The 72,089-nt window shown below is 35.8% G+C and overlaps 3 protein-coding genes and 1 non-coding gene across 4 annotated transcripts; 2 read left to right on the top strand and 2 right to left on the bottom strand.

Annotated features, from left to right (window-relative positions):
- Positions 1-5,011: 5,011 nt before the first annotated feature.
- On the bottom strand, positions 5,012-5,092 carry TRNAS-UGA (transfer RNA serine (anticodon UGA)). Its single transcript has one exon. It is a non-coding gene; the product is annotated as a tRNA-Ser (tRNA).
- Positions 5,093-58,416: 53,324 nt separating this feature from the next.
- Positions 58,417-59,409, bottom strand: LOC127087975 (uncharacterized). Its single transcript, XM_051028891.1, has 2 exons — positions 59,367-59,409; positions 58,417-58,838 (listed from the first exon to the last, which is right to left on the bottom strand). The coding sequence occupies exons 1-2, from the start codon at positions 59,407-59,409 to the stop codon at positions 58,417-58,419; spliced, it is 465 nt and encodes a 154-aa protein (XP_050884848.1).
- Positions 59,410-59,817: 408 nt separating this feature from the next.
- LOC127079839 (5'-methylthioadenosine nucleosidase) lies at positions 59,818-65,167 on the top strand. The gene is made up of 8 exons (XM_051020207.1): positions 59,818-60,053; positions 60,187-60,250; positions 60,917-61,008; positions 61,213-61,319; positions 61,921-61,995; positions 62,849-62,923; positions 64,506-64,598; positions 64,707-65,167. The coding sequence occupies exons 1-8, from the start codon at positions 60,002-60,004 to the stop codon at positions 64,902-64,904; spliced, it is 756 nt and encodes a 251-aa protein (XP_050876164.1). The 5' UTR covers positions 59,818-60,001; the 3' UTR covers positions 64,905-65,167.
- A 2,126-nt stretch (positions 65,168-67,293) lies between these two features.
- On the top strand, positions 67,294-68,154 carry LOC127087970 (uncharacterized). The gene is made up of 3 exons (XM_051028887.1): positions 67,294-67,473; positions 67,571-67,688; positions 67,793-68,154. The coding sequence occupies exons 1-3, from the start codon at positions 67,294-67,296 to the stop codon at positions 68,152-68,154; spliced, it is 660 nt and encodes a 219-aa protein (XP_050884844.1).
- Positions 68,155-72,089: the final 3,935 nt, after the last annotated feature.

The raw sequence follows: 72,089 nt of genomic DNA, 5'->3' as shown, positions 1-72,089 counted from the left end.
TCTTCATCACTTCAGCATTTACAACACTATATATAGTTTTAGCTTTTAGGTTTTAAAGGGATCCAAGTTTTATTTTAAAGTTAAGTAGGCAGAAAAATTCAGTTTGTAAAGTGCTAAAATGTTTACCTCGGATAGTTAGTACACCATAGTTTTCAGAGTTTTGAGCTTTTACTTGGATCAATTACTATTTAAGCACTTTCGTCAATTCAATTCCAGTAGATTTTTATTCAAGTTTTTCTGCTTTAATTTCCCGCTCTGTATTTATTTTTCGTAAGTATTTTCTTCTTAAACTTCGTGAATTTATTTACTTCAAGTTTTAATATTTTTTTTATTTTTTTATTTTTTATTACTTAATCCTTTCCAATTCTTACTGTTTTTGTTCCTAAGTTCCACTTATCATCATCACTTGTTAGTATCACTTATATATATATATATTCATGCATAATATCTAGTAATACCTTGAATAAACATCAATTTGTCTTGCTCATGTTTCTATTCATGCATAATAATAATAATAATAATAATAATAATAATAATAATAATAATAATAATAATAATAATAATAATAGTAATATGAATTTTGTTTCAATTATGTCCGGTTAAAATTCCTAGAGTTCGGATGTGAGGACCGTCGTTTCGACAGAACTTAGTAAATCAAATTGGCATATAATTTCAATATTAATTTATTTTTCTGGTTTTGATTTTTAGTTTTAAACAAAAACATTTTGTGCGAAAGCGAAAACACTCAGATATTGGTCAACAACGCGACAATGTGAGACCCGTCACTCGATCGTAAAAATTGGATTTAATTTCTAAAAACAGCGACAACGCTTTAGTCATTAATTATGATTTATTATTTTTCAAAAATTGTTTCTTAAATTGTAATCTGTGGAGCGACAACATGACTTTTACGGTTTCAAAACATAACACGGGCTACGTGAAAGTGAGCAGTATTTTTTAAGTTAATGATTTTTTCCAAAATATATTTTAGAAAACCAAAAATAAACGCCAAAGGTTTATCGAGTCCTAGAAGAGTGATTAGAAATTACATTTCGGTCTCGCTTTTAATTGTTTTCAGAAACAAACTTTAATTTTATTCCCCTTCTCAAACAAAAGTTTTGATCAGCCTTAAATTTACATAGCAACATTAGATAGCGGTTAAGTTGACTGAAAGTCTCCGTAGGTTCAATATATTTTGTATTACTTTGATAAAGTCCGTACACTTGCGAACAAACTACCACACGAGTCAGCACATCAAGTACCAATGAATTTAAAGATATGATGTGAGCTTGCTAAAATGTTGTACATGGTCACGAGAATGAAATTGAGTTTAATTGAATTTGTAATTTTTTGAGGAAGATTATTTTATTATCTAAACTTTAGAGTTGAGTATTTCTAATATTTTAAATAGCTTAATTTAATAATTTTTATTAAATTATAATTTATAAAATTTACTATGAATGATTATTTTATTTAACTACACACAAAAAAGATCGCATATTATTAAGGTCATAATTTTAAATAGCATCTTAATAAAAAATTAGGATGTTATAATATGCTATATAAAGGGTGATGACCAATTAAAGCTTCCATTATTCCGAAATAGGTCATCCTGACATTCACTCATATTTGAACACATATTCAACTTATTAATTAATTAATTACAAAATAAAAAATTAATTAATCTTTTTAACTTTACTTGACCACTTAATCAATTAAACTCTTAATTGATTATATATATATTATATATATATATTATATATATATATATATATATATATATTATATATATATATATATATATATATATATATCTATATATTATATATATATATATATATAATATAATATCTATATTATATTATATAGGAATAATATAAATAATATTTAAATAAAAAATATTCAAAAAGAATTAACTTAAAAATTAATAAAATTTAAAATAAAGTAATGTGGTATAAAATGATTGAGTATTGAATATTATAATTAAATAATAAGATGGAAAAGTTCACACAATATTATTTTTATATAGTGATCATGAAGAATCATGATAAATAAAAGCGAACGTACATAACTGAATTTCATTAAAAAGTAAATCATCCACGTCATTAAAAGAAGTAGCTTGAAAAATAAATTATCGACAATAGAGTTTGAACCTATGCGGGCGAAGACTAAGTATGTTTGGATGAGATAATTGAGAATTTTTAAGAAATTCAAAATTCTAAACAATTTAAATGATTCAATTGAAATCCATTCATTTTAAAATTCTTTTGTTTGGATGGAGTATTAAAATGATTCATTGTTAAATTTTTTAAGGTTATTTTCATAAGTTTTAAAACTTTTGAGCCAAAATTAAAATATGAAAAATAGGGATCAATTTACAATTTTTGAAAATTTGAAAATTATTAGGGACTTATTTATAATTTTTTGAATATTTAAGGGATAAATTTGAAATTTTCATAAAATATGAGGACCATCTTGCAAATTTTGAAAAATTAATAATAAACAATTTAACTTTAACATTATATAGAGTGAAAGAGTAATTTCAAATTCTTTACTTTTTGGTGTCATTTGAAATTCCTTAAATTTAACTTGAAAAAAAATACTTCATAAATTTACATTATTTTAACAATTCTCTATATTTTTTATCCAAACAATAAATTTTGATCAAATCATTTTAAAATTCCTAAAAAAAATACTTTCCCTCATTAAAATGCTTCATCCAAACACACTCTAATAGATTTCAAGTCAGTTTCTTTAACCACGCAGACATATCAACACTGATGCTTAGAAATTCGAGGATTACTGAAATGGTGAAAATCAATGTCCATAAATGGGAAAGCCACCAGAATTAGAATTGAAACAACTACATTCACACTTTCAATATGCCTACTTGGAGGTAGGATATAAGTTATCAATGATCATTACAACTTAATTATCTGAAGGGAAGAGGTGTCAACTTTAGGCGCTTTTGAAAAGACATAAGAAAACAATAGTTTGGAAATTTCTGATATCAAAGGGATTAGTCCTACTGTGTGTATGCATAGAATACTATTGGAAGAGAATGCAAAGAATAATATGGAAAGATATAGAATACTGGACCCTATCATGAAAGAGGTGGTAAAGAAATAAATCATCAAATGGTTTGATGATGCATATCTTATTATCTAGGACCATTAAAAGAACCGACCATTCCAAAGGATTGCCGACCATGACACCTGCAACCTCGACCGTTGTCCAATACTCAGAACATATGGAATACCCATTACTTATGCATCCACCCAAACGAGCTTTGTTGCGTTTGGCCGAATTCAAAGATCCAAATGGGCATTCACCTCATTGTCACTAGATTCACAATTATTGGTATTCAAGAAAAGTTGGATAAATCTTTTAGCGCATTATCTCCTTTGTTGGATGACTTGTATTTCCTTCTTGGTTAAGATGGGACGGAGCATCAAAACCTTGACATTATTTATCTCTCTGCCGACATTTGATAAAACAACTTGTAATGAGTCGGATGAAGAAGTTCTTTCCTCCAAGGAATCCCTAGATACCATTTATGAGTCTGAATCGTGAGATAAAGATACGGCATCTGGATCCAGAAGATTATGATCAATTGGGGGGAGGTGAGAATCATGGGATGTCGTCATTCTCGAGGTAGATCAAGTTTCGCCCTTAAAACTGCTCACTAGGTTAATTGTATTATCATTCATCCTGACCAACAAGCAGAAATATTGCAGATAGAGGCTTGATTTTAGGATGGTACCTGGTTATATGAGGTTGATGAAGTAGAAGAAATGAAGAAAACTATACAACAACAATCGTCCTAGTTAACGCTCTCAATTTTTTTTGCAAAAAGTTCATGTTTTGTTCTAAGAACCATAAATGTATGCATTTGGATAACAAAGTGGCTTGAACATAGGTGTTGATCTCCTTTACGGAGGCGAATGGTGGACCCACGTGGTTAACAATCCAATGCCCAAGTTAATTCAAGATCTAAAATGAGTATAGTCAAAAGTGGAGATCAGCTAAATAAATGAGTTATGAAATCAACGAATAGATTCCTCCGGGGAATACAAGCAAACTCGAGTACACTCAAGTGCACTATAAATTGCTTCACGCCCTAGCTTGCTGCATCATCACACGTGTAAAAAAAGGAGATAAAACATCCCAATGATGAAAATGCATTTAATGTGCATGTTCTCCACTACTTTTTCAACTGACTCCAAACGTTTTAGGTCTAGCTCGCATCAGACAATGTTTTGAAAGCCGATCAAAATTGCTAAAGGCTTCCCTGCCTCACTCAGTGCCCGACAAAACCTTAAGGACAACTGTTCTGGACTGACCAAAGGCCCAAATGACTAATGTCTAATTCATCTCAAATTCACTTCACTCAGCCCAAGGTATAAAGTCAGTATTCACAAGAAACAATGTACATTTTCTAATCCCCATTTTTCCCATACTCATCTTGAACATTGAATTGACTTGGATGTTGGAGAGTTAACCAGGAAGATCCACCATGTGGCCATCACGGAGATCAACACCTTGGTTCAAGACATTCAATTCATCAACTTCATCCATTTCTGATTGATGAACGAAACAATATGATTTATAACTTTCGAGTTTAAACATGATTTTCACACTAAAATTTATTGTTCAATTCATATTTGTATAAATCTATCCAAATATAAATCACTTTCACATTCAATTTACTTTTGTCATATTCAATTCACTCCAAATTAATTTTCATTTGTTTGAAGAATTGTTGAATTTGTCAAATGAAAAGGTTGAGTACTAATATGAATAAGACAAACTTAACAAAACAAATTAAATTGAATTAAAAAATTTAATTAAAGCAATGTTCCAAAATAATTAAATATTAAATAATAAGATGGAGAAGTTGTCACAACATAGTAATAATGAGAAATAATTAATTAAAGCAATGAGAAATAAAAGCTTCACGTAGGTAAAGAGTAAATACATTCTAAATCCTCCACTCATTGAGAAAAGAAATCGTCGACAGCAGGGTTCGAACCTGCGCGGGCGAAGCCCAATAGATTTCAAGTCTATCTCCTTACCACTCGGACATATCGACGTTGATGCTTAATTATTTAGAATCACCTTTATATTCATTACTCTTTAATTTATTATGACTAGATTTTGAACATCATAGAGTGAATCAAAGTTGGGATTCTTTGTTTATCTGCCGTATATACTAAAACAAATACCTGCACCTAAATTAATTGCATTTCATTTTAACATTAATTAATCACTAATACTTTATCATGCTACATTTATGAATAGTAAAATGAATTTTACATTATTTAAATTATATACAATATTCGCTAAAAAAAGAATATGTTCTATTGTAAAATATTTTTACTTTATCAACTAACAAATCACATTTTTATTTTTAAAATATTGATATGATGTAGTTGAATGTTAAAATTGTATTGGATGATACAGTAAGACTATTTTACATCGATAATATACTATCTTTAATCTCAAAAAAGTATATATAATATCAAATTAATAAAATACATGATATTAAATAAAATGATTTTGGAATAAAAGAATTTTCAAGAAAGATGAGAGAAGAAGAAAAGAGAAAAAAGGGAATTAAGAGAAAATTGTATGAAAAACTGTAGCTTTTTTTTCTTAAACTATTCAAGTCATGCCTATTTATAGGCGATAAATACCCTGATCCAAAATTTATAACTTAAACCCAAAACATATAAGTCATATTTTGGCTTAGACATAATAGTTAAATGTTGTATTCGATTCTGTCGAATATAGCTGACTCTTACTACTTCGAATGACTACTTCGACACAGTTGAATACTAGTTTTTCACAAAACATTGAATTACAACTTCTAACACACCACCCAATTCATGTTTTTGAGATTTCTCATCTCAATGATTTTCTTCAACAAGTCGAACCTGACTTTCTTTAGGGGTTTGGTGAGTATATTAGCTAGTTGTCATTCTGTCTTGCAATGCTCAAGTTCAAGTTTTCCGTTGTTAACTTGATCCTAAAGATGAAACGGCAGTGCCTCAAACATTTTCACCAAAGATGAAGGATCTAGGGAAGTTCACAATCGCCTGTACCATTGGTGGAGTAAAGATCCACACACTTTATGTGATTTAGGGTCTAGTATCAATGTCATGCCACTGAATAAGTTTAAAGAATTGAAATTGGGAGAGAGCATACCGAGTAATATGACTCTCACTTTAGCTGACTCACCTGTTACTCATCCACTTGGTATCATACAAGAAGTGTTAGTACATGTCGATGGTTTAGTTTTTCTTGAATATTTTGTGGTGATTAATATGAAAGGTGATTCAGGAGGGTCAGTTATTCTCAGATGCCCATTCTTGGCAACCGAAAAGGCTTTGATAGATGTGGAAACCAGTGAACTTGTCTTGAAGTTCAACAAGGAAAGTGTGGTGTTTAAGGTGTATGAATGGCCACCTTATGTGGATTACCTAGAGACATGATACCAATTGGAAAAAAAATCCAACAAGGATGACAAAGGGAAGAAGGAAAGTGAAGTGTCTGGTGTGATAGTATCCCTTGTGCCTGACATGCCTTAGGCATGGGCGTCAAGCTAATGACGAAAAAAAAGCGTTGGATGGGAGGCAACCCATCAGTTATAACCAGTTTTTATTTTTGCAGAATTTACATTATGTTATTCGTGAAATTCAATAAAGAGAATTAACCACTCGAGCATGCATTTCCATTATAATCTATGTTGTCTTTAATGAACAAGTTTGTAGTTGTTATTTCTTTCACATTTATAACTTTGCAACTTTAGTCGGGGACAAATGAACCAAGAGGAAACTTGATCATTAGGAAAGCAACTTACAACTTGAAGGCAAAGGATGTAAAAGGAATCAAGGTAATTGTACTCAACCTTTAGATACCTCAACTGTGATATATTGGATCGAACTCTAGATATGGTCAAAGGGTATCTTCTTGGTTCTGAAATCCAACAGGATCATTAGCATGTCGTTGAAGTCTATTCACATGTTATGGTAGAAGTATGCTAGGATTTTTAGCATGTCGAATTTGGCCTATTTGTTATGTCCAATTATTTAAGTTAGCTTGTTCTCTAAGTTAGCTTGTGTAATGGGCTTGTGTGTAAAATCCCATTAGTTTAGTGTGTTAGTTTTCTTATAAATAACATACTAGTCTCTCATCATTAAATAACGCAAATCCTAATTATAGTGAGGGAGATTATTTGCTACTCTGTAACACTTGTAATCTTGTTCACAATAGAAATTAAAGAATAACATTTTATAACCAATTTCATTGTGTTTTTCTTACTTCCCTCTTTTCTACTATTGTTGGTTTCTTGCCGATCAAGGAAATGATTATATTTTGTTATTCCGACATCGTTTTTCATAACAAATTATTACGGTGAGCGTGGAAAATATGTCGTCAACAAAATATGCGATTGAAAAGTTCACCAGTGAAAGATTTCGGTCTGTGGCGCTTGAAGATGAAAGCCTTACTGGCTTAGCAGGGTTGTTTAGAAGCATTGAAGGTAGCCGAAGCCATGGACGTTACGTTAATGGAAAAAGAAAAAAACGACTATGGTAGAAAAAACCCACAACCCCATATTATTGAGCCTTGATGATAAGGTTCTTCGAAAGGTTTCGAAGGAGACGACGGCGTCGAGGTTATGGGTGAAACTCGAAAGTTCGTACATGACCAAATCGTTGGTGAATCACCTCTACCTAAAGAAAGCTCTGTATTCTTTCAAGATGAGTGAAGACAAAGTTCTAGATGAGCAGTTGGATATGTTCAACTAGTTGATTCTTGATCTTGAAAATATCAATGTCAAGATCGAGGATGAAGATCGTTGTTGTTGTATGCTTTACCCATATCACATGCTCACTTTAAAGAAACTATCTTGTATGGAAGAGAGTCTTTGACCTTTGAAGAAGTTCAATCAAAATTGTATTCTAAGGATTTTAATGAACAAAATAAGCACAAGCCATCTTTGACTGGTGAAGCTCTGTCGGTTAAGGCAAAATTCACAAAGAGAGATGGCAAGTTTGACAAGAAGAAGGGTAAAAGTCAGCAGAAGTCTTATAGTTGTGATGCACTCGGTATTTGATGTTATCACTGTAAGAAGAAGGGTCATACAATAAAAGTTTGCCCTGAACGCCTGAAAGATCATGGAGGTAGGAATAATGGAAATGGATCAATTGTTCAAGATGATTTCGACTCGTCTAATGTTCTTATGGTTTCAAGCGACGACTCAAGTAAAAAGTGGATTATGGATTCAGGTTTCACTTGGCACATGACTCCAAACAAAGACTTGCTCGAGGAACTATGTGATCAAGATATGGATCTGTATTGATTGGAAGCAATAAAGCTTGCAAGATTGCAGGTGTTGGATCTGTGAGAATTATCATACCCCAAAATTCTCCCTACCCTTCACATCGATCATATAGGTCATTAACCCCAACCATTTGCATATGATCCTCATCCATTCATTTCATTGAATAAGCATGGTTCAATCTGATTTACAAGTTGTGTCGGTTGAATTCATCAATCCATTGCATGTTGTCATTACAGTCATCATTTCATCATCGTGTCAATAATTGTCCCAATTAATTCTAACTTCATGATGATTTCAACTTCAAATTAATTTTTGAAGTTTGGATTGATTTTCGAGGTTAGATTTGATTTGTGGAATTTTGAGGGATCTTTGAGTTTTTGATTAGTTTTAGAAGTCATGGCATCATTTTAAGATTAAGTTTTCAATCCCGATTTAATTTTAGCATTGCAATCAATTCTTATTTTTAGAAATCTTCTTTCTTTTGTGGGCCATTTTTTTGGATTTAGAATTAATCCCATTAATCCATATTTCATTTTAATCCAATTTCAAAAACCAAATCCATATTTCATTTTTATCAAATTTCAAAAACCAAATCCATATTTCATCACATATCCATTTTTTAAATCCAATATCCATATTTCAAATCCAAGTTTTTTTCATTTTTCACCCATACCCATTTTTTAAATCCAATTTCAAAAACAAAATTACAATTCATCCCATATCCATTTTTAAAATCCAATTATCCATTTTTCATTAAACCATAATTCATTATCCCAAAAAATTTCCATTTTAAGTTTAATTAGTAATATCAATAATATTTTATATATTCTAATAAGTTGCAGGTTGTAGGAGAAAAATGGAAATGTAAGCTAGCTACAAAGGCTACCACAATAGGCCAAAACATGGAAGTACAAAAGTGCATTAAACGAGCCATAAGCTTCAAACAGTGAAACAAACGCCACTAGCTGCAATAATTGAGAACGTGAGCAAAACTCCACACCAGGAAATTATACCAGCTGCTACGAAAGCTACTAACACGTGAGTGTAAGACCCCAATTTTGACCCTAAGATCCCTCATGCAATCTCATCATATGCATTAGCATTGGGATCATACCTTGGCATTCTCCTTACCCCTCTTTCATTGGGTTTGTTTTGGGAGAGATCACCAAGCACTATGTGATTGTATCATACTTGTATATTATCATTTTACTAACCAAAATACCAAAAATATGTCTTTGCATTTGCCTAACTCTTTTGTAGGTAATGCATGATCACCATTGATCTATCAAGTTCACATATAGGGTTTAAGACCCTCATTGCTAAGAGAATAACCAAGGAATGATCCACAATGGCTCTAAGCATCATATATGAGTCCTAATAATCTCTACATGTTATTTTGGTCAAGCATTCTTCAAGAGTTTAAAGTTGGTTTGCCTTGGAAACCCTAGTTCATCTAGGTATCCTGAGTAACTTCTTCAACAAGTTTCTTCACCAATTGATCAATTTTTTCAAGGGGAACTTCAAATTTCATCATCCTATGCATATATGATCTACCATGAGCCTAAAAAGGCAAGAGAATTGCAAGTTAGCAAGTTGGTTGATGGTGGTTGGCCAGATGGATTCATCTGATCAAAACTGGGTCTCCCTAGACCCTATCTCCTACAATTTTCATCATATGAAAATGATTACAAGATAAAAGTCACTCTAAATGACATTCCAAACAACTTTAATGTTGAGGTCTAGAGCTAATGTTTCTTGTAAATTCATTTTCTAGGTTGAAACATTATAGGTCATTTTGTCTAAACCCTAATTTGAAAGTCAAACTCCCAAGGCCATAACTTGCTCAATTTGTATGAGATGAAATATTTCCAAGTTTCATAATCAAATTCAAGATGTCTACTTCAACTTTCATGTTTGGAGTGAGAGCTAAATCAACTTTTATGAGCATGTGATATGAGGATACATTATAGGTCATTTTGGACCAATGCCATTGAACAAGTGATTTTCCTCAACTTCAAAAATGCATAACTCACTCATCCTAAATCTAAATGATGTCAAATTAGTGACCATTTTGAAGGTTTATGAAAGAGATAAAACTTTTATGAAGACATTTTTCTCATTTAGAGCTCACATAAAAAGTTAGGCAAGGTGGAATAATTGAACATGTGACTTGACACTTAGAAAATATTTTGACATGTTGAAATTTCCAAACTTACACCTCAAAATTCACCATGATACAAGTTCCAAATATAAAAGTGTTCAATATAAGAGTTGTTCCTCTTGATCTAAGCTTTCCAAAGAGTCCTAATTCACTCATTTTGGACAAAGTTTGATGGGTCTGCGCATGACTTAAACATGCCTGTAACAGTTGGCAAGATTCATGCTTCAAATGTTCAAATAACTTTGCCTTGCCATCCAAACTTCATGCAGACCTCATTTCAGTTGATTGTGGACCTAATCGAATTGCTTCATAGGCCTGCACACGCCCATGCAAGCATGTGCATTGCATTGCCAATTTTGAAGAATTTTTCAAGTGTGTAAATAACACTTCTCATTGCTATAAATAGAGGTCCTATGCCTCAGTTCAAAGGACCTTGCGCGCCAGCTTTGCCCCCAACCATTCAAACCCTCTCAATTCAAAGGAAAACCTGAGAAATTTCAATTGAAATTTGAGTTTGAATCTCACTGTTTGGAGATTCAAAAACTCCAGGGTCCAAAGCTTTGCATTACTCTTAACTTACTTCCACAAGCTTCATAAGCAAGATCAAGCACGAATTGAAGCAAGAGAGGTCCATTTCTGCACAACATTGAAGGTATTTTTCCAGATTTTTCTTCTCTTCGATTCTCTCTCAATTCTCATCAATTCTCTTGGATCCTTAGTTGTCTGAAGTCCTACCAATGTAGACAAGAAGATTGAGTTGCTTTGAGGTCAAATCGAAGCAACTTAGTTGACACACCTCAAAATTCAACTCCACGTATCTCTCTATATATTTGGAGTTAGTTAAAATTGAGGTGATATTCGTGATCTACACCATTTCTTCTTTAAGATCGTGTCCTCTTTTTTCATTTATGATGTGGTGATGATTAAACTAGTTCGGCCAGGGTCATCGGAGAAGATGACCGGCCTTTGGCTCTGGCGATGCGCTGGAAGTGTTCAGAGCCATTAGATGAGTTCAAAATGTTTTAATCAGGAGCATACATTGTGATTACCCAGCGTGTGATCAGTTGACTCAAGCGCATCATAGAACGCGCACTCTCCATCACTTGATCTGCCATCTCAATTAATGAGGGAGATCAAGTGGTCCACGTTTTTTTGGTTATCTGATTTTTATTTTTATTCCTTTGATTTTCATTAATTCATATTAATTTTAATATTGATCCAAAAAATATGAGAGGTTCACCAAAAAAATTTAAATAAAATCCTCTTTCATTTTCTGAATTAAAATTATTTTTTGGATCATTATTAATATTTTTCATGATTTAATTGATTTTGTGATTATTTTTAATTGTTTAAAAATACTTTTAAGTTTCCAAAAATTCTGAAATTTTTCCTCCAAGGTCCTTTGACCTTGTTTGACCAATGATAAATCTCATGGCTATTTTTTTGGTGTTTTGATGAGGTTTTAGGAAATTGACCAATCATATTTAATTTAATGCATTATTTTTAATATTTTTAATTGTTTAAATGTCAAATTAATTGTGTTGAGCCATTTTAATTGCCTTTGTGAGTTTGACTTGTGTTGTTGGGCCTTGGTCAAGGTTGATTTGATTTTGCTAGGTTAAGATCATTGGATTTAGGGAATTGATGGAATGTACATTCCATCTCCCAAAATGAATGAATGATCTTGACTTGGTAAAAGTCCTCCTTTGTCCAATTTGAGTTTGATCCATTTCCCCTCCTAAAATGTACATTCCATCTCCCAAAATGAATTTATTCTCACTTTTGAGATACTAAAGTGTGAGTTTCATTATCCTTATTAAAGGTGTAAATCCAAGAACATGTTAATGTTCTCATTTTAATCCTAAAATTTATAAATTTTAAGAGACAAAAATAATAATCAAATTTAATACATAAGTTAGATTTAGCTTAAAAGACGATAATAAAATGAGCAAAATTTACTCCAAAATATTGAATGCACTAATGATATCAAATCTTTAGACAACAACACCAGTTGCTAGTAATATTTATTTTCAATGGTCAAATACTAACAATTAATATTTATAAATAATAAATTGGTATCATGGTCACATGTTTACCTTATATGTGTAAGTGTGTTCAAATAAACATTTGAAAGATTTATACTTATACAATATCATTACTTATATGTCAATAAATTATATATATTAGACATGCATCTTTACTTGTAAATTAAAATACTCAAACAAGATATCAAACACCCCATTAGTTTTCAATCTTTGATTGCAAAAATTAATGATAAACAGTACTCTCACTCAATGATCAAACATTAGTAATAAGTCTGATCAAATAATAAACACCTTTGACATCAATCATTACCCACATGGATAAACTTAACAATTACTACATATTTATCATCACAAATATGCAATTGTTCGACCAAATTGTGTATTCCTTTTGGTCGATCATAACAATTCGCATGAATAATTATACACTACATTTTTTGTAATTCCGATTGAATCAAATTTACACAATAAATGTTAATTTTGCAACTTGTTGTATCAACCAACTCAACCAAAATTATTAGATATTTTAATAAATTAAATGGGGATAGTCTTAAAAATTTACAAGATACTATCCATAAATGCATGTTGTATTCATTTAGGATGTTGTTTTCTAATAATAAGATTTATTGAGAGTCGTTAGTGTGAGAACAAACTCACACTAAAACACCAATTTTACTGTATAAAACTTAATAACAATAAACTCAAATAACATAGTCATACTAAATATTTAATTTTAAATTAGATGAATATAAAATATTCACATATACACCAAATAAAAAATTTAAATATCCATAAAATGTCACAACAGATTCACATATACCAAATGATTCCTTAAATAAATAGCAAATCAGGTGGGCGGGGATTTTTAATGTGAAAAGAAAATAAAGTTGTTTGACAATAAGAAGAAAACGGTTGTGTATAGAATCTCCATTTATTTATTGTTGAGGTTCGATGCATTACCTGAACGATATTGGCAATATAATGCCACAACGAACTAACAAAAGTGTTATATCCAATCCCTTGCGGTATAGTTCACTAATCAATACTCGAAGTTTTCTATCCATAGTCCACCAACGTAAGCGAAGATTAGACAATGCAATAGAGTGTTAATTCCTAAGTCATTATTCGGGGTCTCCTATCCCTATTCAACCAGCGTAAGCACAACAATTTCCCTATGTCCAACACATAGACTAATGGTCAGTATTCCCTATACTCCCAAAGTCAGATCAAAAGAGTATCTCACATTAAAAGGATTAAGAACAATTTGCAATTGAATATAATTATAGATTAAATTACTCATGCAATATCAAATCAAACATATGTCCCAACAATATCAAAATAGATTCATCGCACACAACCTAACCTAGAGAGAATTTGCTACTGATGAACCAAATTACAATACCAAAATAAGAATAAGAGGTTTGAATAAGAATTCCCTTGAAGAATTGACATTCAATGGCTCAAATGCTCTCCAAAAATGCCTTATAGTGTTGTAAATCGTCACTCTTGATGTAGAAATTCATAACTCTTTAAAAAGTACAAAAAATCCTCTTAAAAAGCCTTCATAATGGATCAGAACACGTTAGAAAGCCCATAAAAAGGGGTCATCGTGCGTGTGATTACCTGCATTGCACGCGTGATGTAGCTCTTACTTCCCTATCACGCACGCAGTGCCGCATGTGATTATTCTAGTAGTTGCACGTGTTTGCTCCCTTTTCACCTAGTTTTTACTAAGTCCCTATTTCTCCACACTTATCTATTTTTTCCTATTTCTTTGGCCTTTATTCTTCATTTTTGCTCCTCTTTAACTTGTTTTGATCCTTTTATTTGATTGAAATCATGCAATGACAGAGTGTCATCGCACATCCTACTTGACTCGAATCACAAACTTTTTCACTTTTTCTTATTTGGTTTTGACTAATTTGATTTGAATCAAGCTTTATACATTAATCAAATCATGAGCCTTCACGACTCGAATCACATATACAACATAACTCGAATCATAAAGAAATGAATCACTCTTCTTTATGTTGATCTTCTTCCACTCTACATGCTCATTTGACTCAAATCAACAAATGATACTGACTCGAATCTAAACAACCATTTTCACCTAATTTTATGCAGAATCTCCATTACATATAAATTCTTTTTGTCACCTCATTCTTAATGAGTAAATAAGTAATCTCATAACTAAAAAGTGGGATTTTGTGAAATCAACAACCTCCAAAATTTGAAAACTCAAAATCTCTTACAAACAGATTTATTTTTTTAACCTCTAGTTTTGATTCAGGTCTTGATTATGGATATTTTTGTAATTATTTTGGGAGATGTGTCTTGAAACTAACATTTCTTGAAATTTTGGTAAATATTTTCAAGAAGCTTGCAAGGTCGTGGTTGTTGTGATGGTTGTGACAAATTCCAGTGAAAAGAAGGAGGTTCTTCTCTCTAGGTTGGCATGGGTAGTGTTGTCTAGAAGCTTACAGATAGAGTAGGAGTTTTTATCAATCTTCGTACATTTCATCACTCAAGAAATTGGTTGAATCAAGGGTGATTTCAACACACGAAAACTTGGAGAAGATCGATGAAGTTAGAAGATTCAAGAAGTGAGATTCGAGTAAAGATATATATATATATATATATATATATATATATATATATATATATATATATATATATATATATATACCTCTCATTTTAATTTTTGGAGGTTATTATATGTTTAAGTAATCGTTTCTTAGTGTAGTTTATCGTTAATTATCATTGGTAGTGATTTATTACATAAGTTTAGATTTTGTTAGAATTTGAACCTATTTGAATTTTAGTGCTGATTAAAATCTGAGGACTAGTGGTTTTAGAATCCTGTAGCAATTATTGAATCTTTTCCAGACTGTTTTCTATAATATAACATTGCCTCAACAATTCAACATAGGTTGTGAAATCCCTCTAAGATACACCATCGTCTATCTTCCCCTTAACCTAAATAGCAATTGGTCAATTTTCCACCTCTTGTCTGGTTCATACATCGCTTTCCTAGAGTGGGCAGCCATGTCCTCGAACTTCTCGATATATTTTTCTACTGACATGCTTCCTTGTATGAGTTGTTTGAACTCAAATTCCTTTTGTGATCTAAGACTAGTAAGAAAATACTTGTCCAAGAATACTTCCTTGAAACGATCCCACAATTTTGGAATATTCTGAGTGGTCATTTGAACTGATGCACTTACCCACCATATTATTATAGAACCCCGCAACATCTGTGTCACTAACATCACCTTATCCTCCTTACTACAATGTACCGCTCATAATACTCTCTCAAAACTGGTTAGCCAGTCATGTGCTAAGAAAGGATTTAGACTGCATGCACCTTTGAAAAGTTGAGGGAGTGTTGCATAGTCCAAATGGAATCATGTGATAAGAGAACACTCCAAAAGGGCATATAAAAATGGTCTTCTCTTGATTCGCGGAATCTATAACAATTTGATTGCATCTCGAATAACCATCTAAGAAATAATAAGAAGCTTGACCCGATATCCTTTCTAACATTTGATCCATAAAAGGTCATGGAATATGATCTTTTCAATTAGCTTGGTTTAACCTCTAATAATCAATACACATACACCATATGGTAATTACTTGATTTAGAATCAACTTGTTCTTTTCATTTCGAACGACAAGCATACCTCCCTTCTTTGGGACTACATGAATCGAAATTACCTCAAGAACTATCAGAAATAGGATAGATCATACTTGCTTCAAGTAGCTTCATTACTTCTTTTATCACCACTTCTTTCATGGTGGCGTAAGACCCTAATTTTGACCCTAACATCCCTCATGGCATCATATCATTGCTCATTGCATTGCCTCAAGGATCATAGCATGTGTGGCTCCTTACCCTAGGGTTGGGAGTTGTGTGAGTTGGTTTGAGACCACCAAGCATGCTTAAATTGTATATTATTACTTTTCTTATTTTGTTTACTAACCAAAAGCACAAAAATATGTCACTAACTTGTTTTGTTTTGAAGCTCAAGCAATCATGTGCCCTTGCTCCTAGGAAGCTCCTATGCTCAAAGAAATGGCCAGTTGAAGATGAAATCAAGCATGACAATGGTTCCCAAAGCTCTAAATCATCATATATGTTTCCCAAGTATCTCAATTTTCCAATTTGATCAAGATAAACCAAAGGGTTTGAGGCTTGTTTCCCAAGGAAACCCTAATTCAATTGTGCATCAACTGTGCCTTGCTCATGAAGCAACCTCAACCCATGATCAAATTAAATCAAGGGAAGTTCTTTAATTCATTATTTTATGCATATATGAGCCCATGTGAGTGTCCTCAATCATTCATTCATTAATATTTTAAGTTTGGCTTTGAGAAGTTGACTAGTCAAGTCATCTGACTAATCTGAAATCCATTGAGACCTAACTTTTTATGTGTTATCAAATGAAGATGACCCCAAGATTAAAAATATTCTTGAGAACTATATTAACAAATTTAATGTTCATCAAAAGTTCATTTGAAACTTGGAAGGTCATCATTCAATTCAAAACATTATAGGTCATTTTGACTGAAACCCTAATTTTGAGTCAACTTCCCAAGGACCTAACTTCTTTATTTTTCATGATTTTGAGGTGAGACCAATTGCATTGGAAATATTAAGATTTCTAATTCAAATGTTATGTTGGACAAAATTTCATAATCCTAAAATAAACACATGTGATAATACAAAACATTATAGGTCACTTTGGACCAAAGCCATTGAATGTTGAAAAAGTCCAATTTCAAGTGCCCATAACTTTCACATGAAAAATCCAAATGATGTAAAATTTAATTCCAAAATGATCATCTTGAAAATATATACAACTTTTGTGTTAGAGATGTTTCCATTTGAGGCTTTCATCATTGAAATAGAAGGGCTTGAAGTTGGCTACTTTTGGAAAAAAATTCAAAGGCATGTTTTGTACCTCAAACTTCATGACTAGTTTTCATAATTTTCCAAACTCCAAATGGATTTTTCCCCAACATAACTCCTGTTCCTTATGTCAAGACCTTTCCAACCATTACTCACATGCCTATGTTTGGATTTTTTATGTGGGACTTTCGAAGAGGGGAACATTTATGATCAATTATGTATTTCACATTGAATTTCCATGCACAAGCCATTGCATTTCAAATTGCACGTCCAATTCAACTTGGAATGAGCTCAGCATTCATTTCCAATCAAGTTTGGGCCTCACATGCACCTGTACAGGCCAATGCATGGAGGATCCAAAGCTTCATGCACACGGATTCTACACTTGCTTGCTTGCAGTTCAGCTATAAATACACTGCCATGCCTCATTCAAATGCAACCTTAGGGCTACCTGAAACTCTACACAAGTGAAAACCCAACCATTACTAGAGGAATTCTGATTTTTCTTTTCTCATTTGAAGCTTGAATTTCAACAAAATCAGTTGATCTTCAAGACTTATTCCTTAACCTTGCGCTCATATCACATCTTAAGATCAATTTGGAAGCAAGAGATTGAGTGGATCGTGCTGCATAAAGCTGCTCTTCAAAGGTAGATACTCAAACTGTTTTGATCTAAATCTCCTCATATCATGTGAATTGCTTGTGTTCAAATGGTTTTCTGAAGTCCTCGTGTGAGAGGCAAGCCAATGGTGGCTTTGATTTTGTGAATTGAAGCATTTCAGTTTCCACACTTGGATTTTCAAGCTCAGATTTCTCATTCCATAGAGATCTTGAGAGAAAACCAAGGTTACAGAGGTGATGTACATCACCCTAGCTTAATTTTGGTATAAGGCTCGTGCGTTTTGGTTGAGGTTTGAAAACCTGCAACTGGTGGCCGGAATCAGTTAGTCCATCGGAGAAGACGGTGGTTTCCACCATCGTCCCCACGTGGATGCGCCTGGGCCATTGGATGGTGATTAAATGATCTAATCCTGGCCTTTGTTTATACTGACTTACTTTAATTCGTTTTACTTCACGCTTGACTCATGTCCATGGTACGCGCGCGCTTCTGGACCATTAGATGTGTCCACGTCAATTAATGAGTTCCATCCAACGCTTCCTGATTTTTCTCCTTTTTCTAATTTTTGTTTTATTTCCTTTTATTCCATTTTATTTCAAAAATTCATAACTATTTTATTTGGAATCACAAAAATATGAGACCAACACTAAAATTTTTCTTGAAAAATCTAGTTTCATAATCTGATTTTTAATTATTTTTGTGATTCCATTTAATATTTTTTGTGAATTATTTTGTTTTTAATAGTTTTTAATTCATATTAATTACTTTCTGATATCCAAAAATTCCAAAAATATTTTCTTAACACATATGGATGATGATAAATCTATGAAAAATATTCTCATCAATTTCTTAATTGATTTGAGATTTATTTGAGATTTTAATTCATTTGTGTTATTTTTCTTGATTTTTAATTGTTTAAAAATCGTTTCTGTTTTCAAAAATTATTGAGAAAATTTGTCAAACTTTGTTTGACCTAGTTAGACTTATGATGATTCAATTGGACTTATCCAAGTTGATTTGAATTGAATTTGAAGTTTGACCTTATTTTGTTCATTTTATTTTATGCATTTATTTTAATTTCAAAAATACCAAAAAATATGTTTGACCTTTATTGACTTCTAATCTTCATTTCACTTCTGTTTACCATTGATTGATGTTGATTTCATTCATATTTGATCATTGTGTTTTAATTATGTCATTTGAATTCTTCTTTATCCATTTCATTTCATTTTCATCTTCTTCTTCTTTTTGTTTGGCCAATGAGTTAATTATTTGTGGTTATCCTTGACATATGAGAGACTTAACCTTCTTTGATCCAAATCAAATTCAACTTGATCAAATATCAAGTGAATTGCTTTGTGCCCAAGATAGGTTGCTTCTTGGTCAAGCAAAAAACCTAAAATCCATACAAGGCTTTCCTTCTTTTATTTTGGCATGGTAAGTTGTAGGAGCTTGGCTTACTAGTCATGATCTCTAACTTGTGTTTATTTGCCTATAGTTTTATTGATCGGCCTCAGATAGGTGTGAATACTACATTAGTCCACTTACGATTGCTTAACATAGCGCTAAATTGTCTTATGACACACTAACATTAACTACTAACTACTAACTACTAACTTTAATTCAAGCATATAATTCTTGCAATTTACTTTAATGCAATTTAATTTCTTGCTCATTTATTCATATTGTCTTTTCCTTTTGCTCACTTGAGCCCATATTTTATGTTTATGCCATTTTCCTTTTGCTCACTTGAGCTCATTATTGTGAATAAATGTATTGTTGCTTTGTGATTGTTTTGTCTTTGTTTGTGTAAACCCAATGCAAAAAGGATAAAGGACTTAGAATTAGGACTTTACCTATGCTTAAAGGAGTTCAAGAGCAACTAGGCCTCATGCCTTTAGAATTCTAAACTTGTTGAAGAGCAACTAGGCCTCATGCCTTTAGAATGCTAAATCTTAAAAGTTGACTCCAATGGACCCCTAATCTAAACTCATTCTTTGTCCATTTCTCTTATTTGTGTTGTGAACCTTTTGATTGTTTGTTCTTGTGTGATAGGGATTCCAAACTTGAGATAGTAAGAAGGACCATTGTCATGAATAGCCAAGTTAAGAGAGACAAGCCAAATGGAGATCCTAGGAGTTTGAATGAATATTTGTTTGATTGCTTGAGTTAATTGTTAAGTCCAAAGGAAAAGAGCATCTTGAATCATCTTTATGATCTCAAGAAAGGAACTCCGAGGGTTTTATCTCTTATCTCATCTTTGCATGTTTAGGATTAGCCATTCTCTTCTTCTCTCCACTCTAACCCAAGCCAAACTCATTTTGTGCAAACACTGACATTGTTTTCAAATTAGAAACCTAGGCCTTATGACTTTGATTTTTCAAACTCTTTTCACTAATACTCATTGTAAATGAACCTTAATTCATACTTTGACCTCATTTTGTGAATACTTCTAATTTGTAAATCCAACTCACTTCAAGTGATTTTTGTGGTTCCAATGGCCACCTTTGTTAAACTTTTTTTCATAAATATTAGCCATAGGTTTGAGTTATCATAGTGGTTGATGTAAACCTCACCTTATCCTTAGTGATTGGACTATAAGTCTTCCATACTTATTATAGGGTGGATTCCTCACTAGTATGTTGAAGCTCTCCTCACATGGTGGATTGTTGGTTTAGGTTGAGTTTTCTCCCTTTGATAACAAAAGACCTTAAGGCTTTTGATAAAATCAATTCACCCATATTTTGAGATTTTTACCCCGAACTATGAGGTTTTGATCCTACCTTTGTGATGGTAAGTAGGCAATGTGTTCATCCATTCAAACAACGAAATTGTAAATAATATGTATATTCTCTTCCCATCTCCCCAATCATGTTTTGTACAAAATATTTTCACAAATACCAACCTACAATACATCTTTGCAAAAAGGGCTCCCTTAGAGTACTAAGGATGTTTTGGGTGCTTGAAACCTTCCCATCTCATAACCAACCCCCTTACCTAGATCTCTGACATTTTTATTAGTTTTTGATTTGATAAAACTTCTTACTTGGTTTTTGTTCGCTTTCTAACCTTTCCTTTGGATAAATAGAAGTGCGGTGGCGACTCGAATTGTATGCTTACTTTTGATTTAGTCAATAAATCTAAAGGTAACGAATACCCCGCTACAGAAAAGTGGCGACTCTGTTGGGGAGTTGAGTACAACATCTTCCTAGTGGGTTCAGCCTACTTTTTGTCTTTGTTGTATTGTGTGTTTATATTTATTTGTGACATATTTTTGTGCAAATTTGGGATGACTGTATTGTTTGTAATGAATGATTTGCTTGATATATCAATTGCTTGTGTGCTTGATGGTCTCTTGTGAGATGAGTTCTATACCCGAACTCGAGTGCACTTATGATAGGAGAATTGCATAGTCTTGTTGACTTGTGTGGAGTTATTCCTTAGCAAGTTGACTTGCAAGCCCATTAACTTGGTGGAGGTCTTGTTGGGATCAATAATATCACACGAGTAGTCGTGGTTAGGCATTACTTTTTCCAATATATACCTTAGAAGCCAAGGACCTTAGATTACCTAGCCCATCTTGGCCTATTTTAGGACGTAGTGCGAAGGTCGTTCAAGTGTAATATTTGATACGATTGTTACGCGATACTACACTCATAAGAGTCTCTCTTGAGAATATTTTTGGAATACGAATAGTCGTTTATCCGATAATATCCGAAAGATGAGATTATGACTATGGGAACCTTTTTAGAACATGATTGTCAGGTTTAACCACAGTACACTCCCTTTGGGTGGTTCTTAACTGAGACTCCATGCTCGTGACTTACAACAAACCCTTGATTCGCGGTTGATTCGTTCTTGTATATCCTCAATATCAATGGAACTTGGGTGTCGGTAAGGTGTAAACCATAACCCACCAAAATGGATGATTGATATTGAGGATGACTTGATCCATCCCGTGACCTTTGTGTGGCGTGACTTGCTTGATCCTTGAGTGTGATTGTTGCATCCATGAATTCATGCATTCATTTGCATCCATATCATCAACAATGAGAAAATTTTTAAGGAACTTAAGAGGTCTATTTGCAAATTTTCAGACATGGATAAGCAAAGAAGGAATACGAAGAAGTACAGTTTCAGACAACCCGACTTGAAAGAGTTAAGGAGTTTGGCATCCTATGTATTAGATCCCTTGGAGTTCAAAGCTCGTCATGGGAAGCTTCTGTCTATTCTTTCTACTCAGGTGGATGAAGGTCTGATGAGTGTGTTGGTGCAGTTTTATGATCCCTTGTACGTTGCTTCACTTTTCCGGATTTCCAGCTTTTGCCTACGCTTGAGGAGTATGCCTATCTTATGGGTATACCTATCTTGGATCAGTTGCCATTCAGTGGCTTGGAGAGAGTTCCTTCTTCCCAAGAGATTGCTGATCTGCTTCACATAGATGTATCTGATATTGGTGCTCATATGACTACCAAAGGTGGAATTCAAGGTCTCCCATCTGATTTTCTCATCGCCCAAGCTACCTTGTTTAGTAAGGCCATGAGTGAGGACGCCTTTGAAGCCATATTTGTACTTCTCATCTATGGGCTAGTGTTATTCCCCAACATCGACAATTTTGTGGATGTGAATGCTATTAGGATTTTCTCTACTCTTAATCTCGTTCCTACTCTGTTGGGTGACACTTATTTCTCTTTGCATATGAGGAATGCAAAGGGTGGTGGTGTAGCGGTGTATTCGTCACTTTATGATTTATTGATTAAATCAAAAGCAAAGCATACAAAGATAGAGTCGCCACCACACTTTTATTTATCCAAAGGAATGGCTAAAAAGCGAACAAAAGCCTAAGAAGTTTTACGCATAGAAAACTAATAAAAAAGGTACAGAGATCTGGGTAAGGGAGTAATTATGCAAAGGGAAGGTGTTAGGCACCCAAAGCATCCTAGGTACTCCTAGGGAACCCTTTTCACAAATTATTGCAAAAGATATTGTTCATGAAAATATTTATTGTGCAAACATTGATTGGAAGGATGAGAAAAGAATATACAATTTTTATTATTTTTGTGTTTGAACGGATGAACCCGTTGCCTACGTACCTTTCCATGGAAGGTAAGGATCAAAACGCCGTAGTTCGGCTAAAAGATTTTCAAAACATGGGTGGATTCATTTTAAAAACAAAAAGCCCTAAGGTCTTTCATTATCCACGGGAGAAAACTCAACCTATACAACCACAAGTCCACCATGTGAGAAAAGCTTCAACTTGCTAGTGAGGGACCATGCCCTATAATAAGCAAGGAAGTCTTACAATTCAATCACTAAGGACAAAAGGTGAGATTCACATCAACCACTAAGATAATTGAGATATATGGCTAATGTATGAGAACTTATCAAGAATGGACAAAGCCACAAAACAATTGAATGAGTGAAATTAATCAATTAGAATTTATTCACAAAAAGATGGTCAAAGTATGATTAGAATTCAATTCAAAATAAGTATCATGAAAATGAAGTTTGAAAATCAAAGGCTTAAGGCCTAGGTTTCTAGTTTGAAAAGAAATGAAAATGTTTGCACAATATTTTCTGGTTTGAGTTAACATGCAAAATGGAGGTTTAAAGAACAAAAGGTGGGAGGTTAAGGGATGTAAAACTTCTTAGATGTTCACCTCTTGAGATCATATGTAGATGATCCAAGTGATTCCTTTGGAAAAAAGCAACAAGTGATAACAAATAAACAACATAAATGGATACCGGATGCCAATCAATGGACTTACACCAATCTCACAAAACAAATAAAACATGGATACCGGATGCCAATCAATGGACTTACACCAATCTCACAAAACCAAAATAAACATGGATACCGGATGCCAATCAATGGACTTACACTAGTCTCCAAGGAATGATCATAGGAAACAACTGCCAATAAATGGACTTACAATTGACCCCTCACAAGAAACAAATAGCAAATGTAATAAGCAAGAGGAAACAAGTTGCCAATAAATGGTCTTACACTCGACTCCAAGGAAATAGGATGCCAATCAATGGTCTTAGTCCCAACTCCTACCAGATCATAGGAAACAACTGCCAATAAATGGACTTACAATTGACTGCTCAATGGACAAAACAAAACGAGGAAACAGGTAACCAATCTATGGACTTACACCTGACTCCACAACAAATGATCATAGGAAACAGATAACCAATCAATGGTCTTACATCTGACTCCTCACATAAACAAACATGCTATGAAAAGCAAAAGCAAGCACATGGAATGATGCAAAAGCAAACATGAAAGATGCACAGTTAAGCAATCAGGAAATCGGTTAGCACACACTATACACAATCAATAGGCTCAAGCAAGGTTAGGCTTTAGAAACCAGCCAACTAGAATGGGGCATTTTGAGCTCTTAACCCTAACATTGAGAGTTAGGGTGAAGCAGATGAAATGGAGATGAGGGTTATGCCTCATAGCTCTTATCCCTGGCTTGGGAGAGTTTTAATCAATAGAAAATGTGGGAGTTCAGAATGAGGGAACTCTTCTCCACAAATGATGGACTCTATAAGATCTTGGGTTTTTATTCACAATGCATCAACACATGGTGTGAGCAAAGTGAATGACACAACTGAATAGTAGGGGATGGATTGCACATCCCTTTTATCTACCAATTGTCTCTTGAGAGGACTTTACTTGCTTGGCACAAAATTAAACAAACAAAAACATGGCCTCTTAAGGAGGGCTTCAGACAGGTGCCTGCCAATAACAGCAGGTCTTCCAGACTACATGAAGATTAGGGATTATACCTAAGTGGTATGCCAACCACAAGCAATGCAAAGCAAAGTTCAAATGAACTTAAAGCAACTTAGGTACCTGTGGAAACAACTAAACCAATCAGTACAATACTCAGACAAACAGACAACAGTCAATAACAAACAGTCAATCCCAATGTACAATATGTAAGCCATAAGGCAAACTCAAGTGAATTATCAACAACCTACAAAACAGAAAATGTTAGCAATCAAAATAAAATATCAACATTCAAAAGAGGAAGCATCATTAACCATGGTATTTGGATGCTTGGACCTGAAATTCAAAGCTCACATGTAAGTACAGACCACTAGGTCAAAGCCTAGGGTCAAAGGTGAAGAAAAAATTCAAAACAGGAGCTGAAATTCAACACAATGCAACTTTAAACACATATTAACATGTCCTAAAAAGGATCACATCAAAATCATCAATCAAGGCCATGTACCAAGCAAGAGAAGTCAAAGACAATTTCAAAGCTCATATATGATCATCATGAATGAAAATTCTAAATCAAAACAGAAATGATTCAAATAATTCTGGAAAAAATCATGAGCAGTCAACACATCCAATATAATCATCATATAAAAAATCAGGATCAACAGAGGTCATTTGGTATGGAAATTAAATTGCACAAGTTGAACAACCAAAGGTGTGACACAAATTGTCACACCATGCTAACACATGCATAAAACAGAAATGGAGCATGGGAAAAATGTCAATCCAAAACCAAAATGTCAATTAACATGTCAAGAATCATCATGAAAAATTTGGTAGCAATTGGATTAAAATCAAGCATTTCACAATAGAAAGAGTAAGGCAAGGTCACAAATTCACATATGATCACAAAGTCTAGCACAAATCATAATCCAGGAAGTGTAAAGTCATGAAATTAACATCATAAAATTCTATACAAACAAAGGATCATTTTGCAAAAAGAATGGGATTAATTGGATGATTTTTCAATTAGTTATGGATTTTTAAAGTTGGAGAAAAAAAATTGAAATGAAATGAAGTATGGCATGGAAATATGGAGGGAAAGATGAAATGGAAAAGAAATTTGAAAATATGCAGCATGCAGGAATCGAAGCATGTGCGCGCCTGAACCAGACAAAACCCTAGCGCTGGTACGCGTATGGTATGCGTAATGTCAAAATTATAGCAGGTCGTATGCGTATGATACGCGTACGTTCCGTGGAGGTTTCCACCGTCTTCTTCGCGAAGACGGTGGCGCTACAGTGCATGTGTTCAGAAATTTTTCCAGAATTTTGAAATGCATACATCAACAGAAAGCTCTTCCAATATAGGTTACAGATCAATCAAAATCTAAGCCTAACAAGCCATGGATTAAGAGATACGAGCAAAAACATTTTGACATGTCAAACTTTAATCAAGCATAACTCATTCATTTCTCATCCATTTCACACGAATTTTATATCAGATTAATCAGCATGAAAAGCTCTACCTAAACATGTTAATGGATTTAAGAATTGTGAGATTCGAAAACTGAACCTCTTGAAGAGCAGTTCCTAAAACGCACGATCCAAGGCTTCAAATGATCCAAATCCAGTCCAGAATGCTTGTGATGATGTTTGATGAAGAAAAGGAAGCTTGAAAACATGTAGATCTAGCTTAATTCTGAATTTCCATCTTTGAGTTTTGAGCTTCAACTGCTTGGTTCTTGCACGAATTCCTCAAACAAACACTTGATTCACACTCTATTCAACTCACTGATCATGAATCTTCAACAATAACAAGGTGTTATGTTGAAGAAATTTGAATTTTGATTTGAAGAAAATTTTGGAGGGAGATGAAAACTAGATCTAGAAATGGTGAATTGTGATTAACCTCCTTCAATTCTGTTAGATTTAGGTATTTTTATGCTTCCTTAATCACCTTGCTAATCCATGATTAATTTGGTTAATGAAAATAAGGTGTTTTGCAAAAAATCAAAATTGCATGGTGCATGTAATAAACCCACGTGAACAGTACCACTTCCTTCATCAAGGTCACTTAAAATCATCTTTTAAACCCAATGGCAATGGTAGAAAGTTCCCATGTTGCACTATTTTTGAATTTTGCAATTTCCCTCCAAAAAAGGCATGGATTAACAAATGATCATGTGATGAGATTTTATGTAATGTGATGCATGATTTGGAAATTAGAGGTCAAGAGAAGAATATTGCAAAAAGAACCACTCAATTTGGAGCTATGAATCAAAAGTTATGGCCATTTGAAATCCCATGCACACTTGGCAATGATTGGATCATGTCTCCTCAACCATTCATCAGATGCTCATGATCTTGGACTTTTTGGAAATGGGAAAGAGAGATATTCAACTTTCATGTTGGACAAAATTCCATTTGAAGCTTCTTTGATGTTGGAAAGTTGAGTTGAAGTTGGATCAAAAATTTGCCATTTTTGGAAAGTTGAAATTATAGGTCACTTTCCATTTTTGGAAACTTTTGACTTGACTTCAAATTCTTCAACCTTGATCTTTGGAATGATGAATAAGCATGATTTGGGCACGAATGGGATGAAGAAACTTCAATTTCTCAATTCAAAACCCACAGTTGACTTTTCAGTTGACTGCATAGGTCCTTAGATGACCTGGAAATGTCCTGATGAATTTGGGGCCTCAACCACTTGGGAATTTGCTCCAAAATGAACCTATAGCTCACATAAGCTCCAAATTATGATCACATGATCCATATTTCAATGGAAACTTCATCTCTCTTTGTACCATGAATTCACCTGATGCCTTGACTGTTGACTGCTTAAGCTGCAAGTAACAAAGGTTAATGACATATTTTTGTACATTTTGGTTAGTGATTAGAAGAAAAGCAATGATATACAAATGCAAGCAATGTTTGATGATCAAGAACCACTCTCAAGAAATATCCCACCCACAGGGAAGGAAGCAAGGTGCCCAATGGTCCTTGAGGCAATGCAATGTTATGATACGATGCTATGAGGGATCTTAGGGACAAAATTGGGGTCTTACAGGTGGTACCATTGTGTGTTGTTTGCCTCTATTGTACAAGTGGTTTATTTCGCACTTGCCGCAGACGCTTGCCTTCAAGGAGAACAAGGGATGTCTATGGTGGTCTACGAGACTTATGTCTCTCACTAATGATGATATATTTTGGTATAACCGTGTGTACGGTGGTGTGCAGATTATTGATTCTTGTGGTGAATTCTCCAATGTGCCTCTTCTTGGTACATGTGGTGGAATTAACTACAACCCTATTTTGGCTCGCCGTCAGCTTAGGTTCCCCTTAAAGGACAAACCTAACAACATTTTGTTGGAAGGTGTGTTCTTTCAAGAGGGTAAAGATCCCCAGAACTTGAAGGGCAGAATGGTTCGCGCTTGGCGCAAGATTCATAGGAAGGGAAGGAAAGAGCTTGGTCTGAAGAATTGTATTGTTTTAGAACCCTACACCTCTTGGGTGAGGAGGAAAGCGCTCGAGTACCGCATGCCCTGTGACTATCCGAGACCTACCCCCATGGTTATGGTTGGGTCTTCAACCCTCCCTAACCAAGGTGTAGATGAGTTGAGAGATGAAGACCGTTCTCGTGCTTGGGTCCGTGAGCAAGAGGAACTACTTCAACAACTCAGAGATAAAGATGTTGTGATAGAATTTATGGAGCATCAGGTTATTGATGAGCCTGATGATATAGTTACTTCTCTTCTTCCTCAGTCATCCAAGTTTTGGAAGAGGAAGTATGATCGACTCGCCAAGAAGAAGGCAGATATGGAGGTAGCCTATGAGAGAGAGGTGAAGAGGCTTCGTGCAGCTTATCTCCCGGTCTCGAGAGCTTTGGAAGATTGTTTCTAGGGTTCCATAGGATGTTTATTCTCCTTTCTTCTTGTATTGTATTTGGTTACCAAGATTGTACTTCTTCTATGGTGTAAATTTTTTTTCCAAATATTATTGCTATGAGCATTTCCATATATGTCTTAAAAGAGTAATATTTCCAAATATTTGCAAATAGATCTCTACTAAGTTCCTCTGATTAAAAATAAATCATATGCACAAACATTGCATGCATCATGTGCATAAGCAGGTTTTGTTCAGCTCTGATCAGTGGTCTAACTCTTTGCTCTTCATTTATTTTGAAGACAAGATGACGCACCGGTATAGCACCATGGCCAATCTTCCCAAGCTGATGGATCATCTAGAGCAAGAGAACAGAGAGCTGAAAGAGAAGGTAGCTAGGTTGACTACCATGATGGAGTCAGTCCTGGCTGCTTAGAGCCAATCGTCTCCAACTCCTGCAACTCCTCCCGCGAGGACTGTCATTTCAAAGGTAGCTTCCTCAACTGTGCCTGCCGCCACAACCCACTTTGTGCCAACCATGCCAGCCGGGTTCCCGAGGGGGATGCCCTCCAATTTTGTGCCTGAAGGTATTGCTCCAACCTTTGCTTCTCTGTAGGCATCTAGCTAGGTCCTTGCTGTGCCACCTTCCATTATGCACACTTTACCTAGAGTCGAAGACACCATTTATCATTCTGAGCCATTTGGGGGCCCAGATGTTTATGAGAAAATGGATGCGATGAACGACCAATTCCTTGAGCTGCGCAAGGAACTGAAGACTCTAAGAGGAAAAGACCTCTTTGGTAAATCTGTTGCTGAGTTGTGCCTTGTGCCCAATGTCAAGATCCCTGTCAAGTTCAAAGTGCCTGACTTTGAAAAGTACAAAGGAAACACTTGCCCTCTCAGCCATCTTGTGATATACGCTCGCAAGATGTCAACACAAACAGAGAACGATCAACTTCTCATCCACTACTTCCAGGATAGCTTGTCCGGTTCCGCTCTCAGATGGTACATGGGTCTGGATAGCGCGAACATCTGCTCCTTCAATGATCTTGGCGAAGCTTTCGTCAAGCAATATAAGTATAATATGGATATGGCTCCCGATAGGGACCAACTGAGGGTGATGTCCCAGAAAGAGAAGGAGACCTTCAAAGAGTACGCCCAGAGGTGACATGAGTTGGCCGCTCATATTGTTCCCCCCCTTGAAGAGAAAGAAATGATGAAGATCTTTTTAAAGACTTTAAGCTCTTTCTACTACGAGAGGATGATTGCTAGTGCTCCCTCGGACTTCACCGAAATGGTGAATATGGGAATGAGGCTAGAGGAAGGAGTCTGTGAAGGACGTCTATCTAGAGATGAAGGTTCTTCCGCAAAGCGATATGGGGGCTTTGCAAAGAAGAAGGAGGGAGAGGCACATGATGTGTCTTCCCATATCAAACGAAGACTCTCTGTAAAGAGGAAGACTGTTCGCCCTGCCGTCAGCCAACACCAGGTGGCTCATATAGCACCTGCATTTGGAGAACAACAGGCCTACCAGTCTCAAAACAACAATAATAACAACACCAACTACGATAGGAAGAGGGTCACTTTTGATCCAATTCCAATGACCTATGCTGAACTCTATCCTTCGTTGATAGACAGAAAACTGATCACTCCACGTGACCCACCCGTTGTACCGACCAACCCTTAGTGGTGGTACAAGCATGAGCTACACTATGTATATCATTTTGGTGCTCCCGGACATGATGTGGAGAATTGTTATCCCCTGAAGACCAAGGTACAAGACCTTGTTAGAAGTGGGATTTTGTTTTTTGAGGACGTAGGTCCTAATGTCAAGAAGAACCCATTGCCCGAGCATGGGAAAGCTGATGTGAACATGGTCCAGGGTTGCCCTGGCAAATATAAAGTCATGTACGTCAGTCATATTAGGCAATCTTTGGTCGAGATGCAAAAACTATTGTATGGATACAGTCATTATGAGCATGACCATGACAGGTGTCGGGTGTGCACTATCAACGAGAGAGGATGCCGCAAAGTCAGGAAGGACATCCAAGAGATGCTGGATCAGGGTGTGATCGAGATACTTCAGAATTGAAATGAGGATGAAGTGGATGTTATATCTCCTGTGTTCAGAATACCAAAGCCTGTTGTCGTCAAATATGATGGCAGCAAGAAGAAGGTTTCTCAATCTCTTGTGATCAAGCCAGCGGGCCCTGTCCTGTACTCTTCAGATAAAGCTGTTCCTTACAGGTATAATGCAGTTATGGTAGAAGATGGTAAGGAGGTGCCTTTGCCCTCCACCTCTGTTGTGAGTATATCAGACGTTAGTGGTGTGACCCGTAGTGGTCGTGTCTTCTCGGCGCCACCGAAACCCCATGAAGACATTGTGAGAACTGTTGTTCATCCTGCCGGTCCTGTGGGGACTTCTTCTTCTTCGAATTCGGCACTTGTTGTGAAGGGCGTTGACCCTGTTGTTGATAAATCTGCCAAAGCTCCTGCCCTGGTTGACCAGCATGGCATTTTGAAAGAGGACTGTGATGAGATGCTGAGGCTCATCAAGAGGAGCGAATATAATGTTGTTAATCAGCTGCTACAAACTCCATCAAAGATATTTGTATTGTCTTTGTTGATGAATTCTGAGCCACACCGTGAAGCTTTGCAGAGGGTGTTGGACGTGGCATACATGGATCACGATGTCACCATTGAACAGTTTGATAGCATTGTTGCAAACATAACTGCTTGTAACAATTTGAGCTTTTGTGATGTTGATCTTCCCGAGGAGGGAAAAGACCATAATTTGGCTCTACACATTTCAATGAACTGTAAGGATGATGCCTTGTCTAATGTATTGGTAGACACAGGAGCATCGCTCAATGTGTTGCCAAAATCCACTCTGGCGAAACTTTCTTATCAGGGGCCTCCCATGAGGCAGAGTGAAGTGGTAGTCAAAGCTTTTAATGGATCGAGGAAAACTGTGATCGGTGAAGTTGAACTCCCGATCAAGATTAGACCTAGTGATTTCCATATCACTTTCCAGGTCATGGATATTCACCCACCATATAGTTGTTTGCTTGGAAGACCATGGATTCACGAGGCAGGCGCCGTGACATCCACCCTACACCAGAAGTTGAAGTTTGTCAAAAACAAGAAGTTGGTAGTGATAGGGGGAGAGAAGGCTCTCTTGGTTAGCCATTTATCTTCCTTTTCCTATACAGATACTGAGGATGAGGTTGGGACTCCGTTCTAAGCCTTATCTATTGTTGAGCCTTCAAGGAAAGGACCTTCTTCATTTGCTTCCTACAATGATGCTAAGTTGGCCATTGAGCATGGTGCAACTACTGGTTTAGGATAAATGATTAAGCTGGAAGATAATAAATCCCGGGCTGGCATATGGTATTCTTCAGGCATTTCCAACGAGCGTGGGCTGTTCCAGAGTGGTGGTTTCATCCACATTGTTGAAGATCAAGAGGTTGCTGCTATAGTGGAAGATGATGAAGGGGAAGATTCTGGCAACTTTGTCATCCCTGGAGGAGTCTGCAATAATTGGGTCGATGTTGATGTTCCAACAGTTATCCACAAGTCCACGTAATATGCTCATTTTGTTTTAAAACACTTCTCTCATGCCAAAAGGAGAAGTGATGACATTGTTGACACATTAATACAATGATATTCATTCAAAAATTACATGTTAAATATTTATTTTTCAAAATTATTTCCCCTTTTTTGTTTTTTGCATGAAATTGGTGATCACCATAAAACCCTAAAAAGAGAATAAAATCAATCTTTCATCTGCATAATGATTTGCCTTGTTTGAATTCTGAAATCTCTTTTATACTCAAAATCATTATGCAGGTTGATCAAACCCATTGAACATAATGATCCAACACCATCTCCCAACTTTGAGTTCCTTGTATTTGAGGCCGAAGAAGATGATGTTGAAGAGATTCCTGATGAGATTACCCATCTGCTTGAGCACGAGGAGAAGATCATTCAGCCGCATCTTAAGAATCTGGAAACAGTCAACTTGGGGTTTGAAGATTGTATTCGTGAAGTGAAGATTGGGCACTCCTTGAAGAGTCTGTTAAGAAGGGGTTGATTGAGTTGCTACGAGAATATGTTGACGTCTTTGCCTGGTCGTATGAAGACATGCCTGGTCTAGATACTGATATCGTGCAACATTTCTTGCCATTGAAGCCTGAGTGTGTGCCTATGAAGCAGAAGCTCAAAAGAACTCATCCAGATATGGCAGTGAAGATTAAAGAGGAAGTTCAGAAGCAAATTGATGCGGGGTTTCTAGTGACTTCTACATATCCTCAATGGGTGGCCAATATTGTGCCCATGCCTAAGAAAGATGGAAAAGTCCGAATGTGTGTGAACTATCGAGACTTGAATAAAGCTAGTCCGAAAGATGATTTTCCTCTACCACACATTGATATGTTGGTAGATAATACAGCTAAATTCAATGTCTTCTCATTTATGGACGGATTTTCCGGTTATAACCAGATTAAAATGGCACCCTAGGATATGGAGAAGATAACATTCATCACACCTTGGGGAACATTCTGTTATCGAGTGATGCCCTTCGGTTTGAAGAACACCGAAGCCACGTATCAACGCGCTATGACTACCTTGTTTCATGATATGATGCACAAGGAGATCGAGGTGTATGTTGATGATATGATTGCAAAGTCGAAAACGAAAGTTGAACATGTAGAGCACTTGTTGAAGCTTTTTCACCGTTTGAGGAAGTACAAACTCCGCCTAAATCCGAACAAGTGTACATTTGGAGTCCGTTTCGGCAAGTTATTGGGATTTATTGTCAGTGAAAGAGGTATTGAAGTTGATCCTGCCAAGGTCAAAGCAATACAAGAGATGCCAGCGCGCAAAACTGAGAAGCAAGTCTGAGGTTTTCTTGGCCGCTTGAATTATATTTCCAGATTTATATCCCACATGACTGCCACATGTGCACCTATATTCAAGCTCCTCCAGAAAGATCAGCGTCATAATTAGACCGAGGATTGCCAGAAGGCCTTTGACAGTATCAAAGAGTATCTGTTTGAACCTCCGATTCTGTCTCCGCCTGTTGAAGGGAGACCATTGATTATGTATTTGACCGTGCTTGATGACTCTATGGGTTGTGTCCTTGGTCAGCAAGATGAATCAGGGAAGAAAGAATATGCCATATATTACTTGAGTAAGAAGTTCACTGATTGTGAGTCTCGGTACTTAATGCTTGAGAAGATATGATGTGCTTTGGCTTGGGCTGCTAAACGCTTACGCCAGTATATGTTAAATCATACGACTTAGTTGATATCCAAAATGGATCCAATCAAGTATATCTTTGAGAAGCCTGCTTTAACTGGGAGGATTGCCCATTGGCGGATGTTGTTGTCTGAGTATGATATTAGTATCGAGCTCAGAAGGCTATTAAAGGTAGTATCTTGGCTGACCACTTGGCACATCAACCAATTGAGGATTATCAGTCTGTTCAGTATGACTTCCCAGATGAGGAGATTCTGTATTTGAAGATGAAAGATTGCAATGAGCCTACGCTAGATGAAGGGCCAGAGCTTGGTTCCCGATGAGGTATGGTGTTCGATGGCGCTGTTAATCGGTATGGAAATGGTATTGGGGTAGTGATTATTACTCCTCAGGGCACACACTTTCCTTTTACAGCAAGGCTAACTTTCAAATGCACGAACAACATGGCGGAGTATGAGGCCTGTATTATGGGTTTGGAAGAGTGTATTGATCTTAGGATCAAATATCTCGATATTTATGGTGATTCGGCCCTTATTGTTAATTAGATTAAGGGTGAATAGGAGACGAATTAGCCTGGCCTCATCCCATATAGAGATTATGCGAGGAGGATTTCAACTTTCTTTACTGAGGTTGATTTCCATCATATTCCTCGAGATGAGAATCGGATGGCAGACGCTCTTGCTACGCTTGCTTCAATGATTGTGGTGAAATATTGGAATGAAGTCCCCAATATCACTGTGATGCGCTTGGATAGACCAACTCATGTATTTGCAATTGAAGAAGAGAAAGATGATAAGCCATGGTATTATGATATCAAGTGCTTTCTCCAAAGTCAGACTTACCCGCCTGGGACGTTTGTTAAAGACAAGAAGACTTTGAGGAGATTATCTGACAGTTTCTACCTTAATGGTGACGTGCTTTATAAGAGAAATTTTTATATGATTCTGCTCAGATGCGTGGATAGACACGAAGCAGGCATGTTGATGACTGAAGTCCATGAGGGTTCGTTTGGTACTCATTCCAATGGACATGCCATGGCAAAGAAGATGTTGACAGCAGGCTACTATTGGCTGACAAGGGAGTCTGACTGCTGCTAATATGTGAAGAAATGCCACAAGTGTCATATTTATGCGGATAAGATTCATATTCCCCCGACACTTTTGAATGTTATTTCATCACCATGGCCTTTCTCCATGTGGGAATTGACATGATTGGCATGATAGAGCCAAAGGCGCTGAACAGTCACCGTTTTATTCTCGTAGCCATTGATTACTTCACCAAGTGGGTTGAAGCGGCATCGTATGCAAATGTGACCAGGCAGGTGGTTGTGAAGTTTATCAAGAATTAACTCATATGTCGGTATGGTGTGCCAGAGAAGATTATTACTGATAATGGATCTAACTTGAACAACAAGATGATGAAAGAGCTGTGTAGCAAGTTCAAGATTGCACATCATAATTCTTCTCCCTATAGACCCAAGATGAATGAGGCTGTTGAAGCTGCCAACAAGAACATCAAGAAGATTATCCAGAAGATGGTTGTTACATACAAAGATTGGCATGAGATGCTGCCATTTGCTTTACATGGCTATCGTACATCTGTCCGCAGTTCAACAGGGGCAACCCCTTTTTCTCTTGTATATGGCGTGGAGGTTGTGCTCCCCGTGGAGGTTGAGATCCCATCAATGAGAGTCTTGATGGAAGCCAAGTTGACTGAGACTGAATGGGTTCAGAGTCGTTATGACCAACTGAATTTGATTGAAGAGAAGAGATTAATTGCCATGTGCCATGGTCAGTTGTATCAGCAAAAGATGAAGAAAGCCTTTGATAAGAAGGTCAAACCTCGCGTGTTCCGAGAAGGTGACCTCGTGCTCAAGAAAGTTTTGTCTTTCGCGCTTGATTCTAGGGGCAAGTGGACTCCAAACTATGAAGGTCCTTATGTTGTTAAGAGAGCCTTTCTAGGCAGTGCTTTGATACTTACAACTATGGATGGGGAAGATTTCACTCGTCCTGTGATTTCAGATGCAGTCAAGAAATACTTCGCCTAAAAATAAAAACAGAATAGCTCGCTAAGTTGAAAACCCGAAAGGGCGGCTTAGGCAAAAATGAACATCTCGGTGGATTGAAAACCCGAAAGGGTGATCCAGGCAAAAGTTAGAGACATGAGAAAAATGAATATATATCCCGCTAGATTGAGTACCTCACCCTGGAGCAATCTAGGCAAAAATTAGGGATTTGGCAAGTAACTGTATCCTGACAAGACTTTGTTCTACAAGTTGTCATCTATCAAAGATTCTCGCTTGGTCATCGTCAACTGAAGCTTCAAATACATTGGATTCAGAGTTGGTGGAGAAACGGTCATTATGTTCAATGTAGCCCTTTTTCCAATATATATCACCAAATTTCAAATTTGTAAAGATCCATGGAGTCTCGCCATTTGCGGACTACCATTCTATCAAATAAATTTGAGCCTTTATCCAATTCTTTGCACTCTTATTTGTTTCTGTTTAACAAATGTTTGCATGTTTTAATTGATAACTATCATTGTTTTAAACAAATAAAGTTTTTTTTAAACTATTTTAAAATAAAGTGAACATTCACAATGACTGAAGGGATAGATGGAATGTTTTCAGTGCTCTCCCAAGGATAGTATGATCTCCAACAAGGTAAGACATTTGTTCATATTCTGGCATGTTTGTATCATCTTTCATCATCTTTCAGGTTGTCTCCTCAGCGAGCGCAGAGAAGGGTGATACATCATCAAATCCCCAGAGGGTCTGGAGTTTTGGCCTTGATCTTTTTAGATGTGTATACCTCTATCTCAAACCTCCTTAACTCCTCAGAGAGTCTGAGTCCAGCATTTGTGTTTTTATCAATTATATGGTTGTCATCCCTTGTGTGGATTGACCTAAAATCCCTTATAAATTGATAAAAGTTGATATGCTATCTATTCATGAGGAAGTTGGTCTTCCCCCAGCATAAATGGAAATCTCCAGCAGAGTGATCAGGAATTCCCAGCACTAGTAGAAGTCCTCAGCAAAGTGAGCATGTGTTCCCTGCATGGATATCTTTAAGATATCTCCTCAGCAGTATTTTCCTAGAGCAATCGGTGAAAGGTTTATTCCCCTTTTCATCCCTAGCATGGCACATGTTGATGGAGAATTCAACCAAGACAATTCCTCCGGAGATACTTGTGGTTATCCCTAGCAGGTTGGCTTGCCGTCTCTCCTCAACAAGTTTGCTTACAACTCATCCTCAGTAGGGTTGCTCACAGCTGACTATCCCTGGTTGGATTGCATACAGTCTATCCCCAGTGGAGTTGCCTGATCAGAGCCTGATAATTTTTTCCCCTCCTTATTGGAAAGTTTCCTCCTAGCAGGGCTGGTGGTGAAGATGTTATGTCCATCCCCAGCGGAGCAGTGGTTCTCTCTCCTTCTAGCAGAGGTAGCTATCCAGCGGATAGGAAGAAGTGTGTTGATTATTGGAATTTCTGTTTGGTGGTTGTTCCCCACAGAGTTTCATATCATCCCTTGATAAGCTCCCTAGTAGAGTTTCTTCTACGACGGATCTTATCCGTATTGGATTCCCCAGTAAAGTTTCCTCTACATCAGATCTTTTGTCTGTTCAACAGCAAATCCCTGGCGGTGATGTTGTATGTTCCCCAGCTGACTTTGCCTGATCCTAGTTTGACATTGGTGTCCCCTCCGAGTGGAAGACATTTTCCCGTATTGAGGAATTTTGAGGAAGATGTGTTTTTTCCTTCCCCAACGGAGCAATTTGTTCCTTCTCCCGGTAGCAGAGATGTTTCTTCAGCGGTTAGAAGAGAATGCTCGATTGATATGTTTCTGTTTGGTGGTTGTTCCCCACAGAATTTCATATTATTTCCTGATAAGATCCCCCAGTAGAATTATTCTATGATAGATCTTATTGATATCTCTGCATGTTCCCGAGAATTGTTGAAAGATCCCCGACAATTGATAGTTGTGACCTTTTGCTGATCCTCAACAGCGGTCTCTGATCCTCAGCGGTGGTCTTTGTCTCCGGCGGTGATTGGTGTTTCCTGGTATTTGATGCTTCCCACCAGATTGGATTTCTCCTGTGGGCCTGGCCTTTCTCTTTTGAGATGTTATACCGGATGTCTGTCCATTGATTCTTGGACCTGTTTGTGTTAGATGTGTCTGTTTGTCAGCACTAATCATACATAAACCACGCATATACATGCATAATTATAGCATTCAGATATTCATGTTGCATTCTTTACCATATATCTTTGCTTGTTATCTCCTGCTATTGGTGAAATGTTCTTCCCCAAGCAGATGTTGGTGTCAGATCTCTCCATATAGAGTCAGCCCTATAGGCAGAAAATGTCTATCTTTCCTTCATCATTCCCCACTGAGTTATGTCCTCGTGGATCATTGTTATTTCAGTTTCCTCCCTAGATATGAATTGGGATGGAATTACTCCCCTGAGTTATATCCTCATTGGGTTGAGTCCTGTTTCATTGTGTCGCTCTAGTTTGTTCCTAAATTGACTCCTTTCTTGTTATTTCCCCTGCAGTTCCCTGTGGTTCGGTTGTTCAATTACTTAGTAACCAGTAATTATCCATCTTCCCCAGTGGATATTTTTGTGGCCTTCTATCCAGTAACCGGTAGTTGTAAGTCCTATTTTTGTGGTTTTCTACCCAGTAACCGGTAGATGTAATCCCCTATTTGTTGGTTATCTTTATCCAATATTCGGTATTGATATTCCTTCATTTTTTGAGTATACCACCCAGTAATCGGTGATATATCTCTCGGATGATTGCTCTTGTCAAGCCATTTATCCCCCGCGAGTCATCTTTCATTTACCCTTTTGTTTGGTAATGATTGTTTCTCCTTTGGATTGGTCATCATTGTATACCCAGTAACCAGTATCCCGATGTCCTTTATGTTCGGTCTATTTATCCTTTATTAACCTAGTAATCGATTATGGATAATCTTCCATGCGAGTATGTTATCTATGTTCTGACGGTAATAGATAATATATCTCATGCGCTCTTCAGTCGAAGTCTTTTTCTTCCCCAGTCGAGTAAGATTCGTATTTCCTTATGGAATCGAATGCCCATCCTGTAAATCGAGTTTGCTTTTTTAGCCCTCCTTTTCGGATGATGAGTGTCTTGGATATGTTCCTAATTCACGTCTGGTTGGTCACCTATTATATACCCAGTAACCGTTATCCCTGGTGTTCCTTCCTTCTGCTCCCTATTATGACTTTTTGTCCCCTGTGGAGTCAGATTTTCATGAGTTGAGATTTGCCTTTTAGGTCCTCCTCAGATGTTTCGGATGATTGATATCTCTCACCCTTATATCGGTCTTAGATATTCTTTCTCCTTGAGCGTGTTTTTCTCTCACCCTTATACCAGTGTTTTTATCACATGTCTCTCTTTGAGTTTATTACCCAGTAACCGGTAATATCTCGTTGTTTCTTCCTCAGCCGAGTCCTTTATGGATTTTCCCCGTTTGAGTCCGTATTTTTTATCCTAAGTATCCTTTGTGGATAGTTTGTTGTATTGGCATATTCCCTAATACATGCATCTTTGCGTCATCTCGAGTCTTTCCATTGATTTATTTTCATGGAATCCCTTCGTGTCTCCCAGTAAATTTAAGTCGTGACTTGCTCACGCATTTTACCCTTATTTTTTCCAAGAGTCTCTGTCTCCCTAGTGAGCATATTACTCCTATGGATTTTTGGTTTCTCCTGATTTCTTTTTCTCTGTGGCCATACTTCCCCACAGAGTATTAACTTTTGCATACATACATTACATCATGAGGTCTCTTAGGGACCAAAATTCGTCTCTTTGTTATTATTTAAGCCCATTCTACCACGTCGAGACGAAGATTTTAACCTTCATATCTCCGGCTAGAATGACCTTAAATAGGGGCATCTGTAAGACCCTAATTTTGACCCTAAGATCCCTCATGGCATCATATCATTGCTCATTGCATTGCCTCAAGGATCATAGCATATGTGGCTCCTTACCCTAGGGTTGGGAGTTGTGTGAGTTGGTTTGAGACCACCAAGCATGCTTGAATTGTATATTATTGCTTTTCTTATTTTGTTTACTAACCAAAAGCACAAAAATATGTCACTAACTTGTTTTGTTTTGAAGCTTAAGCAATCATGTGCCCTTGCTCCTAGGAAGCTCCTATACTCAAAGAAATGGCCAGTTGAAGATGAAAGCAAGCATGAAAATGGTTCCCAAAGCTCTAAATCATCATATATGTTTCCCAAGTATCTCAATTTTCCAATTTGATCAAGATAAACCAAAGGGTTTAAGGCTTGTTTCCCAAGGAAACCCTAATTCAATTGTGCATCAACTGTGCCTTGCTCATGAAGCAACCTCAACCCATGATCAAATTAAATCAAGGGAAGTTATTTAATTCATTATTTTATGCATATATTATCCCATGTGAGTGTCCTCAATCATTCATTCATTAAGATTTTAAGTTTGGCTTTGAGAAGTTGACCAGTCAAGTCATCTGACTAATCTGAAATCCACTGAGACCTAACTTTTTATGTGTTTGTCAAATGAAGATGACCCGCAGATAAAAACTATTCTTAAGAACTATATGAACAACTTTAATGTTCATCAAAAATTCATTTGAAACTTGGAAGGTCATCATTCAATTCAAAACATTATAGGTCATTTTGACTGAAACCCTAATTTTGAGTCAACTTCCCAAGGACCTAACTTCTTTATTTTTCATGATTTTGAGGTGAGACCAATTGCATTGGAAATATTAAGATGTCTAATTCAAATTTTATGTTGGACAAAATTTCATAATCCTAAAATAAACACATGTGATAATACAAAACATTATAGGTCACTTTGGACCAAAGCCATTGAATATTGAAAAAGTCCAACTTCAAGTGCCCATAACTTTCTCATCAAAAATCCAAATGATGCAAACTTTAAGTCCAAATTGATCACCTTGAAATGATATACAACTTTGATGTTATAGGTGTTTCCATTTGAGGCTTGCATCATTGAAACAGAAGGGCTTGAAGTTGGCGACTTTTGGCAAATTTTTCAAAGGCATGTTTTGTACCTCAAACTTCATGACCAGTTTTCATAATTTCCCAAACTCCAAATGGATTTTTGCCCAACATAGCTCTTGTTCCTTATGTCAAGACCTTTCCAACCATTAGTCACATGCCTATGTTTGGATTTTCTATGTGGAACTTTCGAAGAGGGGAACATTTGTGATCAATTATGCATTTCACATTGAATTTCCATGCACAAGCCATTACAGTTCAAATTGCACGTCCAATTCAACTTGGAATGAGCTCAGCATTCATTTCCAATCAAGTTTGGGCCTCACATTCGCCTGTATAGGCCCATGCATGGAGGATCCAAAGCTTCATGCACACGGATTATACACTTGCTTGATTGCAGTTCAGCTATAAATGCATTGCCATGCCTCATTCAAATGCAACCTTAAGGCTACCTGAAACTCTGCACAAGTGAATACCCAACCATTACTAGAGGAATTCATATTTTTCTTTTCTCATTTCAAGCTTGAATTTCAACAAAATCAATTGATCTTCAAGACTTATTCCTTAACCTTGCACTCATATCACATCTCAAGATCAATTTGGAAGCAAGAGATTGAGTGGATCGTGCTGCATAAAGCTGCTCTTCAAAGGTAGATGCTCAAACTGTTTTGATCTAAATCTCCTCATATGATGTGAATTGCTTGTGTTCAAATGGTTTTCTGAAGTCCTCGTGTGAGAGGCAAGCCAATGGTGGCTTTGATTTTGTAAATTGAAGCATTTCAGTTTTCACACCTGGATTTTCAAGCTCAGATTTCTCATTCCATAGAGATCTTGAGAGAAATCCAAGGTTACATGGGTGATGTACATCACCCCGGCTTAATTTTGGTATAAGGCTCGTGCGTTTTGGTTGAGGTTTGAAAACCTGCAACTGGTGGCCGGAATCAGTTAGTCTACCGGAGAAGACGGTGGTTTCCACCACCGTCCCCACGTGGATGCGCCTGGGGCATTGGATGGTGATTAAATGATCTAATCCTGGCCTTTGTTTATATTGACTTACTTTAATTCGTTTTACTTCGCGCTTGAGTCATGTCCATGGTACGCGCACGCTTCTGGACCATTAGATGTCTCCACGTCAATTAATGAGTTCCATCCAACGCTTCCTGATTTTTCTCCTTTTTCTAATTTCTGTTTTATTTCCTTTTATTCCATTTTATTTTAAAAATTCATAACTATTTTATTTGGAATCACAAAAATATGAGACCAACACTAAATTTTTTCTTGAAAAATCTAGTTTCTTAATTTGATTTTTAATTATTTTTGTGATTCCATTTAATATTTTTTGTGAATTATTTTGTTTTTAATAGTTTTTAATTCATATTAATTACTTTCTGATATCCAAAAATTCCAAAAATATTTTCTTAACACATATGGATGATGATAAATCTATGAAAAATATTCTCATCAATTTCTTAATTGATTTGAGATTTATTTGAGATTTTAATTCATTTGTGTTATTTTTCTTGATTTTTAATTGTTAAAAAATAGTTTCTGTTTTCAAAAAATGTTGAGAAAATTTGTCAAACTTTGTTTGACCTAGTTAGACTTATGATGATTCAATTGGACTTATCCAAGTTGATTTGAATTGAATTTGAAGTTTGACCTTATTTTGTTCATTTTATTTTATGCATTTATTTTAAATTCAAAAATACCAAAAAATATGTTTGACCTTTATTGACTTCTAATCTTCATTTCACTTCTGTTTACCATTGATTGATGTTGATTTCATTCATATTTGATCATTGTGTTTTGATTATGTCATTTGAATTCTTCTTTATCCATTTCATTTCATTTTCATCTTCTTCTTCTTTTTGTTTGGCCAATGAGTTAATGATTTGTGGTTAGCCTTGACATATGAGAGGCTTAACCTTCTTTGATCCAAATCAAATTCAACTTGATCAAATATCAAGTGAATTGCTTTGTGTCCAAGATAGGTTGCTTCTTGGTCAAACAAAAAACCTAAAATCCATACAAGGTTTTCCTTCTTTTATTTTGGCATGGTAAGTTGTAGGAGCTTGGCTTACTAGTCATGATCTCTAACTTGTGTTTATTTGCCTATAGTTTTATTGATCGGCCTCAGATAGGTGTGACTACTACATTAGTCCACTTACGATTGCTTAACATAGCGCTAAATTGTCTTATGACACACTAATATTAACTACTAACTACTAACTTTAATTCAAGCATTTAATTCTTTTAATTTACTTTAATGCAATTTAATTTCTTGTTCATTTATTCATATTGCCTTTTCCTTTTTCTCACTTGAGCCCATATTTTATGTTTATGCCATTTTCCTTTTGTTCACTTGAGTTCATTATTGTGAATAAATGTATTGTTGCTTTGTGATTGTTTTGTCTTTATTTGTGTGAACCCAATGCAAAAAGGAGAAAGGACTTAGAATTAGGACTTTACCTATGCTTAAAGGAGTTCAAGAGCAACTAGGCCTCATGCCTTTAGAATGCTAAACTAGTTGAAGAGCAACTAGGCCTTATGCCTTTAGAATGCTAAATCTTAAAAGTTGACTCCAATGGACCCCTAATCTAAACTCATTCTTTGTCCATTTCTCTTATTTGTGTTGTGAACCTTTTGATTGTTTGTTCTTGTGTGATAGGGATTCCAAACTTGAGATAGTAAGAAAGACCATTTTCATGAATAGCCAAGTTAAGAGAGACAAGTCAAATGGAGATCCTAGGAGCTTGAATGAATATTTGTTTGATTGCTAGAGTTAATTGCTAAGTCCAAAGGAAAGGAGCATCTTGAATCATCTTTATGATCTCAATAAAAGAACTCCAAGGGTTTTATCTCTTCTCTCATCTTTGCATGTTTAGGACTAGCCCTTCTCTTCTTCTCTCCACTCTAACCCAAGCCAAACTCATTTTGTGCAAACATTGACATTGTTTTAAAATTAGAAACCTAGACCTTATGCCTTTGATTTTTCAAACTCTTTTCACTAATACTCATTGTAAGTGAACCTTAATTCATACTTTGACCTTATTTTGTGAATACTTCTAATTTGTAAATCCAACTCACTTCAAGTGATTTTTGTGGTTCCAATGGCCACCTTTGTTAAACCTTTTTTCATAAATATTAGTCATAGGTTTGAGTTATCATAGTGGTTGATGTAAACCTCACCTTATCCTTAGTGATTGGACTATAAGTCTTCCATACTTATTATAGGGTGGATCCCTCACTAGTATGTTGAAGCTCTCCTCACATGGTGGATTGTTGGTTTAGGTTGAGTTTTCTCCCTTTGATAACAAAAGACCTTAAGGCTTTTGATCAAATCAATTCACCCATATTTTGAGATTTTTACCCCGAAGTACGAGGTTTTGATCTTACCTTTGTAATGGTAAGTAGGCGATGGGTTCATCCATTCAAACAACAAAATTGTAAATAATATGTATATTCTCTTCCCATCTCCCCAATCATGTTTTGCACAAAATATTTTCACAAATACCAACCTATAATACATCTTTGCAAAAAGGGCTCCCTTAGAGTACTAAGGATGTTTTGGGTGCTTAAAACCTTCCCATCTCATAACCAACCCCCTTACCTAGATCTCTCACATTTTTATTAGTTTTTTATTTGATAAAACTTCTTACTTGGTTTTTGTTCGCTTTCTAACCTTTCCTTTGGATAAATAGAAGTGCGGTGGCGACTCGAATTGTATGCTTACTTTTGATTTAGTCAATAAATCTAAAGGTAACGAATACCCCGCTATAGGTGGGATTTAGTCTTATTTGAGGTTGAACTTCCGACTTGAATTCTTATTATAGTTTTGTCTTGTACATGCAATAAGTTGGGCTAATACCTTTCAAATAGTTCACATTCCAACCAAGTGCCTTCTTATTGCTTGTCAGAACTCTCAACACATTTTCTTTTTCCAAAGTTGATAAAAAACTACTGACGATGGCTGGTTGTAACGGGTTCTCACCCAAAAATACATATTTCAAGTGCTTAGAAAGCTCTTTTTATTCAGGATCCTTTTGAACTTGTGTTGGACTTTGTTTCTCACTACCACCTAATTCTTTGGTTTTTCTCGTTGCCTTATCAAGATGTATTTCTTGAAGTTGAAGTAAGAATTCAGCTACCTCCATCTTAGATTCATCTTTAACCTTTTTAACTGAATTTATAATGACTTGATCCATGGGTGGCGAAGGTGTTTATGCTACCATTACCTCTTAAACAACTTCATCCACTATGTCAATTCTATAACACCGAGGATTCTCTTTATGATGTCTCATTGCTTCGAAAACATTAAGCCCAACTTTTTCTTTGCTACCAATATTAACTCTCTCAACTCCACATCAATTAGCGCTCTATCTATTGCTAAGAAATGGAAGTATCCAAATCACATTTGGGGTTGACTTTGAACCGTTCCAATGCAAATCCTACAGTTGAGGTACATTTATTTATTTATTTTTCTTGTTTCTGTAGGTGCTTAATTGGCTGCATTATATGGTAAAACACTAACTGGTTACTAATGTCTTGACTGATGTCATGACATGGTATGTTTATGCGACTACATTGTAGGTTAGAATATCTAACTGTACTCTGATGTCTTGACTGGTGTCATGACACACTTGAGTAGTCACTGCAGGATTAGCTAATACAGGATTTATTGAATGTCAAACTGGAGACTGTGACATTCATCCCTGTCAACAGCTACTGAGGAATAGAACAGTTGATGTTCTGTTAGAGCTCAGTATTCATTTGCAGTCTGGTTATCAAGGAAGAACCAGACCTGGCATAAGGCCTACTGTATGAATGTCAAACTGGATGTTATGACATTCATCATGGACAGTATATACTGAATAATAGACAGAGTGGTGTTCTGCTACACTTCAGTATGTTTCTTAGTTTGTTCTTCAAGAGGATAACAGAACTAACTTAAGGCCAAATGTGTAAATGTCAAATTGGATACTTTGACATTTATTAATGTAAGTTGTTACTGTAGTATGGTCATTTTGATCATGTACAGGTCAGCAAAATTGTACAGTCTGTTTTCTGAAAAACAGACTCAGCATATGGACCTTGATGTCAAGCTGAATGTCGTGACATTCATTCCTGACAGCATATGATATATTGTAGGTTGTTCAGTTTTCTGTTTCAGCTTTTCTTGGGCTATTCTTCAGGAAGTCAACAGCTTAGAGAAAAACCAGGAAATCAACAACCAAGTTACATTTAATGAACCTAACAAATAGCCTATTTGTTAGTAACCTAAATGTTGAATTTATGGGAACTCATGTGACCTTAAATTCAGGAGAATACAGGTGCAAAAGCTCAGGTACTGCAATACGTTTAAGTTCTGCATAATTCCTGTCTGTGCAGAATTGGATGTCATAACAACCCGTGTGACATCTAAAGTCTGATAACTAGAATTTCAATTGGCATCAGAGCAGGCACCCTGCCTGTGAATTTCTGGGTGAGATCTAGGGAAGTTACTTTCTAGTACCATGGACAAGGATATAGGACACTCAAATAGACCACCCATGTTGGATGGCTCTAATTATGATGACTGGAAGCCTCGTATGATAGCCTTCTTAAGGTCTCTAGACAGCAAAGTCTGGAGAGCTGTCAACAAAGGATGGGAACATCCAATAAGGACAGGTGAAGATGGAGTCAGTGTGCAGATTCCTGAAGAAGAGTGGGACAAGGAGCAAGAGGCATTAGCTCTTGGAAATTCCAAGGCCCTGAATGCATTGTTCAATGGAATCAGTAAGAACATCTTCAGGCTGGTGCACCACTGTGAACTAGCTAAGGAAGTTTGGGATACCCTCAAGGTAACTCATGAAGGTACTTCCAAGGTGAAGATGTCCAAACTTCAGATGCTGACCACCAAGTTTGAAAATCTGAGGATGAAAGAGGATGAGACTATTCATGACTTTCACATGAATATTCTTGAAATTGCAAACACCTCTGGTGGACTAGGTGAGAAAATGGATGAAGAGAAACTTGTAAGAAAGATTCTCAGGTCCTTGCCTAAGAGATTTGCTATGAAGGTCACAGCCATAGAGGAGGCGCAGGACATCTGCAATATGAAGGTGGATGAGCTCATTGGTTCTCTCCAAACCTTTGAAATGGGCTTGTGTGAGAATGCTGAAAAGAAGAACAAAAGCATAGATTTTGTATCTAATGCTGAAGAGGAGTCAGAAGCAGGATATACTGAAGGTGATGAAAGTATATCAGAAGCGTTAGCCATGCTTGGGAGACAGTTCAACAAGTTCGTGAAGAAGATTGATCAAAGAGGGAGACCTAATGTCAAGAACATCCAGTCTGACATCAGGAAAAGATCAACTTCTGAAGAAAAGTTCAACCAAGGCAAGGGAATCCAGTGTCATGGTTGTGAAGGGTATGGACACGTCAGAGCTGAATGTCCTACCTATCTCAAGATGCAAAAGAAGGGGCTAACTACCACATGGTCTGAAGGAGATTCTGAAAGTGAATCTGAAGGAGAATCTGCCAAACATGTCACTGCACTAACCAGTGTTTGTGCCTCTGATGATGACTCAAGTGCAGATGAACTGACCTCTGATGAACTTGCTGCAGCCTATAAGAAGCTGTATACCACCAGTGCAGAAGTCCGTGCACAAGGAGAAAAGCAGAAGAAACTCATCAAGGAACTGGAAGATGAGAGACAGAAGCATCTGACAGCCATAGAGGGTCTAAATGGTGAGATAGCCTTGCTGACCTCCAAGCTGAATCAGATGACTAAATCCATCAGAATGATGAACAAGGGAACTGACACCTTGGAAGAAATTCTAAAGGTGGGACAGAAGTCTGGAACCAAATCTGGCCTAGGATTTGGGAAAAAATCCTCAGCTGAACACAAACGCCCAAAGGCTAAAGTTCAGAAGTTCAAGCAGAAGTCAAAGCCAATGTCTCAACATCGGGGAACTAGGATGAATAATCATCAGAAGAGGAAATACCAGGAGTAGAGGTGTTACCACTGTGGTAAGCTTGGACATATCAAAGCCTTCTGCTACTGGATTCATGGTTTCCCTAACCAAGCCTCACATGTCAGGCCTAAGCATAAGACATATAAGCGCTATGTCCCTAGCAAGAAGCAACAATGGTATGCTAGGTTAGCACACACAGCTCTAAGGGCCTCTACCAGAGAAGACTGGTACTTTGACAGTGGATGCTCAAGACATATGACTGGTATGAAAAATCTATTGGTGGATATTCAACCTCACACTACCAGCTATGTGACCTTTGGTGATGGTGCCAAAGGAAAAATAAAAGGTGTGGGCAAGCTGGACTGCTCTGGAGTTCCAAAACTGAATAATGTACAGTTAGTAAGAGGACTAACTGCAAATCTCATCAGCATAAGCCAGCTGTGTGATCAAGGATTCTATGTTCAGTTTACTAAGGAGCTGTGTATTGTGACAAATGGTGACAATCAGGAAGTTATGAGAGGAACCAGGTCCAAAGATAACTGTTATCTGTGGGAACCTAAAGTCTCTAACTTTTCCACAATATGCTCCTCTGCCAAGGAAGAACAGGAGGTGAAGCTGTGGCATAGACGACTTGGACATCTCCACTTACGGGGAATGAAGAAGATTATATCCAAGGAAGCAGTCAGAGGAATCCCAAAGCTGCTTATTGATGAAGGAAGAGTCTGTGGAGAATGCCAGGTGGGCAAGCAAACCAAGATGTCACATCTGAAGCTGGGACATCCTACAACTTCCAGAGTTCTGGAACTATTGCATATGGACTTAATGGGACCTATGCAGGTTGAAAGTCTTGGTGGGAAGAGATAGCCTACGTGGTGGTTGATGACCATTCCAGATACACGTGGATATGCTTCATCAGAGAGAAGTCAGATACATTTGATGTCTTCAAAGACCTATGCATCAGACTTCAAAGGGAAAAGGACAGTTGTGTGGTCCGGATTAGGAGTGATCATGGTACGAAGTTCAAGAATTCCAAGTTTGATGAGTTTTGCTCTTCTGAAGGAATAAGTCATGAGTTCTCCTCCCCTATAACCCCTCAGCAGAATGGAATAGTTGAAAGAAAAAATAGAACTATTCAAGAATCTGCCAGGGCAATGATTCATGCAAAGAAGCTCCCCATGCACTTTTGGGCTGAAGCAATGAATACCGCGTGCTATGTTCACAACAGAGTCACCTTGAGAAAAGGAACCTCCTCCACTCTGTATGAAATATGGAAAGGCAGAAAACCCACTGTGAAGTACTTTCATATCTTTGGAAGTAAATGCTACATTCTCACAGATCGTGAACAGAGAAGGAAGCTAGATCCCAAAAGTGATGAGGGTATATTTCTGGGATACTCCACTAACAGCAGAGCCTACAGAGTGTTCAACTACAGGACCAATGTCCTGATGGAATCCATAAATGTTATTGTGGACGATAAAGAGGAAGGAACCGATGTCATGGAGGATGTTCAGACATTCCTTGACAGTTCAACTGACATTCCAGTCAAGTCTGAAGAAGTACAGGAACCTCCTCCTGAATGCGAAGTAGATGCAACCACCAAAATGCCATCTATCAGAATTCAGAAAGACCACCCTACGAATCTTATCATAGGAGATCCTAATAGTGGTGTGACTACCAGGTCACGGGGAATAAGCTCAAATTCCTGCTTTGTATCCAAGGTTGAACCAAAGAATGTGAAAGAAGCCCTGACTGACGAGTACTGGATCAATGCCATGCAAGAGGAACTTGAGCAGTTCAAAAGGAATGAAGTATGGGAGCTAGTTCCAAGACCTGAAGGGACCAACATCATTGGTACCAAGTGGATCTACAAAAACAAATCTGATGAGAGAGGAGTAATTACTAGGAATAAAGCAAGACTAGTAGCTCAAGGATACACTCAAGTTGAAGGGGTAGATTTTGATGAGACATTTGCTCCTGTGGCTAGGCTTGAGTCCATCAGATTGCTGTTAGGGGTAGCATGCATCCTGAAGTTTAAACTATTCCAAATGGATGTGAAGAGTGCATTCTTGAATGGCTACTTGAATGAAGAAGTCTTTGTGGAACAACCTAAAGGGTTCTGTGATCCTAACCAACCTAAGCATGTATACAAGTTGAGGAAAGCCTTGTATGGGTTGAAACAAGCACCTAGAGCATGGTATGAAAGGTTGACCGAATTTCTGACCTCAAATGGATACAGAAAAGGTGGAATAGATAAAACCTTATTTGTGAAGGATGAAGACGGCAAAATCATGATTGCTCAAATCTGTGTGGATGATATAGTCTTTGGTGGAATGTCAGAACAAATGGTTCAACAATTTGTTCACCAGATGCAATCCCAGTTTGAAATGAGTCTAGTTGGAGAACTGACCTATTTCCTTGGAATGCAAGTAAACCAAATGGAGGACTCTATGTTTCTCTCCCAAAGCAAGTATGCCAAGAACATAGTTAAGAAGTTTGGTATGGATAATGCTAGGCACAAGAGGACTCCTGCGCCTACTCATCTGAAGTTAACCAAAGATGAAGGAGGGCCTGGTGTTGATCAATGCTTGTATAGAAGTATGATAGGAAGCCTACTTTACCTAACTGCAAGTAGACCTGACATTTCTTATGCAGTTGGAGTATGTGCTAGATACCAAGCAGAGCCTAAGGTGAGCCACTTGAATCAAGTCAAAAGGATTCTCAAGTACATCAGTGGGACTTGTGACTATGGGATGCTGTATTCACATGGGTCTGAGCCTGTCCTATCTGGGTATTGTGATGCTGACTGGGATGGGAGTGCTGATGACAGAAAAAGCACATCAGGTGGATGTTTCTTCTTAGGAGACAATCTCATATCTTGGTTCAGCAAGAAGCAGAATTGTGTTTCTCTGTCCACTGCAGAGGCTGAATACATAGCTACTGGAAGCAGTTGTTCCCAACTGGTTTGGATGAAACAGATGCTCACTGAGTACAATGTCACTCAAAATGTCATGACATTGTTCTGTGATAATCTCAGTGCCATCAATATCTCCAAGAATCCCATCCAACACAGCAGGACCAAACATATTGACATTAGGCACCACTTCATCAGAGATCTGGTGGAAGACAAGGTGATCACTTTGGAACATGTAGCCACAGACCTTCAACTGGCTGACATATTTACAAAGGCACTGGATGCTACTCAGTTTGAAAACTTAAGGAGCAAACTGGGAATATGTCTCTCTGAGACCTTATAGCAACCACTGATGTTTGGGATGTATTATTTAATATCTCTGCCTATTAAACAATTGGTACTATGCTCTGATTGGTCAACAGATCATAGCTATGCTACTTGCAACGAGTGTGGCTACAAGAGGGTAAGGAGACACCCTACCGTGAGAAGTCCAATGTACCTGCAGGAGTTCAAGGATGTTGTTCATGCAGGAGTGGTTCTGGATGTCAGAAACAAAATCAGGGCATCTGATATGGTGGTACCTACTGTAAAGCAGAAGTGGGTGATTACTTGATCAAAGCTATGAAGCAAGATCAAGTGGATGCTAACTTGGTTGAAACTGTGAAGTAAAACCAAGTCTGTAACTCTGTCATTGTTCTCTGGTTATGTTGTTGGCTTTGGCAACATTTTTTACAAAAAAGGGGAGTAATAACCACCCCTGACAAACAGAGTGGGTCTCTACAACAGACTCTCATGACAGATTCCCCCCCCTGCAGCAGCTGATGTGTGTTGCTTTGTGAAGTTTTTATTTAACTTCCATGTGTGTGAGTGTGCTGCCACTCTGAGTGTATTAGCTAAGCTTATTTCCTGCTAGGTGTGTGATTCCGCTGCTATGAACTCTGTTAAGGGGATCAAAGTGTTTTAGCCAAAAATTTGCCAAAGGGGGAGTTTGTAGGTGCTTAATTGGCTGCATTATATGGTAAAACACTAACTGGTTACTAATGTCTTGACTGATGTCATGACATGGTATGTTTATGCGACTACATTGTAGGTTAGAATATCTAACTGTACTCTGATGTCTTGACTGATGTCATGACACACTTGAGTAGTCACTGTAGGATTAGCTAATACAGGATTTATTGAATGTCAAACTAGAGACTGTGACATTCATCCCTGTCAGCAGCTACTGAGGAATAGAACAGTTGATGTTCTGTTAGAGCTCAGTATTCATTTGCAGTCTGGTTATCAAGGAAGAACCAGACCTGGCATAAGGCCTACTGTATGAATGTCAAACTGGATGTTATGACATTCATCATGGACAGTATATACTGAATAATAGACAGAGTGGTGTTCTGCTACACTTCAGTATGTTTCTTAGTTTGTTCTTCAAGAGGATAACAGAACTAACTTAAGGCCAAATGTGTAAATGTCAAATTGGATACTTTGACATTTATTAATGTAAGTTGTTACTGTAGTATGGTCATTTTGATCATGTACATGTCAGCAAAATTGTATAGTCTGTTTTCTGAAAAACAGACTCAGCATATGGACCTTGATGTCAAGCTGAATGTCGTGACATTCATTCCTGACAGCATATGCTATATTGTAGGTTGTTCAGTTTTCTGTTTCAGCTTTTCTTGGGCTATTCTTCAGGAAGTCAACAGCTTAGAGAAAAACCAGGAAATCAACAACCAAGTTACATTTAATGAACCTAACAAATAGCCTATTTGTTAGTAACCTAAATGTTGAATTTATGGGAACTCGTGTGACCTTAAATTCAGGAGAATACAGGTGCAAAAGCCCAGGTACTGCAATATAAAAAGGAAGGCGTTCCTTCATTCAGTTTCAGGGATTTTGAGGCGTGAAGATTTTGTGTGTCCATCATACTTCACTGCTGTATTTTTGTGAGTCTTGTATTAGACGTATCTTGTAAGCCAAGCCATTATCAAGTAGATGATTGCTGAGGCATAGGGTGTTCATTGAGTTGTAAGTGTTGTGTCGCTCAAAGCTTTTAAGCGTGAGTGTTGTGTATCTTGATTAAAGCTGTGAAGCACAATCAAGAGTTGTTTGAAGTGTGACTTCAAATTGTCTTTAATATTGATTAAAGGTAGTAATCACTGAGGTGATTGAGGGGGAGTGAGTAGGAACTCTGATCTTAGTGTAAGATTGAAATTGCATTGGGTAGGGATTAAGTGATAAGTTGTAAACGGGTGAGTTTAGCTTTGAATTGATACTACTAATAGTGGATTTCCTCCCTGGCTTGGTAGCCCCCAGATGTAGGTCATGTTGGACTGAACTGGGTAAACAATTACTTGAGTTATTTACTGCACTTACGTTTAAGTTCTGCATAATTCCTGTCTGTGCAGAATTGGATGTCATAACAACCCGTGTGACATCTAAAGTCTGATAACTAGAATTTCAGTTTTTAATTCATTTAAATACTAAAATGTTTTTGCTCCATGATGTTTTGCAATGTTTTCAAACTCTTGAAGATAAACTATTTTCTATTTGATAAATGTTTAAGAAATGAAGACTAATGATTGTATAATAAAAGTGTGAACAACAAAATTGAAAAGGATTTAAAAGATAAGTTATCCATAGTTGATTTCAATGTTGATGTTGTTGTTAATGGCGTGGATAACTTTTGGAAAATCAACTTTAAAAATATGAGCACTAAAGATGTAATGAAATATCATTTTCTAAATACGGAGGTGACATTTATGTTTTATAATTGGTATGTTGCTTTACATGGTTTTGCAACAAGAAAAGCAAGATATTAAGGAATAAAAATGGTGAAGCGGCATAACAGACATTTTTGTATTATAGACAAGGCTACCGAGAAGACAAAGTTGGAAGTAGTAGTCGAAAGTGTAGACCCAAGGCTCATACAAGATATTGTTATGAAGAGAATTGTCAAGTTCATATTGAGATAACTATTGGAAGGTGGTACATTAAGTATTTGAATGATTGCCACAATCATACTTTGATGGATGAAAAGTATTTGTGGATGTTACTAACTTACAAAGATATATTTAATTATGAAAAAATTCAGATGGACAATATGATGAAGGTTGACATTAGGACTACACATGTGTTTGGGTTGTTTGCTCATTAAGCTGGTCGACATGACAAGGGTTGATTCCCCCAACATTACATGTACAATGAAGTTGCAAAAGATAAAAGAAGTGACTTGTTAGATGCAGAAGCTGCACTTGAGTTTCTTGCGACCATGTCTTTGTTGGTGTAAGCCCTAGAGGCCAATACTTTTGGTACTTGTATCGAATTATTTATTAATAATAAAAAGGCTTTCTCTTTATCATGTTTGTCTAATAAAGTCCCTAGAATAGACAGTCCGTTTAATGTATCAAGTGTGACTTAATCATGAGATCACATTAAACATAAGGACACTATTCTTAAAGTATCCATAGTCGAGCTTTATTGTGAAGTGGGATAACATTAAAGCATTAAGACTATTATGTATATAGACTGATGATCACATCTCATGGATCACGGATAAGGAGTTATCAAGTCTTAAACATAAGTATGAATATTAAGAGTAATATTTATACTGGATTGACCCGCTATGAGAATAATATATAGAATGTTATGCAAAGTGTCATAAGTTATTCTCATGGTGATAATGGTGTATACCACCCTTCGACCTGAAACCACTATGGACCCTAGATGTAGAGTCGAGTGCCTTATTACTGATCAAACATTGTCCGTAACTGGATGACCATAAAGGCAGTTGATGGGTACTCCACGAAGCATGCTGAGGGACATGAGTGACCTAGATGGAATTTGCCCATCCCGCGTAACAGGATAAATGTCTATGGACCCAATATTGAACTAGACAAGGATGACACGGTCTATGCCTTGTGTTCAATATAGACATAAGGGCAAAAGGGTAATTGTACACATAAGTATTATCACAAAAGGATTTGTTAGATCACATGACATTTTCGTGTCTTGGGTAGCAGTGATGTGTTGCTAGATACCGCTCATTGTTTATTATGTTAAATACGTGATTTAATATAATTGCCAATGCCACGAAAACCTACAGGGTCACACACAAAAGGACGGATTGATGAGAGATATAGTAACTAAGGAACACCGTAAGGTACGGTGCACTTAAGTGAATTGTAGAACATCGTAAGGTACGGTGTACTTGAGTAGAATACGAAATATGGTAAGGTACCACGAACTTAAGTGATTTTGGCATATTATAAGATATGGGCCACATACACTTAAGTGGGACTTTTAGCTTATAGCTCACACAAGTGGTTCTATAAATAGAACCCTTGTGCAAAAGCATTTGTGTAGTTGCAATTTTGTTTTTCTCTCTCTCTCTCTCTCTCACTCACTCACTCACTCAAAGCCTTCATTCATAGCAGCTAGCACTGAGATTGAAGGAATTCGTTCGTGTGGACTGAGTAGAGGCGTTGTCATCGTTCAACGTTCGTGATCGCTCCGTAGATCTGCATCAAAGGTTTCAATCGTCACAAGAGGTAACAATTCTATCACTGATCATGCCCATTCGTAAGGATCACTAAAGAAGAAAATTTTAAATTCCACTGCGTTTTGGATCACTATTCTCCTTCAGTCTTGTAGTGATAAAATGTTATTTTGGAGACATAGTATCAACGAGAATGGAAAATTGCAACATCTATTTTTATGGGATGGCATGTGTCGTAAGGACTATGAAATATTTGGTGAGTGTACTTGCATTTTATGCAACATATAGAAAGAACACATTCATTTCTTCTAACGGTATTTTCATAAGTAAACCACCACAATCAACGTATTCTGTTTGCAAGTGCCATAATTGGTAATGAAAAAGAAAAACCATATATGTAGCTATTGGAAATGTTAGTTGAAGCAATGTGAGATACTACTTTGAAGTCAATTATAACTGATGGAGATAAGTCTATAAGATATATAATTATTAGTGTTCTTCCAAATTCCCACCATAAGTTATGTGCATTGCACATATTACACAATGCGACTACTAATATTAGCATGACTCGGTTTATTTTTAATATTGTAATTATAATTTGTTATAATATAGGGTCTTATTTTTAATTTAGGATAAATATTAGAGTCTAATTTATAACTTGTTATAAACATTAGGGTCTAGTTAGAAATATATTTTAAGGTATAAATATAAATGATTATTTATTAACCTATTTCTTGAATAGTAGGCCACTCATAATCAATTATAATCATTGAATTTATTTATTATTAAATCAATGGTAATTTTAGTAGTTCACCATGATGAAGAAATAAGTTTAGTTCACCATACTATTCCTCACCATTATTTAATGATGTTCATAATATTTTATCTTGTTTAGTCAATCACCAAAATCTGTTGAAACATAGAACCACAATCACATCCCCAAACTTGAGTTGTTATCTTTCCTCAATCTATTGGATATATTCTAAAGACAACACAACATTTCAAAAAACAAAAATCTTTAAGTTCAGATTGTATTCAACCATCGAGACAACTTTTTTAATAAACCTATGATATTAAAAAAGTCTGTGTAATCCATGACTCCCAATGTAATATCAATAGTCTTCTTTTAATATTCTTAAACATGTTTTCTAGTTTATTTGGATATGATCCAAGACTTATTCTATGTTTCAGCTAGATGGGAGGAATTATTCCAATAAGAACTTGTACTTTTATTTAAATAAGCTCGCGAGGTGTTACTTGCATTTTTTTATTATTTTCTTAGGTATTTTACATTTTCACTTGACATGATCTCACTTATAATGAATCAAACATATTGCTTCAAATTAAGTACTCATTATTCCCCCATTTAAGACACATAAACTTTATTCATTCTTTCTTTTTCTAACTTGCATTTGCATATAGGAATATTTTGTCCTTCCCCAAAACTAAAATTAAAACATTTTTTTTCTCATAATATAATTAAGCAAACTATCCTACCAACTAGGCATTTTTCTGATTTCTAAAGTCTAATGTATTCTAAAAATGTTATAAATATAGTTACATATTGATATTATTTATTGATCGGCAAAAAGACTATCGTTTTTATTATTTCTAAAAAATGTTTTTTAATTGGCTTAATACATGTTTTAGTCTCTTAACTTAATTTAATGTTTCACTTCAGTCCTTTAATTAAAAAACGTTACACTTTAGTCCCTTAAAAACACTCATGTTACCGATTTAGCCGATTTGATCATTTCTTTAAATTCCGTGGACGTGACAATCTAGTTGGATATATTTATTTTAGGTGGTTTTTTTTAGTTATTTGTAATATATTATTATGAATGGTAATAATAGGAAGACTTTCACTTCCGTTCTCTTCTTCTCCAAAACATAATCGCTGCCATAGTTTCTTTCAACAACCAATGATTCCAAATCTAAAATCTCTTATCCATATTCGTCTTCAATGCTCAAACTATGGAGGCAAACTGCCCAACAAACAAGATACAAGTGGAAGCTTACAAATCTCAAATCTCTTCTCCACTCCCGCCTATAACAACCACTCGTTCTAACCCTAGAAGATTTTATTTCTTCACCTACAATTTTTTGTCATGTCTAATGTTTCAGAAGTTTTCATATGTACACATTTTCAAGTATGTCATTCACTTGGTGAAGGATCTGGATATGGATCTGGATCTAGATATGAAGGATTTTTTGCTTTTTATTGTTTTGTTTTTTATTTAGTATAATTCGGAAGTGAAAATTGTTTTATTTGCTAAGAATGAATTGTTGATGTTTTGAAAATTGATGAGGTTTTGAGATGGTGGGATCAAATTGATAAGGTTTTGCTCTGAATTTTATGACATATTTCTACTTTTTTTATTGTTTTGATTTTGGAATGAGACTTAGTTTGGGTTTACCCTTATGAATGAGGCTCATCAAAAAGCAGCAAAAACATGTTTCTGGTTTGATATGAGTGCTTGACTCAGTAGTTCAAATATTGCATGAAATGAATAAACAACGATAATGCCATTAGAGGAAGAAGAAAAAGCTATGAAGCAAGCATTGATTGGTGCACTGAACTATGTATCTCAAAATCTTCCTCTTCCTCGAGATGTCTTCAACACCGTTTCTTCTATCTACTATGAATCTAAACCCAAACCCCACGTCTCAACTCCTCGGTATGCACCACTCCTAAATTCTCTGATTTATTTCTGGATTATTCACGATTTTCTTACGCATTATTTTGTGTGTGCTTATTTTTTATGTTCTTCAGGAAGATGTGGGCAATTCTACATCGCTTAATTGTAATTCTAGTTTCAAATTAAACAAAGCAATCAAAATTCGTTCTCTACCTCTGATATAATTATAGGTATAATGATAATTTATGTTAATGATGCACAACTTTTTGTATTCATCACTTGTCATTATTATTAATTAATTGAGAGTGATTTTTAGTAGTGTTTTTTTACGAGAAAAGACTTAATTCATTTCATTAATAATAAGACCTTGAATACACGTTGGTACATCGGTAAAATTTTGGAAACTAGCAAGAGATGGGGCCGCTCATGTCAAAACATGAGCAACCTCATTAGCTTGTCTCTTAACGAACTTAACATGAGAGTTCCTAAATAAAAGAGCTAACAAGCATTTACATTCCCGAGTAATACCACCAAAATCCAAATCATTTGGTTGTTGAATATTGACACAATCCAAGCCTAGCTCATGCACCCATTTAATAGAAGTCAAGAGACCCAAAGCTTCCCCTACATCGACTTCAGTACTAGGCGAAAACCACTCTGATTGGGCAACATCAAACAATCTCCCATCATCTATAATATAAACACCTATTCTTACCTTATTGTTAGAAAAGAATGCATCAATGTTGCATTTGAAACGATCAACCGAAGGTTTGTTCCACTTGATATCATTTGACATTTGGGCTTGAGTTGTATTACTCGATCTAAGTTGTTGGACATTTCTCCAACCTGGCAATAAATGCGAAACACAATGACACAAAAAAATTATGGAGAATCTTCGATATGATTCCATACATGATTATTCTTGCATTTCCATATACTCCACAAAATAGTTGAGAACACTGCTTGATTTTCTTGGTTTAAGCCATACAAAAAGGAAAAGATTCAAGTAACGAAAGTTATTCCATTATTCAATAGTTGCTGCAACATAGGTCTGTTAATGCTTGAGACACTTTTAGTGAGGAGAGAAAGAAAGAATAAAGAAATAAGGATGATATTATTGAATTAAATGAATAATAAAACCTAATTATAAAGTGTTTATTTATATACACGTAAGTGACTTGACTACTAAGTAAAATAACAAACTAAGTAGCAAACCCTAAATCCTAATTAGCTTTGGGTTTGGACACATAACTCAACTTGGATTATATCTAATATTTCATCAAGGCCAAATTCCAACTTTTTCCAAACACTCAATACTCTTCTGGCATTAAAGGAATAAATGATTATAATTCTCTTCTCCTTCCCCACAAACACCGCAATTAGCGGGACATTCAACACCTTTATCTTTTAATCGCATTCTTATTGGCACACAGTTCCTGCATAAACGCCATAAATTTTTTTTACCCTTCATATTCCAAATTATAGTGTGGTTCAGTAATGTAATTTTAATTCTTCTATTTTATATATAAAAAAAATTAAATTTGTAATTCGAAAATGAATTAACTTTGAACTAGAATAATTCAACAACACATGGGTAATAACATATGTATACTAGAATAATTAAAATTTGAATGTTGAAAAATGTTTCTGATTTTCAACAAAGACATCCAATGTGATGGATTTGATTGTTGACTAGTGCTTATGAAAATTCAATCAACTCTTAGGTGGGGTACATTTTTAACGACAACATTCCATCATCATATTATAATAATTTAACAATCCAAATTATTTAAAAACTAAATAAGTGAGAAAGAAAACCCACTCTTTTCATATTCATACCTTGTATTTTCATATAATATTTATTTTTACAGAGCCAATTATTTATTTTCTGTATATAAAAATGTACTCATCATAGAAATTAGAAAAGAAGAAAAGAAGAAGAAATAGATGAACAAGAAGTGATAAAAGGCATAGAGGAAAGAATCTGCAAGAAACGAAACTACTCTGCAATGGCTGCTCCGCAATCAGATGCTCCAATTTCGAACATCGTCATCGTCATTGGTACGTACTTCTATTCATTTCGTTTCTGTTTTTCTTCCTTTTTCGTTTGATTTTGTGTTCTTTGATTCATCTTGATTTCATTTGATTTTGTGTTCTTCAATTCATCTTGATTTGATTTTCAATATATTATCAGCTATGCAGACGGAGGCTCAACCTGTTGTCAATAAATTTCAGCTCATCGAAGATCCTCACTCTCCGTCAGTACCATTTTATTAGGGTTTATCTTATCATCACTTTTTTGTAATTTATGATTTTAATTTAACTTAATGTACTGGTAACCCTATTAAGCACTATTAAGCACGTACTTCGACATGGACGTCAAAATCATATGACACTGACACCGATATTATATATGATAGTCTTTTTTATCTGAATTGTCTGACACGTGTTTTACTGGTGTAAGACACCGGTATATGAGTATATCTTTTATGTGAGTTGTTGGACACCTGTTGTGAATTACTCGTGTAGAACACTGATATAGTGTAAGACGCCGGTATATTTTAATTATTTTTTTATCTGAATTGTCTTACACCTATCGTGAATTACTGGTGTAGGACACTGATATATGAGTATTTTTTTATCTGAATTGTCGGACACCTGTTGTGAATTACTTGTGTAGGACACCGATATATGAGTCTTTTTTTTATCTGAATTGTCGGACACCTGTCGTGTTTTATTGATGTAGGACACTGATATGAGTCTTTTTTTATTTGAATTGTCGGACACGTGTCGTGTTTTATTGGCTTAGGACACGGAGACACGCCAATTATGAATATTCTTAGACAATCTATTTTTTGTATGTAAAAAATAAATCTTTGCTTTTCATGTGTTTACATTGATTGGGGTGTGTCACAATGTTGTAGGTTTACTCAAGGTGTTCCTTGGGTGCGTTATCATGGGAAATACAAAGATCTCAATATAAACCTGATTTGGCCGGGAAAAGATCCAAATTCTGGTAAGGATGTCTTTTCTTTTTCAACTTATTTCAATCACACCACTTTCAAGTTCCAATAAGTTCCTAGGTATTTCACTAGGGTAGGTAAACAAAAGTTCAATTTTCACTTTTCCTATTGTTTGGATGAAAGTGAAGAAGGTAAGTGGCAGTTTTTCTATAGATGGTTATAATTTGTTGAGTCTTGAATTGATTCGTTTATTTCAGGGGTTGATAGTGTGGGCACAATATCATCTGCCCTTGTCACATATGCTGCTATTCAAGCATTGAAGCCTGACTTGATCATAAATGCAGGCACTGCTGGTGGCTTCAAGGTTAGTACTCTCTTCGTAGTACTCTTATAGTAGCCGTTTTTCTGGTTTTGTACTCGAAAGTTATGTATGTATGTATGTATGTTGTTTTATTTTTCGGTATTTTCCTAATTTAACTTGCTTTGGTCCTCTTTCCTGTGAAATTGTTATCTCCTATTCATTTTATAATAATTAGTGTTTATGATCTGATATATATATTTTTCCTTTATATACAGTGGCGGTGTTTATACAACTTTTTTGAATAAACGTTTGAGTGAATTACCTTAATGACTGTTACCAATGTTAAATAATTTTTTCTCTGCTTAACATTTTGTCTTAAAAGTGCAACATGATCAAAATTACCAATTAATATAAAGCATTAGTTATAATCAACCACGGTCATAGATTGACGGAAAAATTATGGCATTGTGCTGACATGTGCTGTTGTTCTAATTTCTACTTTCAGTGTCTGAATGTCTCTGTATCAAATATTCTTTATAGTAAATTAAAATCTTGGAACAATTGTGTATGCAGCTAAGAATATTCTGATGTAGATATATACCTGTGTATGTGCATGACCATGTTTTCTAAGTAGTGTCAATTAATTCTTGAATTTCTATTTCAGGCCAGAGGAGCTAGTGTTGGTGACATTTTCATTATATCAGATTGTGCTTTTCATGACAGAAGAATACCTATTCCTGTGAGTTTTCTTTTATTCCTATTAGTAGCTCTAGTTTTTCTCTTTTCCTCTCTTTCTACTTCAAATATGATTTACTACACCAGTTTTATTTTTACACATAAGACTCTGGTGAACAGAATAACATATTGTGTTTTCTTTTTGTTAACATCTATAGGAACAGGGACATCCTTTGTCTAGTTTTGGTTTTTGTTCTTTCTATACTTTATCCTCCTTTTTCCTTCAGTAATAGCATTCTCTAATCTAAGAACTAATTATGAAATACTTGGGAGTGATGTACATTTCTTGCTTTATTTGCTGCATTTAATGTTAGAAAGAAATGAGAAAGTATGTGAAGAGTAGTTGACCTTTTATGTAGTGTGTATACTAAAAGTATGTAAAGTCGTGTTTTGAAGGATTTCAATGTGCTTGCAAATAAATAAAATAGATTCAATGTAATCTTCTTTATGTTTCTTTTTAATCTTGCAATTGGCCTACTTTCTTAATTACCAAAGAAGATACAATTTTAAGAATATTTAGTTTGGCAGCTTTATAATTTTAGTTTGATAACTCTAACAAATTTTACTGGCAAAATTAATGCTAAATAAATATCGGTTTGCATGTTTTTTAATAAGATTGCATGTTGTGTATGTTTCATCTTTGCATCTTGCACCTGGGAAAAACTAGAGTCTGCTAATGTAATGTATATGAAATATGAATGTTACCCCCTAAATGTTTCATAGTGCCTATTCTGCCACAAATCCTTTTTTTTTTTGGGTTGGGCCCGGAATTACCTGTTTGCCAATATCTGCTTGGTGCTTGTAATGTTGTAAGGTAGATATTTTGCTACTAACATGATATATGTTGTCTTTTGCAGGTTTTTGATCTGTATGGAGTTGGTTCACGTAAAGCCTTTGAAACACCCAACCTTGTAAAGGAACTTAATATAAAGGTAAGTGCTATCTGCTAAATTGTGTTTGCTCCAAATGAAAAAAAAACCTTAATCTATTATTTCTTGCTTCTGCTGACACCATTGCTTGAGTTTTGCGTGTGGTGACCAGGTAATATATAGCTCCATGGTCTAGGGAAGGTTTAGATCCATTCTGCTATTAGAAAGGAGTATTAAATGTTTCGTTTGTTTATTTCCTGAGTTAGTCTTGCACAATTACAACATAAATCATAAATAAATGAAGAAAAAGGAACATCATTTTTTTAACATGTAAAAATTTATTATGCTACTGGTGGTTGGCTGTTATTTTTGACAGGTGAATAATATATTCGACTCTCCTTGTCATCACTTATCACTTTGATTTGTGTTCTATTTAAGGCGGATCAATACCATCTCGGGATAGTTTAAACATGCCATACCCAATTTGTGGAGTGAAATGAGTGAAGAGGATACAAACAAGGTAGTCAAAATCGAGATCCTATGTGGGATCGAAGAGAGGTCACAAGATCGTAATTCGGAGTATCATCTTAAGATCCTACCAATTTCACAAACTCATATATATATATATATATATATATATATATATATATAAAACATAATTTAGTAAAAAAAAATCAAATCAAAGCATAAAATTAAAATTAAAATTAAAAATAAAAATAAAAAGAGTGACAAGGGGTGTTAGGTATATTTGAACTTCAAAAACTTTAATGTAACTGATTGTATTGAATAACTTAGGTGGCTCAGAGAATTAATAGATTTAGTAGATATATTGGGAAGTTAAAAAAAATAACGACTATAGGTTTTAAGAAATTAAATGGTACTCCCTCCATCCCATATTATAAGCAAATTTCACTTTTTAGATTCATTAAATAACTAACGTATCTGGTCTATATATAGACCAGATACATTAATTATTTAATGAATCTAAAAAGTGAAATTTGCTTATAATATGGGACGGAGGGAGTACTTAATTGGAATAAAGTGAGAGAAATAAATGCTGCACAGGTTACAGCAAAAAAAAACCTATTTCAAAAGTTTTTGAACTGCAACGGCAGGAACGCTGATCCCACTGATCCAACTGTTTTTGCACTAGGATCCCACTGTTCCCACCTAAATACGATTTTTTGCCTTCACAGGATCGTCCAAGCCCATCAAGATCGCAAAATCGTATGATCCTACGAGTGGGATCACGATTTTGACTACCATGGATACAAATATATCATTGCTGGCTTTGCATTTATGTGATAATCTTTGTAGGGGAATAAACAGCTTTAGCCTAGATCGTATTCATAGTAGTAGACTTGTAGGTCATTTACAGACAGAGGATATGGATCCTTAATGTAGTACTTATGTTTTAGGTTGAAGGCGTATCAATGTTAGACACCAATGCAACACCGACACATGTGGTTACATTCATTATCGGTGTCAATGTGTCTTTGTTGTATTTAGTATCCCAATCTGTTAGTGCTTCATTCTATTCATACACACATGGTTCAAACAAATCAGATGTATTTTGTTTTGTTTAAAAGTGCCCAATCCTTTCAATCAAAACTGAACGTTTAAATGACATTTGTACGTATTTCAGGTTGGTAAGTTGTCTACGGGCGACTCTTTAGATATGACACAGCAGGATGAATCATCAATCACAGCAAATGATGCAACTGTTAAAGATATGGAGGTATGTATTACACGAGAATCTGCATCTTATTCAATCAAATAAATCACCATAATTTTTGTAAAAAAACAGTTGTTCATATCTATCTATCATTTGTTCAATATTCTTCAGGGAGCAGCTGTTGCTTATGTTGCTGACCTACTGAAAGTTCCTGCAATATTTGTAAAAGCTGTGACTGATATCATTGACGGTGACAAACCAACTGCCGAAGAATTCCTGCAGAATTTAGCATCTGTAACTACCGCACTTGATCTGGCTGTCGAACAGGTCATAAATTTTATCAGTGGGAAGACTGTTTCTCAGCTTTGACAACCTAGTTTCGTCTTTCCAAGTTTTGTTATATGCATTGCACTACAATTGTACACTATACAATTGATTGAAATTTTGTGAGATATTAGCAAAAATAGAAACTTGTAAACTGAGGATATTAAGCTCCAACCTCGCGTCTCTCTCTTCTGGCCTTGCAGGTTCTCTGTATAAGTAATTTGGCCAATATTGTATTTGTGTCATTCATTGTAAACATGTATAAGGACCTCCTAATTTATATCTCCAATTATGTCTATTGTTGCAAATGATGGATCATTTCTCTTAGATATATGAGAACCACTAATAACACACTCACAGTAATCTGCTTGTTTTTCACATTTTGATTCCCTGTTTGATATGCAAGATATAGTTAGTGGATATTTTTGGGATACTTACTTTGATAGAACTAAGTTCCAAGATTTCTTCACATGTGTATCTGGCTTCACAATTGAATGCTTTTTGTTTGTTGTCAAAAATAATGTCCTGTCTATCAAATATAGATCCTAACACCTATGCTAATTAGAGCCAATTTACAATAAGTTACTGGTTGCTATAAAGTTGCATTATCTATTAAAAAGTATAAAGTTGCATTATCTATTAAAAAGTCCAAGTCTCATTGAGAGAAATAGCTTCTACAAATAAATTATTGTTAAAATATAGTAACGTGTTGGTAGGACCTATTTAGTAAATATTTTGGAATTTATTTTGAAATGATGAATTGAAGAGAGAGAATATTATTAGTTACTAAGATTAGAGCAGTCAATTTGTAGGGCCGGGGGCTATTTTGAGGCAATATGCACCTTATAGAAATATGAAAATGACTCCTAAATTCGAAATTGTATTTTCAGTTGCACTCTGTTTACCACATGTTTTCCTAGTAGAGTCACATTTTTAATACCTAATTTTTTTTTTTGAAAATATACTTTCAGAAGTATGCTTCCATTGTAACAAATTTTCACTCATTTTTTGAAATTCACCTTTTACACGCGTGATTTTTGAATTCTTTTGAGCGATACCGAAAATTTTAATTTGTCTACCGAAAATTTGAAAAATAATAATTTTTTTAGCGGAAATTATGAAATTTGCATGATTCTGTATCGTAATTTTCAAAATTTACGGTAATAGTGAAAACATTTATTTCGAAAATTTCAAAATTTACGGTACAAAATGACCTGTAAATTCCTGAAAATTTCAGAATTTCCGATAGTTATAAAAACTTTGGTTTTCATCGAAAACTTCAGATTTTTTTTAAAAAAGGAAAATTTTAGATTTCGTGAAATTTCTGATAGTTATTAATCTTTTTATTTTTTTTCGTTTTTTCCAGTGAAATACAGGGACAACACTATTGCAGACAGAGCGACAAATAGAGCGGCATACCAGACTAGGGCTGCTGAGCGTAAGTCTTCCTAGATACGGGTTGAACGAATGGTTCAAACCGGTTCACACCAAAAATAGTTGGCTGAGCAGGTGCAGTTCTGCGCACCCGTAGCACCCGACACCGACCGGTTAGATAAGTTGAGTAACCCATAGATGATGTGGAGACTGTTCATGCTCAGGATGTTCATAACCCAATAGTTGAGACATATGCGACACATATTGTTGCTGAGGTTGCTGATGAGGTGATTGCTGATGAGGTGGTAAATGATGTGGTCCAGCCAGATGTCGTTGTTGCAGATGAGGTGGTCCAATCAGATGTTGCTATTGTTGATCTAATCCCATCTGCTACTGTTGACACAGATGTTACAACTCCTTCGATTGAGCCATCTGTGCACACTAATGGAGGATTTCTGGGATGACCCATTGATCGGTCGACTATGGCAGGGAGAGGTAATATATATATTATATGTTTAATTGTAATTTATTTATTGTTGTTCTATGAGAGTTAACTGCTAATTTTATTAAATTTGGTTGTTACAAGATCGTCTCCCACTGAAGGTAACATCGCACTGGTCGAAGCTGAACTTACCGAAGACTCTGATGCCCGAGCAGGCCAGCAGTATTGTACGTGGTTTTGAGCTCCTTAATTTTTCCGATTGCTCACGTACCATGCTCGACGCTCCACTTCTTACTACTTTTGTTGAGCGATGGCACAAGAAGAAGTCTTCATTTTATCTTCTGTTTGGTGAGATGATTATCACTCTGGATGATGTCTCCTCATTGTTCCATCTCCCAATTGCGAAAGATTCTGGACGTCTCCTGTTATTATCCCGTCGCTTGCATGTTGGACTGCTGTACGAGATTTGGAAGTTTCTGAGGAGACTGTGCTGGAGGAGTTTGTCTTTAACATGGGAGCTCACCTTCGTATTTCTTGACTTCAGGATAAGTACGAGGAGCTTGTTGCGGCACCGAGTTATGAGGCTACCACTAGGGTGTACCTGTTACATGTAGTAACATGTACGCAAAAGCAGACAAGTCAAGTGTTTATATCGACGCCCGATATGTGTGGCTGTTCAGCCTTGATGTTACTAGTTGGGCTTGGGGATGTGCTGCGTTGACCATCATGTATACATCACTTAGAGTGACGACAACATTTGACACCAGACATCTTACTGGTTATTTGAGTTTATTACAAGTATACTTGAAATTATTATTTGTTGTTGATTTCTTATTTAATTGTTACCAATAACATTTCTTAATTATCATTTGTTGTGTATGTGTTATGATATCAGTGTTGGATATACAAGCATTTCTATACCATTTGTGATTGGAGGGTGCAACATTCTCTAGTGGGGTCCCACATGCGAGGAGATGGAGGGCCAGACAGTTACACCCTAGTAGTGTTATTAAGTATAGGAGGAGGCTAGATGCGGTGACTGTAGATGATTCCATATGAACACCATACACTGATCATAGAGTCCACTGTGAGTTTGATGACTCTTCTTTATATTCAGGTTATATGCGGTGGGAGACCATGGTCGCTAGACACTTGCCAGAGAGGTGTCTAAGACAATATGGTTATGTTCAGAGAATCCCACGACCAGTTCTGAATATTCCATTTGCGGGCATTAACAGGTGGTTTCAGAGTAATATCATAAACTTTGGTCGTGCCATTGAAGATCACGCGGTTACAGTTCAGAACGCCTCGCAATGTGAGGATGGTTACTTGGAGTGGTACTTCAGTGTATCACACCCTTGTATCATCCCACCTATTAAGCATACAAATGATGTTGGGGCTTGTGATACTGGGGTACCTGTCGACGATGTACCACCGCCGTCTCCTACAACTGATGTCGATGACCAGCAACACCTCTAGATGATTGCAATTATTATGTATAATCTCATGAGTTTGGTAAACCCAGATGATGAGGTTTATACTGGATTATCTTGTGCTACACATATAGTCAGTGGGGGACCTATTTAGACATTATTATTATCTTTATGTATTATTTGTATAATATTCGTATATTACATGTAACATTACTCAGACATCTTCATCAGAATTTTTTATTAAATAATATTTTTGATCTTCCATTGATGCAACATGATCATAAATTAACATTTGACAATGGATTACACAACTTAAACATAACTTAAGAAAACGATAATAAATAAGAAAACGATAATAAATAAGAAAACCTAGACACTACCAGATGATTATGGACGTTTCATCATCTTAATTATATCGCCGACAAACCTTGAAATCTTAGCATCTAACTCGATCGTCCCTTTTGATAACATACGACGAAATGATCTCCACATATCCTTCACTTCTTCATCGGTCTTTAATTCAATAAGGTTGTACTTCATCCTTCCATTATTATCAGCCAATCTTCATAAAACTCGATATTTCTCACCTTTCTGTTTTTGGTATCATGCAACAATTCATTCAACTTGGACGTCAAGGCGGCGAGAGATGTGGTGCCACTCGGAAGTCGAAACTCTACGGGAGGTGAAGCTCTGTTGAAGTACACTTCTGCCTTAATTAAAAATTGAGGAAGAACTATTTTGAGATGTTTTTATCAAACAATGAGTGACCATCTATATATACAACTTTGTATTTATTCTGGACCACACAAAATTGTCGGTGCAATCGCATCCGTCCAAAATTGTCGGCAAAATCCCGGACGTTTAAAATTTCAAAAAAAATAAACTACCATAGGTTTCACTTTGATTGAAATTTCCGGTATAAAATGGTAATTTTAAAATTTAAGATATTATTTGTAAATTCACGGAAATTTCATAAATTTCGATATATCAAAAATTTAGTTTGTAATGAAAATTCTCATTTCCTTACAATAAATTTTGTACGAAAATTTGATTCAATTTTTTTTTGTTAAGAACAGTTTTAAAATTTTAAAACCATGGGAGATGCTAGATATAATTGGGGTTGAGAAGATAAATACTTGTTTGTATTTTCTAAAAAATCATTGGTTGGCCCAAACTTTACATTAAAATCCTAACATTTAATCAACACCAGAAAATTGACCAAATTAGCATAGAGAGATCCAAAGTTAGACGATTATAGAGAGATCAATTAGAATTGTAGTCATATACAATAATCTTCTCATCTTTATGGTCACTGTTACGTAATCGAAGACAACTTCTGTACACTAATACCTAAACTTCCACTTTCAATTATTTGATTTTGATCTAAGTTGTTGGGTGATTCTTTAATAGTGGCTAGATAAAATTGATGGCGTAACTCTTGTATTACTATTAGGTTTTTCCTCTTATGCTTCCGGATCCAAGGGTGAAAACCCAGATGTGTGAGAAACATTATCAATAATTATTAGGAAATGTCTGGATTGGTGGTATAGGATGGAATGAAATGAAGTGAAGTTGTTACTAATGAGATTCCATTGTTTGGATTTGTAAATAATGGATGAAATGAAATGGAACATGATGGAACCCATTCCATCCAATTCCATTCAAATTTCTATTTTTTGTTCCATCCAATTTAGGGTGTATGTGATTGAATGATACATTTTTAATAAATTAACCAAACAATAAAGTGAGATTTATATTCCATTCCGCTCCACTCCTTTCCGCTCCATAATGTTCCATTCCGCCCCGTTCCATTATGTTCCATCAATCCAAACATAGCCTTAGAGAGTTCTTATTTCCATTCTTAGGGGTTTTCTCACACCACCACCGTTAAAAGATTAAAATGTCTTTAATATTTAAAGATGTATCTTCGAACGTACATTTTTCACACACAACTAAGACAAAAATGGTGAGAAATCCTTATTATTGTTAAAAATTTATATGGAGATGCATCTCCGTATGCATGAAAGGTTGATTCAGAGATGCATCTTTGTATCCCCCATACGTCATTTGTCTGTGAGCCTTCTGGAGATGCATCTCTGGAATCGGAATATGCTTTGTTAGATCAAAGCAGAAACAGGCGGAAATAATGACAGAATGAAAAACCAACATAAATTAACTCCAAAATAAACATTACATAAATTTAACTTTACATGTTATTAAAAACAAGTGGTTAAGGATGTTGCAATATTCTTATAATATCTTCGTCTGGTCTATGAATCATCGCATCCACTTCAATCAGATCCTTTATTGAGTAACGGTAAAAAGGTACTCCACATCACCTTCAAATCTTCATCTGTCTTCAGTTCAAGCATGGTGAATCGTATCTTCCATTCATTGTTAATCGAGGGTGAATGGTACTCGAGCTTGACAATTCTCCGATTTTTTGGATATCACAAGAGAGTGTTCAATTTGATTTTCAGATCGACGAGAAGTATAACCTCGCAGATTCAAAATTGAAGTGTGGGGGGGGGGGGGGGTGTCATTGTAATACACAAATGCAAGATAGGGATATATAGTCATTATGGTTTGTATAAAGAAAATGGGATGAGAGACCTTATTTATAGAAGTTGCAGAGCAATAAGGACCTTACAAACATGATCATATCTGCATGAAATGTTTCAGAGATACATCTTCGGATCCACTTTTTTTTTCAAAATAAGGGTTGCTCCGGAGATGCATCTCTGGATTGTCCCATGTTTTTTTAATGAATAGAAAGGTGTATCTGGAGATGCATCTTCGGATCCACAAAAAAAAAATGTAGAACATAATCAGTTGATTATGTAGAGCAGAATTTCAAAACACAAAAAATGTTAAAAAAATACCATCCAATTTTATAACATTATGCAATGTGTTACATACAATTTTTTTGTTACATTGATAGATTACAGCTAAAACGCATCAAAATATATGTCACAACCTAAATCTATTGGTGGTTCATTCTTCGATCTCTCCTGCTTTGCTTCTTTTTTAACGCCGCTCAACTTGGTGAACTCTTCCATCCTTTCAAGAAAGTGAGATGACCGTCTTGTGTGAAATTCTCCGTCAACTTCGGTGATGTCTTTGGTATAGGACATCCCAGTTGCAACTAACCTGAACAAAATGTTGTTTTTTATTACCAACCAATGCACATGATGCGTTCGGAGGAATTATGAGGTGGCTTAGTCCGAAGTGGAAAGAATGTTTTCGAGAAACCATATCGTGTTAAACCAATGCACACCCTATCATAAGAACTTGCTATAAGATATCCCATTTCCAGAAAGCGTATCCATTTGTCAAATAGAGCCAGACCACTAAGACAAGGAACAAGAGCATTGAGAATTGTATCATACTTTTTTTGTTCCTGTATAGCTTTGTGCATGATTCCTTATGCGCCATCATCTCTTGCATAAGATGACAGTAGACAAATTGGTGGTCCACCTCTCCTTTATCGAGTAAACTCGAAACAACTCGAAACCCACAACTGACGCCACTTTCAACATTTACAATCCGCTCGATGTGTTTGTGCATAAAAGGTGGCATCACTTCAATGAATTTGATTTTTGGTAACTGTAACGGGGTATTCGTTATCTTTAGATTTATCGACTAAATCAAAAGTAAATCATACAATTCGAGTCGCCACCTCACTTCTATTTATCCAAAGGAAAGGTTAGAAAGCGAACAAAAACCGAGAAGTTTTATCAAATCAAAAACTAATAAAAATTTCAGAGATCTGGGTAAGGGGGTTGGTTATGCAATGGGAAGGTTTTAAGCACCCAAAACATCCTTAGTACTCTAAGGGAACCCTTTTCACACTTGTTGTAAGGTTGGTATTTTGTGAAAATTTGTTTGTGCAAACATGATTGGGGAGATGAGAAAAGAATATAAAAGTTATTCACAATTTTGTGTTTGAATGGATAAACCCATTGCCTACGTACCATCTTA

The sequence above is a fragment of the Lathyrus oleraceus genome, chromosome 5, assembly GCF_024323335.1.
Source record: "Lathyrus oleraceus cultivar Zhongwan6 chromosome 5, CAAS_Psat_ZW6_1.0, whole genome shotgun sequence".
In the NCBI taxonomy this organism is placed as follows: domain Eukaryota; kingdom Viridiplantae; phylum Streptophyta; class Magnoliopsida; order Fabales; family Fabaceae; genus Lathyrus; species Lathyrus oleraceus.
The sequence above is the reverse complement of the archived record's forward strand: the minus strand, read 5'-3'. Positions and strand labels throughout refer to the sequence as shown.

Coding starts and splice junctions, on each gene's coding strand:
- LOC127087970 (XM_051028887.1), top strand. CDS start 67,294: ATGTACGCAAAAGCAGACAAGTCAAGTGTTTATATCGACGCCCGATAT. Junction 67,474..67,570: donor GTTATTTGAGTTTATTACAA/GTATACTTGAAA, acceptor TTATGATATCAG/TGTTGGATATACAAGCATTT. Junction 67,689..67,792: donor CACCCTAGTAGTGTTATTAA/GTATAGGAGGAG, acceptor CTTTATATTCAG/GTTATATGCGGTGGGAGACC.
- LOC127087975 (XM_051028891.1), bottom strand. CDS start 59,409: ATGCGATTAAAAGATAAAGGTGTTGAATGTCCCGCTAATTGCG. Junction 58,839..59,366: donor TGAATGTCCCGCTAATTGCG/GTGTTTGTGGGG, acceptor ATTTATTGCCAG/GTTGGAGAAATGTCCAACAA.
- LOC127079839 (XM_051020207.1), top strand. CDS start 60,002: ATGGCTGCTCCGCAATCAGATGCTCCAATTTCGAACATCGTCATCGTC. Junction 61,009..61,212: donor GGGAAAAGATCCAAATTCTG/GTAAGGATGTCT, acceptor CGTTTATTTCAG/GGGTTGATAGTGTGGGCACA. Junction 61,320..61,920: donor GCACTGCTGGTGGCTTCAAG/GTTAGTACTCTC, acceptor TTTCTATTTCAG/GCCAGAGGAGCTAGTGTTGG.